General features: G+C 35.1%; 1 protein-coding gene across 1 annotated transcript; it reads left to right on the forward strand.

The window, feature by feature from the left end:
* The first annotated feature begins 10,459 nt into the window (after positions 1 to 10,459).
* LOC107863386 (cytochrome P450 704C1) lies at positions 10,460 to 18,018 on the forward strand. The gene is made up of 7 exons (XM_047408592.1): positions 10,460 to 10,495; positions 10,552 to 10,716; positions 12,917 to 13,132; positions 13,199 to 13,483; positions 13,562 to 13,882; positions 14,078 to 14,281; positions 17,705 to 18,018. Exons 1-7 carry the CDS (start codon positions 10,460 to 10,462, stop codon positions 17,948 to 17,950), a joined length of 1,473 nt encoding a protein of 490 aa, XP_047264548.1. The 3' UTR covers positions 17,951 to 18,018.
* Positions 18,019 to 72,089: the final 54,071 nt, after the last annotated feature.

A 72,089-nucleotide genomic window follows, 5' to 3' on the forward strand; every position in this document is an offset into this window, starting at 1 on the left:
AAACTAGAGTTATGGTCACCAAGATGTTCAAGCAGCTAGGATTGTGAATTATTTTGAATTTCCAATGAATCACTTCAATTGCAGAAGTTATTGGATCCTATGATTTACCCATTTGTATCTCAACCTAAATGAGTAGATTATCCTTCAATTCTCTCAAACTTAAAGGATGCATTAATTTATTCCACTATTCTTTCATGTGGGTTGATCCAGTTAAGGCATCAACCCTTAACCCAAAGGTTAAAGCCCTTAGATTCCATGTAAACCTCTTCTTTTCCCAACAAACAATGTAAACCTCTTCTTTTCCCAACAAACACTTTTTTATTTAAACAAATGATGTTCTGGGGCTCACCCTTCAAGTTTGCGACTAGGCAAGGTCATTATTGTGAAGAAGGGTTTATACAACTTCTGTTAACCATGGAAATCAAATGTTCTCACAACCCCAATCAGCTATTCACATCAAGGCTTCCATTACCCTAGTTATGAGAGCTTAGCCACACATCTCCATAGAATAAGAAGAATTCATTATGATATTCATAAACAAATTTAGATATTACTTACAAAAGTCACAAGAATTGTTCTTGAATCTTCAGTAGCAATGAGAATAAAAATAGTTAGATCCACAATTGTTGCTTGAATCTCAAAGAATACTATGTTACAAAAAGTTTCAAAGATGGAAATATGATAAAAGATACCTAAATAAAACCTAAAATAGGTATTTATATGTTCCAAGGTACAAAAGATTTAAAATTTAAACTCAGAAAAGCCGCGTCCAAGTTGAAAGTCAGGATGACAACCCGTCAGAAGCCTGATGGTCCATTGCGTGGACTATCACTGATGGTCCCAAAATGTCATGTTCTATTAAGGGTTGACGACCATGTTGTCAAGCCGTCTCTGGCCTGGCGGTCCATCACATGGGCCGTCGATTAATCCTCCAAAATATCATGTTCTATTTTATCCTGACGGCTAAGTTGGTGGTCCATCAGATGGTTGATGGTCCGACACTTGGACCATCGCAGAGACCACTTATTTGTTCCCTTCTGTTTTACTCTAACGACCATCCTGGAAGTCCATCGCATGGCTGACAGTCCGCTAGTTTGACCATCAGTGTCCCTTTTCTGATATTTTTCCAAGTCTTTTCTTCATCTAACTCTTTAACCTGAAAACACTAAAATCCAGTATTAAATACAACATTAGTTGCTTGAAAACATACAATTATCCTTTAAAAGATATAAAAAATTCTGTCAAAAGCCGGAACATCAGTGAGGACAAATTTCTCTTTAGAGGATTATGCCAAATTATTTATTGAGGAGATCGTGAAGTTGCATGGTACTCCATTTTCTATCTTATCTGATTGAGGTACCCAGTTCTCATCTCACTATTGGAGATCATTCCAGCGAGGTTTGGGGACTAAGGTAACCCTTAGTACCACTTTTCACCCACAGATGGATGGGCAAGCAAAAAAGATAATACAAGCCTTAGAAGATATGCTTTGGGCTTATATTTTTATTTTGGTGGTAGTTGGGTTGACCACTTGCCTCTCATAGATTTTCCTACAACAACAGTTGTCACTTTAGCATTGGTATGGCTCCTTTTGAGTCCTTATATGGTAGGAGGTATAGGTCTTCTATTGGATGGTTTGAGGTTGGTGAGAATAAGTTGTTTGGCCTTGATTTGGTTCACCAAGCCACGGAGAAGGTAAAGGTGATTCGGGACATCCTTAAGACTGCCTAAAGTTGCCAAAAGTATATGCGGATGCGAGGCGAAGGGATTTGGAGTTCAGTGTTGGTGATTGGGTGTTTTTGAAGTTTTTTTTATAAAATTTTAGGGGATGAGCATCACCCCAGGCCTTATCATTATTCAAAAATCTGTACAAATAGAGGGGGCATAACCTGACCTCCAGCAGCTAGATACAATTGACAAATCAATGTACATTTGAAATGTAAACATGTAAGACCATGTAGTAGAGTGTGGTGTATCCTGTACAAGTATGATGATACTTTATACATTGTATTACTATGGGTTTTTTTTTAAGTCGTTTTAGCGTCCTTCTCTTGAAGCTTGGAATGCCCAACTTGTCTATTCGAATGTATCCAAGTACTTCTAATGGGAGTTGATTATAATGGAAATCATATTGGGGATTATCGGAGTAGTGACTGATCTTGGATAGAGAATCTTCTACAAAGTTGGCTTCCCTGTATACATGTGTGCAAATACATAGCTGTAATTGAGAAATAATTTTAAGAAGAGAAATAAGTGACAGTTGTAGGTGCCATGGGGGTGATTTCTAAGCCCTAATCTAACGAACAAGTAATTTAGAGTTAACCTCCAGGACAACTTGTTATATGCCATTATTCAGACACCACGACAGACTCCAACCAACAGCCTTTACCTCTGCCTAATTGTTAGTCCCATGCCCAAGAAGATTAGCATAGGCATAGATAAGATCACCATTGTGATTCCTAATGACTTCATAAGCTCCTATTCTGCCTGGATTAGAAAGTGGACTACCATCAGAATTTAGCTTAACCATATTAATTGGAGGCTTGGGCCAATACACAGGTCTCACATTTATCTCTTGCCTACATTGTTCCACAAAAGAGATCATCTTGGTCCACTCATTCAGCCAAGGAATATAGGGAAAGGTAGTTCTTAATAGATAGAAGATGTCTTTGTAGATTAAGAATTTTACTCTGGTTGAGTGAGACTTTTTTCCCCTATATTTTGCTGCACACCTATTCTTCCATAAGTTCTAATAAATAATGATAGGAAAAGCCTGTGTTAGCAATTGATGAGCAACATTAATGGGCTTCACTTTTCACTATTTTATCAGCAGGTTCATGAGTGAGGTTATGGCATGGACCACTCCCAGGGAAGAAAAGAAGGTTTGCCAAATACTACTTATAACTTGTCCAGCAATTAAGATATGATGAATGGTATCAGGGCCAGGATTAGGACAATAAATACATGTAACAAGACCAATATCAAATTTGCTAAGGCATTGATTAGTAGGCAATTTCTTTCTCAAACATCTCCATACAAAGAATGAGCACTTAAAGGGGACATGCTTATTCCAAGTGTATTTATCCATTATTGTAATATCTTTATATTCCCTTATTATCTCCCAGGCAGAGGAGCATGAGAATTTTCCACAGTCATTCAACTTTTAGATAGGTTGATCAGGGGTGTCTTCCTCAATTGAAAGGAAATATTCATAATACTCTGAACCAGATATAGTGGGACTGTTGTTGTCAGCTTCTGAATATCCCACTGACCCTTAGTCCAGAAGGATGCTACTTTAATATTATTTGATCTTACTCCACCAAGTCTAAGATTGTGTAGTGGCCCCAGACCTGTCCAGTTGTCCTACCAGAAATAATAATTACTAGATGTGAGTCTCTACAAAATGTGCTTCTCTGCTTTTGTCTTGATTTACATCATGTTTTTCCACATCAAGGACTGGCCATTACACCATTTCCTGGCTACATTGTTAACTCTTTAGAAGTACTTGGCTTTTAAAAAGCTACTCCAAAGATATATCTTTGTCCTCAAAATCCACCATTGTTTGAGCTGCATGGTCCTACAAACATCATTAGTATGCTTGATCCCAATACCTTCTTAATTTTATGGAAGGCATAATTTTCTCTGAGAAGCCCAATGGAATTTTTTCTTATTATCTTTCCATCCCCAAAAAAAGTCAGCAAATAAACTCATGAGCTATTTAAGAGTAGTTTTAGGATGGGTACAGGCTGAAAGAATATGTAATGGATTGATTGCAAAACATGTTTTACTAAGATTACTCTTCCTCTATAATGAGTAATCTTGACTGCCAACCATAAATCTCGGAAACTCTTATTCTAATCATTCGAGGGTAATGACTTAATCTCTATCTCCCAATATATATTAGACATCCCAAGTAGGTAATGGGACTATGTTTTTATTAGAAACCTATTTCACCTCTGATTTTGGACACAGTGGAAGGAAAAACTTGGTCAGGTAGTAAAAAGTGTCTCTTATATTTATTAATGAGTTGACCATACACTACTTCATAAACATCTAGTGTCTTTATTAGTAATCTCAAGGCGTGCCCCATAAAGAAAGTGATGTGGTTTGGTAAGAAGGGAAAACTCAATTCCCGTTATGTTGCTCCGTACTTAGTTTTGAAGAGGGTTGGTAATGTTGCATATAAATTGGAGTTGCTTTCTAGCTTGAGCTCCAATCATCTAGTGTTTCATGTTTCAATTTTGAGAAAGTGCGTGGGTGATCCTTTGATGGTTGTTCCTTTGGAAAAGGTGGGTATTTTATATTTCTTATCTTATGAGGAAATCCCAATTGAGATTTTAGATTGTCAAGTTCGATGGTTGTGGACTAAGGATGTGTCTTCGATAAAGGTTCTTTGTAGGAACCAAAAGGTTGAGGAAGCTACGTAGGAAGCTGAGGAGGACATAAAGTCCAAGTATCTATTCTTGTTTCATCTTTCAAATAATAGTGCTTGAGGTATGCGTATTTTTTAACATCTTTGTTTTTTGTCTTTGTTAAAGGTAAGTATGGTTGTGTGTAAATTCAAATCGTGCTAATAAATGCCTTGTCGGATCATTCATTCAAGGATGAATGATCCTAAGGGGGGAGTATGTAACGCCCTAGGTTTTTGGTCCTTGAAATTTTTTGAAATTTTACCCTCATGTCCTAACTACGACTCTTTCGATGAGTCGTCGGAAGTCTTGACGGGTCATAGGTACTTGGCCATATTCTACTCTGAGTATGAGTGGCTCTCAATTAATCGTCAAGACTTCTTATGGGTTGTATGAACCAAGTCGTAAGGTGTCTAGAAAGTTTGGCCCAAGACACTATCTTCATTACGACTTGAGGCCATAAGTCGTAAAGACTCATGACAATTCGTTATATCCCAATCGTAGGGTGTCTAGTGTGTCATCCCAAATTATTGTTGTCTTGAGTACAAGAAGTAGTTACGAGTCGTTTGGTATAATTATGAGTCGGTGGTATGAATCGTAGCCAAGCCAGCATTGGGCCTTGTTGGTTCTGTCTTGACTACGACTCCTTGTGATTAGTCGTAATATATCCTTACGAGTCATACAGTAACCTATAGTCACTATGACTAAATTTCAATTTTTAAATTGAGGGCACTTTGGACAATTCTCTCCTTACCCAATTAAAACTCCACATTTATAAAGCACTTAAGAGGGTTATATTTCCTTCTTAACATACTCGAATACTCCTAAATCTCTATTAAATTCTCTCAAGTAGCCATACTTAGGATTTCCAAGAAGTAGGTTATCTAAGGGCTCCAGAGTTGAAATCCTTTCATGAAACTTGGTATTTCAGGCATGTTACTCTTCCCTCATAGTTAATTTGTAAAAAACATATGTTTTAAAATATTGTTCATGAGATATTTATGTTGGTTTGAAATTAAGGATTGAGGGTTTTGGTTGTTTGTTGTTGAACAATGTTTTCCCATGGTTTACACATAATTATTCATGCTTTAATTATTGTTTTGAACTTGTGGGTGCATGAGTATGGTGAATGAACTAGAGAACTATGATTTTCCCAAACTTGTGACTTTTGAAGTGGTTATGGCCCCATCCCCATATTGTGAAAGTGGTTTTAATGATGAGAAATATGGGAATGGAACTATTGCATTATGATTTTAAATTGAAACTTGTGGATTCGTGTTTTCATGAGTTATTGCATAATTGAACTAAGGGGTTGAAAATTCCCCCAAGTGATGAGATTGTTTTGGCATGTTGTTATTACCTTGCAAGTGTAGTTGATATAACGATACCAACAATATACGCCTTAATGTGTAATGTGGCTCAATGAATGGGAATGTGTGATACTTGTTTTAATTGGGCTTTAACGAGGGTTGTGTAGCTGAGTCATGAAAGTGGAGGTCTTAAAGGACCAATACTGAAAACCGCGGTTGCCAATGCGAGGGTCTATATGATCGGGTGGTTCAATCCCGCTTATTATTTTCAAGTGATTGGAAGGTTCGAGTCCCCCACATCGTATTATATGATTTGGTGGTCGTGTCACCTTGATATTCTAGGAGGTTCGAGTCCCCTATAGTACATATGTATTCCCTCTGGTTTGTGTGGTTACACACACTGGGCCCCTACCAACTGGGGGAGTGCTGGGCCCATATAGCCCGTGGGTGCCTTCGTATGTTATGACGGTTGAGCTATACAATCCAGGCTGAATTTTTAAAGCGCATGTTAAGCCTTGTTCCCTACCCCAACATGTGGTATACATATATGTATATGCATTTGATTATGTGTATTGGATTTGAATGATTTAAAACTATTGATCATCGCATTATGTTATCCTAATCCCCAAGTTTCATGCTAGTGTTCACCCTACTAACTGTCTCTGTACGCTATATCCCCACACGATGCAGGGTCGAAAGGCAAGTGTACTTTTCTTGTGCAGAGTTAGGTGGATTGACTTGGTTCATCAGTTCGTTGTGTTAAAGTGGTGAACTTCTATTCTTCAGAAGACTTAGTCATTTCAGCAGTTCTTATCATAGACTAGAGTTGAGAGTTTCATTATCATTAACATTATCATTTTCATTCTCATTGTCATCTCTTAGAATCGGAGACATGTCCCGAACAAGACTAGTTTTGGTTCTTTGTTTAGAAGGCTTTTTTTGAATTACTGTGGGTATTAGGTGATGTTGGTCGGTTGTTTGGCCGGTCACCGGTCGTCGATTTTAGGCATGTTATTTGAATTTCCATAAGTTTGTTTTATGTTATCTTGTTATATGTTCAGAATTCATCCGACCTTGGGGGATATTGTGTTTGGTTTGGTTAGGTGTAGGGGTGATCTCCGATCCACGCGGGACTTGAGATACTTGTCGCGGCTAGGCCCTGATTCGGGTCATGACAGTATAATTGTCGTATAATTGTATATAATACATATTTCTATAATATATGTATCAAATTTGTATCGGTATTGTACAAAGCTACCAACAAATGACTAGAAAATAGAATTAAAATTAAATGACCATTTATGTGTCAATAGTTCATCTGAATTGCTATTTATGTTCTTTCCCCAAATTTATATGGGTATCCATTCAAATTAACTCATCTTAAATGGGATGGGTATCCAACTCAATCCATTTAAGATGGATCAAATATTAACAAAACTCATATTACCCATCTAAAAATGAGTAGTTTAATATGTATATAGATAAAAGAGGCTCATTCATAAAATAAAGAAAAACAGCATTAGTTTTTTTTTTTTCATCGTGGGTGGTCGAATTAGAGGGTGGGGGTGGGAGGGATAAGAAAATTTTTATTTTTATTTTTTAAAAAGTTTTACTTTTTTTTTGTAGGGGGTAAGCAAGAGTGGGAGTTGAGGGGTGGGGTGACAATTTTTTTACACTTTTTAGACGCGGGGGAAGAGGGGTAGGGGTGATTAAAAAATTTACTATTTTAAAATATAATTTTTAGGGGGTTTGGGTTCGGGTTAGGGAGTGGGTATTGTGGGGTGGGGGTGATAAGATTTTTAAAAAAAAATTTAATTTTTTTTTTGGGGGGAGGGGGTTGGGATGGGTGGGTGAGGGGATATATTCAGTGAAAATTATCTCATATGTATTTGTTAGATTGTTTATTGCAAGTTATAACAACACTTTTAGATAATTATTTTATTAAGATTTTAATTGTAAGTTGTAGCAATTTTTTTTAAAAAAACTAATTTATTTATTTTGTTAAAAAAATTGGTAAATCATTTTTTAAGAATAATTAACTCATTATTTTAGGATTTAGTATTCAATATCTCCTAAATAATGTGATGATAATTATGAAAGGAGTAAAATATGGTCAATATTATATCTTCATTTATTATCATTCTTACCTTTTTAAAAAAAGTCTCAAATTTTTCTAAAACAACTTTATTGGAACAATATTTTTTGTCAATATCACAAGTTTTATCTTAATAATACTTCTTTTTTTTTTGTTCATCTTCATAGAAAAATATCTTTCACTTTAATTATCGCAAGTTTCATCATTCTTGCCAAGATTTTTTCCTCATTACTAATGCCTACCTTAATTATCTTTCACTTTCAAAATTTTCAAAGAATTTCGGGGTATGAGTTTTAATAGGTATCATCTTTTATTGTTCTTTTTTGATTATTTTGCTTGATTTTTGGAGATTTGATTCAAGTTCGGTATGAATTATGCCATTCATTCCTAAGTTCACATTGTGCTCTCTAGAGTTCACATTGTGCTCTCTAGGCCTTCATTCGATTTTGGGTATGTTTCACCCCTTCTCCAATCAAGAATAATATAAAGAAGAAAGTTGAGATTGATGGTATATTGAACAATCAAAGTGAGTTGGTTTCGAATATTATTATTGATACGAAACAATCATCACCGTTGAAGCAACCTATTTTGAACATGTTTGGAGAAGAAATCTGCTATTCCTTAAAATAAGATGAACAAAAAGAGAAAAAAAGTTTTGGTTGAGCAAGTTGCCGATTTTGATTTCAAAGATAAAATCCCTTCACACAAGCCTAAATTTCTATTTTCCTTATTGATTGAAAATTCCTTCCCATTAATACATACTTTTTCCTAATTAATTTACTTTTATCTTCATCTCGTCACTGAGTTCTTTTGTTTTGATTTATGAAAATAATACAAAAATCTTATAAAGTTTAGTGTATGACAATGATACAAAATCTGCGATGAGGAATGAAATAGATATACAAATTATTTTACTTAATTTTTTTTAATACCAAGTTATCTATAAACTTTGTGGATTGTGATATTCAATTAAGAAGATATACTTTAGATTATAAATTGAATGGAATCAGTTTATAAAGTGATGTCATATATGCTAATTTGTATGAAATGTGCATGGAATAGATATATAAACTCGTATCTATGGATTGTGATACTCAATTTAGGTGATGCCAATTTGTATATCCATTACATACACTATGTGCTAATTTCTTTGAATCGAAATTCTATCTCATCTATTTTCGTACTAAATTAAGGTTGAATGAACACTATCATCTTTCATATCGATAAAAAATAAAATCAATATTTATAAAGAAAAAATGACTGTACATATATCAAATTTGGAAGAAGTAAGAAAGAATATTGTGGTAAAAAGATCAAATATGTGATTATCTATGGAGGATTTTGAGGAAATATATGTGGAAAAAATATAGAATAAATTGGAGTGAAAAGAGGAAGAGAGAATAGTTTATTTGTGAGAGAGAATGTGGAATTGTATAACAAATTAGGAGAAAATAAAGAAAGAAGAATTAAGAGGAGAGAGATATTAGAATGTGATAGATATCCTTCTATCAGCAAAATTTATTTTTTAAGGGTTCTTTTTTCATGTTATAAGAAAAATATTTTTTTTTTTGTTTTAAAAGATGCTATTAATTGCAACCTAGAAAGTATTGCTATGACTTGCAATATACAATCTAAGAATGTAATTTTTTTTTAAAAAAAGTCAACGTAAAAAGTTTTATTATATTTTTGGGGAGAGAGTATGGGGGGCGGGGAATGTGTTGGGGTAAGAAAATTGCCCTTTAAAGCCTAAGGCTTTTGAACCTTTTATCCATACTATAATATGGATATCTGTATTTACACATATTTACCCATTATAAATATGGACCGAGTTGGATATTTTATCTATTTTTGTTTTACTTATTTTAATTGACTCATATTCGATTTGATCCGCTCGTTTGTCATTTTGATACACATTTTAATACTAAATAGAGTATATAATTAATGCAATATTAACTATAAGTTTACCAAATAAGGTACTAATACTACATAAAGTTAGTGCATGCATCAACTTTTCTAATGCACTCTACCAAACGACCCCTAACAGGCTAACAGCAGCTCTATAAGCTATATATGGCGGAGCTACAATGTCATATAGGGTTTGGACGAACCAATAAATTTTGTATAAACCCTATATTTTACTAAAAATCAAGAAAAATAATACTCCCTCCATCTCATTTTGTGTCACCTTTTGATCGAATATGATTTTTTTTATTTTTTTTTTAAAGTAAGTCTCATTTTGTGGAGTTTAAGAAATTTTTAGAAAAGTTAAAAGAAGAGTGGTATCATTAAAATTAAGTGACACCAATAAAAATAAAAAATAGATTGTATCTTTAAATTATTATCAAATAAAGAGTGAAATAACATTCAATGGCATCTCATGATTCCTCGATTTTTTCAATTACTATGTTAATTCAGATGACCAAGACGTGTTTAGCAACGAACTCCAACTTGATATCAAGGTGTTTTACTTTGATGTAGGGGAGAATACGAAATCTCAAGGCTATTTATTTCATCCAATCAGATTTCAGAAACCTCAAAGTGTCTTGAGCTTTCTGATGATATAGAAGCTTGTTTATATCCGGTCACTCTTCTCAATCTGTCCCCACAGCTGATTTGAGTGTAGAACAGACCATTGATTTGCCTCTATGTATTTGTTTGGGTCTCCTGATGGATCGGGTCGGGTATGATTTTCTTTTTAAAAAATGGGTCATTTAGGGTGATATGGCCATTTCATTAGTTAGATGGGGTAAAGTTGATTAATCTTTCAACGTACTTTTTTTTTTTTTTTTTTTTTTGGGCCCTTTTCCCTATTCTAAAATATCTGCCTATTGATTTCTTCACGCTAAAGAAAGCTTTTATTATTGATTTCCCTTTGCCTGCCGTAGTCCGGACCTCTAGCTCGGTATGTACTGTCTCTTCCTAGTTCCTCCTTGGCTCTTCTTTACCTCCCTTTTTAAATTTATTTCCCTATTTCATTTTGTAACAATTTATCCAAAATTGGTACTTTGTTCGTTAATTTGGTGGTTATGCATTAGCTTTAAGTCGGTGTTTGTCCTAAAATTCAGAATACACAAACCTTAAATTCTGACTCCGCTTCTACCTACACAACCCCTCGCCAGCCCATAATAAGTTCAACTTCATTGGTGCTATACTTCTCAGCTTTTCGAAACTCAATAGCGTTTTTTTTCCTTCTTCATAAAGTGTTATATTAGAAAGTTGAAGTGTTTGATCAAATTTTTAAAGAATCCTCCGTCTCATTTTATGTGTCGCCATTTGATCGGGCACGAAGTTTAAGAAATAAGGGAAGACTTGGTAAAATTTACCAAATTATTCTTTATCAAAAAATGTGTCAATATTTTTTTTTTAATTAAGTGATACCAATAAAAGTAAAAGGATAATTATACCTTTGAAAAGTTGTCAAATAAGGAAAGACGACACTTATTTTAGAATGAATTAAAAAAAATATGATGACATATAATTTAGGACGGAGGGAGTAAGTGTTTTTGAGCTATTTTTTTTTTCCCTCGGAAAGCACTTTTGAAACATTGAACAACCACAAAGTAATGCTCTACTATTGGCAAAATTAATTTTCAATTGATTAGACAAACAAAATCTACTATCATTTCAAAATTACTTTTTCGACACAAATTTCTGGTAGAAACACTTACCAAAATAAACAAATTTTGAAAGCCTAGTCAAATATGCTCTTAGCGTCTTCTGTTTCCTTGGTTTTCCTATTCTTGTCTAAATATCTTGTTTATTCTGCATCGAGGCTGACGTGTTATACATTATATGGAGTAAACAAATAATGCCATGTATTTGTGCTCTCGTGAAGTAAGTGACGCACAATTGAGTGCTAATAATAAAGACACATAGCTGGATGAGATCACATTTTTGGATAAATCAGTCCTTTTCTATGTTTTTTTTTATGGGATTGAATCAGCATCATTCAATAATTGGAGACAACAAATTTGACAAGGGGGTCACAATCCCAAATATTTACATATGGCCAGGCATTCTCAAACAGCAACATATCATTCACACTGAAAAGCGATGGATGTTCAATCTATTCCAGCGACTCTGGCTGTCATTTTAGTAGCAGCATGTGTTCAAACTTGTCTTCAATGGGTCAGCAAGCAAGGGAAAGTACCATCCTGTTGCTGGAACAATCATCGATCATTTGCTGAATTTCAACAGGCTGCATGATTACATGAAAGAAATGGCAAGCAAATACAAGACCTATAGGATACTTAAATCTTTTCCAAAGTGAGGTTTACACCTCGGACCCTGCTAATATTGAGTATATTCTAAAGACTACATGTTACGCTCACCCCCACTCTCCCCTCCAAACCCAAAATCATCCCTCCTTTTGGGCTTATAAGGACCATTGTGGCGTTTCATTTCTGGATTTTATATATGAGAGAAGTTTAATGCTACATTCTTGATGCACCTTTGCACACAATTGACCTGTTTTCTCAACTTCCCTTCCTTGTAAAGAAAAACCAGAAAGTTTTCAAGATTCATTGCGAGTACTAATCACTATAATTCACTGCAAGTATCACGATTATGCTAAAACTCAATGTTAACTCTTAACAGGGTGTTTTGCAGGTTTCTAATATAGTAGTTCATTGCAAAACATAACCTATTTGGAGTGGCTTATTTTCGATGCCTTTCAGCCAAAATAACTTTTTAAACACTTTTGTAGTGTTTAAGCAAAGATTAAAAAGTACTTTTAAGCACTCATTTTTAAGTCAAAATAACAAAATATAAGCCAAAAGTCATAAGTTACCTATAAGTTATAAGCTCATCCAAAGAGGATCTAAGCCTTTCTAGTTTCTGAATCTCAATCTGATGCAAAATGGCCCTTTGAGCTTGCTGACCTTGAAATAACTCTTAATGTGTGCTTGCAACAATTGACACAAACATAAAATTGTCTAGTACGTACACCATTCAATTTTTCATGTGTACATGGATCTCACAACTACGCTTAGCAATGATAAGGTGATACTAGTAAGTCGTGTCTCCCATATTCTTTATTTCCCTAAAGAAGCAAAGGAGACAAGAACAGAATGTACTAGTTTCTCACACCTAAAACTTTGCAGGGTTGGCACCATTACAGCAAGTTGAATGATCTTTTGGGTGATGGGATCTTCAAAGTTGATGGAGAGAAGTGGAAAAACCAACGGAAGATATCAAGTTATGAATTCTCCACTAAAAATTTAAGGGACTTCAGTAGTGCAGTTTTCAGAATCGGTGCAGTAAAACTAGCTCAGAAAGTATCTGAAGCCGTGACCTCAAACCAAGCAACAGAAATTCAAGTACATAACTTCACTTTGCTCCACAGTTAATTAACAAGTTAATAAGCTAACTCATTCATTTGGCAGGACTTATTTACGAAATCAACACTGGAGACAGTTTTCAAGATTTTATTAGGTGTGGATCTAGATACTACAACTGAAGAAGGCATTCTATTTTCCAGTTCTTTTGATGAAGCTAGTGCAGTAACTCTTTATCGCTATGTTGATGTGTTTTGGAAAGTGAAAAGATTTCTAAACATTGGGTTAGAAGCAAATATGAAGAAGTGTATCAAAGTGGTTGATGAATTTGTATATAAAATTATCAGAAACAAGACAGAACAGATGAGCAAGTCGCGAGATGAAAGCAGGGTTGTAAGTTGAATAACCTTCTAACTTATTTCCTGTGAGCAAGAGCACCAGATGATATTTGAACTTTTACATGATTGGCAGATGAAGAAATCAGACATTCTGTCTAGGTTCCTGGAAATGAAGAAAACGGATCCAAAGTACCTTAAGGACATAATCCTCAGCTTTATAATTGCTGGCAAAGACACTACAGCTAGCACGCTTTCCTGGTTCTTCTATATGATGTGCAAGCACCCTCTCCTACAAGAAAGAATTGCAGAGGAAGTAAGGAAAGCAACCGGAACAAACGAGTATTCAAGTATCGATGAGCTACCCAACAGCATTACTGATGCCGCACTGGATAAAATGCAGTATCTCCATGCATCATTAACTGAGACGCTAAGATTATACCTGGCAATTCCTGTGGTAATACATAAATATAGTAAGAATGATATAAACAAACAAGAGATGTCATTAGGCCAATGCTTCATGCATGTACCTCTATTTATATGCATATTAGAGCAACACTTGCAGATGAATCATGCATACATATAATATATGCCTATTAGGCCACTGCTTCATGTATTACAGCTCTTGATATTGAGTTTTTTCTCCATGCAGGATGGCAAACTCTGTTTATCAGATGACACTTTTCCTGATGGATTTAGAGTAAGGAAAGGGGATTCTGTCGCATATCAACCATGGGCTATGGGCAGGATGAAATCTTTATGGGGTGATGATGCAGAGGATTTCCGGCCAGAGAGATGGTTTGATGAAAATGATTGCTTTCAGCAAGAAAGTCCCTTCAAGTTCACAGCCTTTCAGGTACACAGAGCTTTACAATCTTAACGCCTATAGTTAGAACTTCTAGGAGCTTGGCTGCACCAAACAGAAATAGTTTTTCAAAATCCAGCCTTGACAAAGAAACATGCTAATTGTTAAGGTTTACAACCTTAATGATTATAATTAATGAATGGTAAAATTATGTTATAAACGTATAATACGAAAGACTATTATAGTAAGAAAGGTAATTGAGGGATCTAGCTCATTTAATGAATGGCTTACAGAAAAAGTCCAAAAATGATCTCTTATCTTTGGCTTTAGACTTAAAATCATCCTTTTTCTTTCCTAAAGAGCATTAATAGTCCTCCATGTTTGAGTTATTGGAGCACTTTTAATCTCCTTCCTAACATCTATTTATTTTTAATCCCTCAGCACATGTGCACATGTCATTCACATGAGAACCTTCTTCACACCCCTTCAATCTCGATCTTCCCAATCTCCACTCTTTCCCCAAAAGATCTCATTCCTATCTACAAATTGAAGAACCCAAAACAAATCAAAGGGTGATTGCTTAAGAAAGAAGGAAAACACAGTCTTATTGTTGTGCCTAGCGCGAGCCTTATTTAGTTTTTAGTAAAGCCAGGCTTTGGCTCCCTAAAGACTAGGGAAATGGATTAAATGGGGAGGGGGCACTTATGCAATGGGGGTTCAGGGTTCAGGTATACTTTCACTAACTGCATTCTACCAATTTTTACCGAAGTCAGAAGCCCGATACATTAATTCACATCCACTCACCACACATTTTTGAATTTCACACCCCTTTTACACTTAACTAATAACTCAAAGGCCACACATCCGGGCAAGTTTTTAACTTAACATCATCTTACGATTCCTTCCGGTAAACATAACCAATCAATTAACGAAAGGGTTACAATTACCAACTTCACTAAAATCACAACATTCCGCTTAATCAATCAGCATAACCACATAGGGAATACATGTAGCACTCAATCAAGCCACAACGACAACATTAGAACACAAGTCCTGCACCTCTTATTGACCCCAACCAGTTAGAATAACTAATTTCCAACCTTCCGAACATTATCGAGATATCAATTGAGACCAACTAATATTAGTTGTGGTTGGCGAGGTACCAATTGAAATCTGTCACGTATCGATTGGACTCAACTCGGGGAGACAACACTGAAATATTACGACAGGGGAGAAGAAAATGAGATGGATTTGCATTTCCAAGAAAGCATACCAGACCTTCTATAGGTTAAACTTGACTCCCAATTGACTTCTCATTATACTGAAAGAGAGGTCCACCGAGATAACTTGAGGTTCTCATTAACACAAACTCTGATCATCACCGAATTGAGGTTTGAGGTGTCGAGCGGAAGTGTGTTTATTGCTCATGATCTTGGCAGGGAAATCACCTTTTTTAGCACTCATAAGTGGTATAACCAGAACTTGAATGACTCAAACCAGATATAAGACTCTCTGTTCATGAATATTATGAGTAATATTCTACTTGCAAACAAGATCAATGTGTTTGGCATATATGAAGCTTCAGCAACTGTTGGATAATTATTACCAGCTGTGCTTGATCCCTTAATAGAAAGGTTTAACCAGCAGTCCACTTCTCTCACCACCTCTCCACTCAACTAATAGTAGTTACGGAAAACACTCAAAAATATTCGAAATAGCTTAAAAATATCCTTCAGATTTTTGGTTCAAAGATATCCCCATTAAATATTTGGCTTAAAAATATTCTCCATCTAACGGAATTCGAAAAAGGATAAAAATATTCCTAAACTATCTGAAATGGATTAAAAATACTCCTCTATTAAATATTTGGCTCAAAAATATTCATCCCTTAACGAAATAAAATTATTCCGATTATTTCGTTAATTTATATAAAGTTCATCATTTAATTTCTATTTCATTAATTTCTTTAAGTGAAAATTCATATTTCGTTAATTTATATTTTGTTAATTTCTTTAAAGATTAAAAAAATGTAAAGTGAAAATACCTTTTTAGAATAAATATATGTTTATTTTCCAAATCAAAGTCAACCAATTTATTATAATTCAAATACTTTTTTTCATTATCTTATTTTTAAATTTTAAAAAAATACTTTTATGTAAAAAAATTAAAGTATTAGGGTTAAAAAGTTAAAGTTAGGGTTTAATTCAATCGAAATAATTTAATTTCGTTAAGGGGAGGGATATTTTTGAGTCAAATTTAACAGAGGGGTATTTAATGAAATTAAATTATTTTGATTATTTCGTTAATTTATATAAAGTTCATCATTTAATTTATATTTTGATAATTTCTTTAAGTGAAAATTTATATTTCGTTAATCTCTTAATTTCTTTAAAGATTAAAAAGATTTAAAGTGAAAATATCTTTTTAGAATAAATGTATGTTTATTTTCCAAATCAAATTCAACCAATTTATATTATAATTCAAATACTTTTTTTCGTTATCTTATTTTTAAAATTTAAAAAATATTTTTATGTAAAAAAATTAATGTATTAGGATTAAAAAGTTAAAGTTAGGGTTTAATTCAATCGAAATAATTTAATTTCGTTAAGGAGAGAAGTATTTTTGAGCCAAATATTTAACAGGGGGTATTTAACGAAATTAAATTATTTGAATTATTTCATTAATTTATATAAAGTTCATGATTTAATTTTTATTTCATTAATTTCTTTAAGTGAAAATTTATATTACATTAATTTCGTTAATTTACATTTCGTTAATTTCTTTAAAGATTAAAAAGATGTAAAGTAAAAATACCTTTTTAGAATAAATGTATGTTTATTTTTCAAATCAAATTCAACCAATTTATATTATAATTCAAATACTTTTTTTCATTATCTTATTTTTAAAATTTTAAAAATACTTTTATGTAAAAAAATTAAAGTATTAAGGTTAAAAAGTTAAAGTTAGGGTTTAATTCAATCGAAATAATTTAATTTCGTTAAGGGGAGGGGTATTTTTAAGACAAATATTTAACATAGGGGTATTTTTGACTCATTTCAGATAGTTCAGGGGTATTTTTGATTCTTTTCCGAATTCTGTTAGAGGGAAGGGTATTTTTGAGCCAAATATTTAAAGGAATAGTATTTTTGAGCAAAAAATTTAACGAAAGACATTTTTGAGCTATTTCAGATAATTTAGGAATATTTTTAAGCTTTTTCCGTAGTAGTTATTATGTGAGAAAGTCACATTTTTTTAAATTACAATCTTTTCAAGAAAGAAAGTGATTTTCTCGTGAATTCCACAATATAGTAAAGTATCTTCCCCTAACCACCAAGAATCAACACTTCCCTCGGCCTTTCCAGCATAAAGTTAAGTTGATTTCCTTTCTCTCCCTGTTATGTTTTCCTCATTGAAGTTTAACTATGCTATTGCTATAAATTGCTCCAAAGTAAAATGGTAGGTTAATTTTTGCAGGCTGGGCCAAGAATTTGTCTAGCGAAGGAATTTGCTTACAGGCAGATGATGATATTTTCAACAGTACTGTTGGGCACCTTTAGATTTAAGATGGGTGATGAGCATTGGAGAGTTAAATACAGAACAATGCTCACTCTTCACATTGACGGGGGCTTCATCTTCTTGCTTCCTATAGATCAGGCCACCAGATTCCGCCGGCCGAGAACAATTGAGATGGATGTCGTTGTATTCTGTCTATATGTATAAACTTCCGTGAAAAATTCAACTTTTTCATTAGTTTTCAATTTATTGGAAATATGTGCATAGTTTGATCACCATGTTGTCCACAAAAATACAAAAGATACTTTAGTGGGATATTTATATAAATTTGGTGATCATATTATTCAAAAAAAAATTCAAATGTTACTTTGGTAAGCTATTTCTAGAAGTTTAACTATCTTTTGAGGAATACCATTAGTTGGGGCTGCAATGCACTGCTATCAAAATTGATTTGTATTTTACCTTCCTCTCTAATTTGATCCACTTGAAGGTAACTTATATTTGTTCTTTCATTTCTTAACCCAACATTGCAAAACTACTTCTACCGATGAAGCTAAACTTCAACCCTCCTTATTCCTCTCCCCTGATCGAACCGTGAACCCAAAAAAGATAATACCACTTCAATTCCAAAGTTGATTTTGGAGCTTCAAAGGCATATCTTCAACAGACTAAATCTTAACAAAATATTATCACTTCATACTATGTAAATTCATTGAGAAATCAAATTGTATAGTTTACAACCAACACTGTTTTGATGTGAATGTGCCTTCAGCTATCATACATGGTAGACAAATCTGTAGTGACAATATGAACAATAACCAAGTCACATTTAAGCTGCTCAAAAGCAAAGTGGCGAAAGTATTGATCAGGCTGAGCATCTCTCAATTTATCTGCACAAGGTAGAAGACAATAACTATACGGAGCATCAATGAGAAAATATATATAATATTAATTCTGAGTGTTTACGAATCTATTCTCTCATTTGTGAGGTCGACAACAGTGCTGTTTTAACACCCTCAAAGATGGGGAAACTGTGAGCCATAAGTCTATCAACACAAAATAAAATCTATTAGATTCACTCATAAACATTGATGCAATGAAACACTCTAAAATAGTAAAAGTTATTAAAACCTGTCTATTTACTCAGGAAACACATTTTTTGTGCAAATAATATTTACTTGTAATATTTGAGAGCAAAAGAAAAGGAAAAGATAGCATTACTTTCATTTTCTAGGGAGATTAATAAACTTACCTCATCAACGTTGTCAAAAATATTGATGCTAGGCTAATGGATGGTACCGACGATCGTTCTTCCTGCATCGACAATGTTCCTAACAGATCTCATTGTAATGGCAACCGCTCTTGCAACCAATCCTGAAGCTGGTTCATTCATGAAAACAATAAAGGGGTTTGCAACCACTTCAACTGCAATGGCCAACCTTTTACATTGCTCGATTGCTCGGTTGATAGACCATCGACTCCAGACAATCTGACACAATGTTGATCTTAATAAAGTTAGCTCCACAAGTTTCATAACTTCGTTAGTAAACATCTGCAAAAAGGTAATCAGTTGGTACTATTATTGGCTGCCATGGATGCTTCTTTAGGATATATTAATACTACGGACAAAGAATTTAGAGAAACCGACCTTTCTCTTATTTTCGTCAACATCTTGAGGTAAATGCAACTAAGTTGAGTAAACAAAACTCATTCACTGTAACATCAGGCTAATGAATGCCATTCTATTCACAATATTCAAAAATATGTGCAAAACTTTCTTACTTCTTCGAGATAATAAATGTAGGTTACTAAGTTACTCTATTTATTAGATGTTTTAGCAGATCTGATAATTATTAAGAAGTATTTTCTTTTAGTTGGAAAATTATTATTTTTCTCTAGTTTTTTTTGAACTGACATTTATTTTGGACGAACCCTTTTTTTAAAAAAAAAAAAATTAAAACAACATTTATATTGGGATAGAGGGAGATAGTTATATAATTGTGAAGTGACTGCAAATTTTGAGTGTAATATGTCTCGTTTATTCAAAGTCCTGTGAGAATACTTATTAACCTGGGGCTTTGGGCTTTGGGATGTAGGTGACAAAAAAGTTTTAAAATGAGGTGTAGGTGATACAAGTCTTAATTATTGAGTGGAGGTGACAATTACTTTATTAAGGATTAAGAAAGTTGGGGAAGTTTGAAAACAACTCAGAAGTTTTTAAATTTATATTTTGATCCAAATGTTAGTTAATATAACAGAAAACGGAGGGAAAAAAAGCGCGTTTCTCTCTTTTCTCATCCGTTGTTGTTTTATCTCTCTTCACGATTATTGTTGTTCATCCTTGCTGCTGCTTTATTCATCATCTTCTGCTTCATTATCATCATCTTCTAGTTTATTATCATCTTCATCTTCTTCTTGTCGATCATTGTTGTTGTTGTTTTTGTTATCGCTAGTGCTGCTATCTGACCAATTTCTTAGGTCAAATTTTGTTTCCTACATCACTTTTCACTTTAGCATTACTTCATATGTGACTTTGGTAAGTAAAATTATGATTTTTATTCTAATTTGTCATCTGGGTACACCAGTTACTGCTGTTTTTCCAACAATGGATAGAACCCGATCATGAATCCAACAGAAGTGCCCACAATTTAAATAGATCACTTATCTGATGCATCAGATAAGTAATTTGTTGCAACAGAATATTTATATATTGCATCAGACTAGTTATTTGTTGCATCAGACTGATTATCTGTTGCACCAAATTGATTATCTGTTGCATCAGACTTCATATCTGTTGTAATAGATGATTAATCTGTTTGGAATAACACAAATCAGCCCCTACCATAAACCCAACAGATTACCAATGTGTTTCAACTCTTGCTATTGCTACTGGATTCAAAATTATTCCTTACGTCCAATTACTCATCTCAAATTTCCTAATTTGATTTCTCATTTTACTTGTCTCTTTTCATTAATCAAGAAGAGATTAAAAAATATTCATGTTTTACCCTCTGCATTAATCACTTTTTCTTCAAATTAAAATGTAAACATTATTCAACAGGGAGACTATACGTCGACCCACGTTAAAAGCTTTCTTCTCTTATGAAATTTCGATTGAGTAGGAAACAATGGTTATTTCAAACACCGTCTACTATTCCACCAACTGATCAGCCCCTGCCATAAACCCAATAGATAAATCTTGCTATTGCTACTGGATTCTAAATTATTCCTTTTTACGTCCAATTGTCGATATGTTTGTTGAGAAGATAATAGACAAAATGAGAATTAAATATGAATTAAAACGTCAAAGTTATTCAAACATAATTTTTTTATTAAACAAAAAAATAAAAATAAAAACACATATAAATAATCTTATTATTATTATTATTATTATCATCATCATCATCATCATCGTCAGCCGACCAATCTTCAATCGGAAGTAGCAAGGTCCTCCTCAGCCTGCGGATCTCACGGAGCATTCTTGCTCTAACTACTCCCAGTTTCCATTGTAGGTCACAAACCTAATTTTGAAGTTCATTCACAACTTCTTGTAGAAAAGTAACATCCCACACTGGATCAGCCATAATCTAGAACACATATGAATTAATAAAAAACTTTAAAACAAAAGTAAATATCTTAAGAATATCCAAATGTAATACAACATATACTATAAATTGGTAAGAAAAATTTTTACCTTAGTCAGGAAAGAGAAAGTGGTGGAAGTCCAGGTGTAATATGAAAGACGAGATACAATAAATAAATAGAGTGTATTTGAATAAACGATTGAGTAAGGAGGGACCTATTTGTAGAGGATTGAATTTGAATGAGAGGTAAAAGGCACGACTGTTCACCTCCATTTATTAATTTTATTTTTAATTTTGATTACTATGAATAGTTATGACTTAATTAATTTAAGAAAAGAAATATTGTGTGTGATAAGTCATGACTTTTCAGATTACATATATATAGATTAGTTCTTTCCAAGAACCATTTTTATTGAGTTGTGACAACAAATTCTATATCTGTTGCAATAAATATAAAACCTGTTGCATCAGATAACCTATCTGTTGCAACATATAATCTAACTGTTCACCTCTATTTATTAATTACATTTTTAATTACTGCGAAAAGTCATGACTTAATAAAATTAAGAAATATTGTGATAAGTCATGACTTTTCAGATTATTATTATTAATTAGTTCTTTTCAAGAACCATTTTTATTGAGTTGTGAGAATAGATTCTATATCTGTTGCATCAGATAACTGTAATTACCTAAATCTGGTACATCCCGAAGGACCACAAGCTAACCTATGACTGATATTTGTACCTATACACTGCATAATATACGGTATATATGTATACATACACTGTAAAATGCGGAATAGAAGCTGTAAGGCCATAAGGTTCAAAACTAAATAAAACATCTGATAAAATAATGTATAAAAAATAGTACAATCAATACCAAAACAAATCTGAAGAAACTGTCTGACATGCTATATTCTGAAAGCCTCTAAGCTGTCTAAATAAGGAGTTGATGAGATATATCCCCAACTAACTCCATATACTAAAATAGATAAGTACTAAAAGAATGACATAATCAAATAATATCATCCTCGAATGATGAGGACTCACTACTAACTCTGTCTGTTGAAATCTGGAATGCTACTGACGCTCTGGATCTCGTGCTCCTAAACCTATGGCATAAAATAAGATACCATAGTGCAAATGCATCACTATGTTAGAATATATTGGTATGCAAATGAGGTAGGCTGAATGCAAATGGTTCATATGCATGAACAATACTAACTGACTGAATGATATGAATGTAAGAATACATGCATTAATACGTAACTGAAACTGAGATCATAATGGGGCTGAATACTAGGTTCTGACTATTGAGTCTACTGATAACATGGATACCCTAACGTCTGAGATTATGAATACTGGGATACTGAATAACTAAGTTTACTGATCCTGATATCTGAGTCACTGATAAATGAGGAATTGATACTGTATTGCTGAGTATTGAAGGACTGAAACTATATTACTGACATGAATGATTGTTTCTGACAGTTCTGATTATGAAGAACTAGTCTAGTTGACTGTATCTGACAGTTCTAAAGCTGAATACTAATAACATGAGGTCTGATAACTGATAATATAAGTGACTATATCTGACAGTCCTAAATCTGATGGAACTAACTGAGTTTCGTACTATATCTGAGTTGACTGTATCTGACAGTCTATATTCTGATGAACTATTAGAGTTCTATTACTGAGACTGAAACTGAGAGTGTGGGAGGTAGTCATCTAACCGACATACCGCAGAACTAAACTGGTGGGGTCCAACCTATAACCCCAGCTGGAAGGATGTCAGTATCGTGCCACGGGTAAAGACAAGCTGAGAGTATACCCTCGTTGACAGGGAGTTCTTCCGTCAATCCCTCATGATAGGAAACTCAAATGAGATGTATAAATCCCTAAACACGTAGGGTGCATCTCTTCCTACACTGGCTACGTACTTTGGAATGCAGGGATTACTACTAAGGATCGTACCCTCTACCGGCTGACAGTGTGTATCCTCATCCCTAGGTTCACTTGGTGCTGAATCCTACTCCCAATTGAATAGACACTAAACTGATTTATTGGATGGAGCTGATCCTGATGGTATGGTTTAGCTGAGCTGAACTGAGTTTATTGAGTTCTATTAATTGACAGAATACTACTAAGATTTGAGGATTGACTGAGAGTACTGAAGTTACTGAGATTACTGAGAATACTTAAGTTTTCGAGATTACTGAGTACTGAGATCATTGGGATTACTGAACTACTGGGATTACTGAGATTTCTGAGATATCTGGGTTGTTGAGCTTTCCTAAGTCACATGACTTACTGAGTTCTATGGATTATGGCTTGACTAAGGATATCGTGAAAGCATGACACTGGCTCTAGGAACACAACTATATTTTTCGGGTACAATATAATAGAAGTCATTGTTTTCATAAGGGTGTAGCATGCATTTGTCATTTAGGTCACAATTTAACTATAATACATAATTTCTAGTCTTTTAGGCAGTTTATCAAACACCTTACATGCACAACTTAGGCATAGGTGTAATCAACAAATTATTAATTCTGAACAACTAAATTTACATGTTTCCAACTCATATGATATCATAGATTCATAAAAACACATAAAGATTCTAACTTGGGAATCATTCAACATCAATAACATGAACATAATCCATTCACCACATAAATATCAAGATATAGAATTTAAAAGAGGGTTCTTGGGCTTCATGGATGAAAAGAATCCATGAATAAACACTATGATACCTTAGCTTGTGATTCTATAAAGATTGACAGAAAGATTTTTAAAATTTGACGGTGAATTCCCTTGGAATTAAACTTCCTATGAAAACTCTAGGGTTTATTCTTGAGAGTTTTTGAGAGAAATTTAGTATAAGTTGCTGAATTATGGCCAAATCTCGTATTATTAGGCTTATATAGGGTGGAGAAATTGATCAAATTTCCCTTAAGACACGGAAGTGTAATGCTTACAAAGGCTACACAAAGGGCGGCGCCTTCGGTAGAGCCTTTTGTACCTAGGAGGTGCCTTTGGTAGCACCTTATGGAACCTGGGCGGCGCCTTTGGTGTTGAATTGCCCACAAAGGCTATACCATGGGCGGCGCCCCTTCATAGCCTTTGGCTACTGGTTCGAAATCCAAACGAGCCCTAAATGGATTCTGAAAATTTTGAAACTCACCCGAAATGTACTCTTGCCTTGCCCCATCGCAATAAAACTTGAAAATCATAAAATGGATGTCGGGAAGGTCATCAAATAATTCTCCGAAGTTCGGAGGCTTAAAATCAGACTAAGTGTTGAACACTTATAAAAATTTGTTGAACACTTATAAAAATTTTCTAAGTGTTGGATCTTTTAAAGAGCTTCAAGGAGCTAAACGAGCTGAATTTAACCGCAAGATTTTGCGGGGTCTTAGAATAACTCATCAGTGACAATAGATATATCATCTATTGCAACAATAGAGAATCTGTTGCATCAAATAATATATCTGTTGCAACATATAATCTATCTTTTTCATAAAAAAAAACTATCATCATATCATTAATTCAAATTTGCTGACTTTTTTATTATATAAATTTAAAAAACTCCTTTTAAATAATTGTTTCTTTAATAAAATAATAACTATTTTTATTTTCTGGTAACAAATATAATGGACAATCTGTTTTAATAGCTTTTTTGATTTCTTCTAATAGCTGATACATCAGTCGAAACAAATGGGGAATTTGATCAATCAGCAATATTGTTGAATGTATGTGTTTTTATTTTAGACAAAAAATTATGACTCTTCACTTTTTTCTTAACAATCATCATATAACTTAATTAATCCAATGTTGCGACTTTGTTTTTAATTAAATAATATTTTTTTTTATGGATATAAATTATGTATATCATTTAGTTCCTTATTATTCATTAACGAACCATTTTTAGGAGAATCATGACTTTTCACCACCCTCTGTTGCCACAAGTGCTCAATCCCTACCTCCAACCGTCGACATGTTAAGAACAGAGAATAAATAAAATAATAATTAAATATTAAATAAGAATTAAAAATGCAAAGTCAACCAAACATAACCAAACAAAACATATACATAGATTTTTGAATCCCTTATAGGTAGATCCGATACAAAAAGGAAAATACATACGCTAAAAGAAAGAAAAAAATAACCTATTATTATTATTATTATTATTATCATTATTACTATTATTATTGTCAATCGAATAATTTTCATCCAGCAGCAGCAGGGCCGCCCTCCTCGGCCTTATTTCGAAGTTGGCCAAATCCCTCTAGAGTTCATCAAACTGCTTTTGAAGTTCCCTCAAGGACTCGATATGAATCTTCTTGTATGAATCTGGATCAGCCAAATTTGTACTGTAAGTGTAGGAAAATGAACGAGTGAGAGTAAGAAAAGGAGGCCGGAGGGACCTATTTATAAATGATTGAATTGAAAGGGGTAGTCAAACAAAAAGCCATGACTGTTCATATATCCCTTGATTAAATAAAACTGGTGATTTTTTGAATATGTAAATTGAAAAAAATGGATCTAAATACAATATTTTATCTTTTTATTATATTTCAAAAAGAAAAGAAAATTGCTTTAAAATAAATCTAACAGATGGGTAATCTGTTGTAAAATATATTTCATCTATCAGATAACTTACAACATATTGACAATCTATTGCAACAGATGGATATATCAGTTTGCTTTTCCAACAGATGTGATGTCTGTTGCAATTTGCTAGTCATCTATTTATTCAATTTAAGCCATAGATGGGCTAGGAAGAATAAGGTGCGTGCAGATGGATCCATTATCATATGTGTGTTAGTTAAGAAGTATTACTAATAAGGTCACCGGGACAACACACACAAAGAACAATATTTTTGTGAATGTTATTTTTAACTAATTAGGCACTGATCATTCAAATAAGATCCTGCATTATACAATTAAGTTTGATGGGTTCAAATTGACAAGGTTGAGGGCCTCATGAAGATGGTGAAAAAACCCTGTTACAAATTAATGACGATTGTTGTTCGTATTTATGCGTGTCAAGTTTTTAGAAGGGATCAATATTTAGTGTCATTGCAGAGAGCCAATAGCGATTGGACTTAACTTTAAGTGTGCATTGGACTCTAAGAACACCTTTGAAGCCTCACACTACATCAAGCAAGAACAAAAAACTAATAGAAATTCCCCTGGCCCAAATTTATATGGAAGGGTTGATCGAGAAGATGATTATACGCCAGAAGGAGCCGAAGGAGAATGCCTGTGAGGGAAAGGGGAGTTGATAAAAGACTATATCATATGAGAGCTAAATGAAGATGATACATAGGGTAGAAAGTAACTTCTAGCGAATTTAGCCGATGAAATTATCTTAAAACAACATGAGAAATCTGAATTAAGTGTAAATATGAAAGTGTATCCGGCAATGTAAATTCCTCTATTGTCTCTCTGAAAGAAAAATAATGCAGATGGACACTTTTCTAAGGAAATGTGACTAGGTAGCATGGTCGGGATTATCAACTAGATAGAAAATAACAGAAGACCAAGAAAGAAGCCTTACGGGCATCGAGGGTTAAAATGATGTACAATAAGTCTAGAAAACTTGCGCCAAAAGCAATTGCAGTTAAAGTAAGGAATCTAAACAAAGATGGCAATTTCTAAATTTTGAATTTTATCCCATGCCTTCTTGTTTGTGGTTTTAATTAGGTCCACTGTTGTTGAGCTGATTAGAACCACAAATGATATTGAAAGACAGATTGAGTGTCATTACTTCCTTAGCAATATGGATTAATTGATTGTGTTTTCTTGCCTTAGCATGCTTTTAACATTTCTTGGACAAGATCAAAGGCTTGCTCTAGTTTGTGAATTTTGATAATTTTCAACCTTGCCTCCGGCTTACTATTTCTGTATTTAAGTTGGTCGTTATCGTCTTCGAGGTTGGTATAAAATTCCTGATCTCTTGTGAGCTCGATCAGGAACACTACCTTCAATGTTGTGGCATTGAAGAAGGCCTTCAAATTACTTTATTCAGAAGCCTTAAAGGATACACAGAGGGTTTCTGTGTTTGTTTTAGGTCAAAATGTGTTGATGCACACTCAAGATATGGTCCCAACCATTGAACAACTCACTTTTATCGAGTGTTGCTCAATGCAGCTTGCTCAACCAATTTGATAAATTAATAAGAAAGGAATTACATAGCATGTGATCTAAACTGACTCTACCAAGCCTATCAAACGTTACGTAACTCCAGGCTCATTACACTATCAAAAAAATTTGACAGAGTTAGTGCACAAATTAAACGATCTAAATCTCTCAGCCTTTCTGCTGATCGCTCTTCTCTAATTATAGATGATAAGATATTTGCTATGCAAAATTCTACATCATAATCTCTTAATATCACTTGGTATTGAGAGATTACTGATGATGTCTTCAGAAGAACTTTTGCCCTGGCAACCATTTCTGGCGACGGTGCAGACTTTTGCAAAACAGATATCTTATCATCTATTATTGGAGAAGAGCTATAAGTTCTGTTGAGAGATTGAGCTTGTTTGATTTGTGCACTAAGTCGAGCCAGTTTTTTTGATAGTGTAATGATCCTGGAGTTACGTGACATTTGATAGGCTTGGTAGAGTTGGTTTAACTCACACACTATGTAACTTCTTGCTTATTAATTTATCAAATTGGTTGAGTAATCTACATTGAGCAACGCTCGATAAAAGCGAGCTTTTCAATGGTTAGGATCACATCTTGAGTGTGCATCAACATATTTTGACCTAAAACAAACACAACAACCCTCTGTGTATTCTTTAAGGCTTCTAAAGAAAGTGTTCTGAAGGCCTTCTAAAATGTCACGACTTTGAAGGTGGTGTTTCGGATCGAGCTCACAAGAGATCAAGAACTCTTGACCAACTTCAAAGATGACAATGACCAGCTTGAATACAGAATAAGCAAGCTGGGGGAAAGCTTGAAAATTATCGGGATTCATGTACTATAGCAAGCCTCTGATCTTTTCCAAGAAATGTTGAAAGCATGCTAAGGCTATAAAACATAATCAATTAATCCATATTGCTAAGGAAGTAATGACACTCAATCAGCCTTTCAATCACGTTTGTGATTTTGATCAGTTCAATAGCAGTGGACCTAATTGGAACCACAAACAAGAAGGCATGGGATGAAATTTAAAGTTAAAAAATTACCGCCTTCGCTTAGATTCCTTACTTTAACTGCATTTGTTGTTGGTGGAAGTTTTCTAGACTAACTGTACATCATTTCAACCCTTGATGCCCGTAAGACTGCTTTCTTGGTCTTTTATTATTTTCTATCTAGGTTATAATCCCAACCACGCTACCTAGTTGCAGCTCTCTAGCAAAGTGTCCATCTGTACTATTTTTCTTTCAGAGAGACAACAGATAAATTTATATTGCCAGGTACACTTTCATATTTGCACTTGATTTAGATTTCTCATGTTGTTTTAAGATAATTCCATCGGCCAGATTCACTAGAAGTTACTTTCTACCCTATGTCTCCTATTCAATTAGCTCTAGATGATATAGTCTTTCATCAACCACCTATTTTCCCTCGAAGGTATTCTCCTAACGCACCTACTGGAGTATAATCATCACCCCAAGCAACCCAACCATATAAATTTGGGCTAAGGCAATAACTATATTGGTTTTCCATTCTTGATAGATGTATTTCTAGGTTTTGAAGGCCTTCTCAGAGTCCAATGCACTCTAAAAGTTAGTCCAATCGCTATTGAATCTCTTTACAATGACACCAAAACTAGATCCTTTCATAATTCTTAACAAATAAACATGAGCAACAACCGACATTAAATCTTAACCGGGTATCAGAACCATATTCATGGTCCATCAGCCTTATCAGTTCGGACCTACCAAACTTAACTGTAAAATTACAGATATCTTGTTTGAATGATATATGACTAATCGATAAAAATAGCATTCACAAAATCAATGTACTCTATGTGTGTTTCCACGATAACATTATTAGTAATACATACCTTCCATATATGAAGTGGCCTCCAAACCCATCTTTACTGCATCCTATTACGATGGTCGAAAAAAAGTTGATCTACTGTCAGTTCCTTATATCTACAAAGAAGAGGAAAAAAAGAATGTCATAGAAAGAACATTATTCATCTGTTCAATAGATGTAGAGTCTGTTGCATCAGATGTGGAGTCTGTTGCAACAGATGTGGAGTCTGTTGCAATACATATAGAGTCTATTGCAACAGATTTGGAATCTGTTACAATAGATTTGGAGTATGTTACAACAGATTTGGAATACATCAAACCAGCCTTGCTGGTGTTTGATTTGTTCCAACAGTTGCTCCGTTTGTTGCAACATCAATAACATCATAAACTATAAAAAAATAACAAATAAAAAACATCAACAACAAAAAAACAACAACATTTGTTCCAACATCATCAACAACAAAGAAGCAACATCCTTTGTTCCAACACCATCAACAACACCACACCACAATTTTCAACAATGCCAACCCTACTAACAACATCAATAACAACATAAACAACAAAGAAACAAACAAAATACATATCAAAAAAATGATACTGCCAACAAGACTTTTAAACTTTCCCCAATAGAATACTTTTTTCACATATTGTAATAAAAATTCTGGGTTTATTTATTCAACACTTAAAAGTTCCTTCAAATTTTTTAAATAAATTTATATGGGTAAATAGTAATTAAATAAAAAATAGATGTAAACAACTTGCAAAGAATAAGACAAGAATAAAAGAGCAATAGTGAATCATACCTTAATGTCAAAATGGGATCAAAACAACAATTTCAGTCAAGAAAAGATATGGATCGATTTAGATTCGAAAGGATATTTATGAGAAAGAGAAGAGAAAAGAGAGAAGACAGAAAAAAGGCTGTGATAATTCTAAGCTAAAGAGGAGAGAAAGAAAAAGATAAGAGATGAATAAAATAATTTTAGGGTTGAAGCTGAAGCTGAGGAGAGATGAGATAATTCTAGATGTATCGTGTACGTAGACGTGGGTTTCAATATTCATTAATTAATATAATTAATATTCATTAATAATTTGAGGGGCACGATAAAGACTAGTTAACATTGAAAAGACAAGACAAGACTACTCAATGAATACATTTTTGAGTTATCCAAGAAAAAAACTCTTCATTTTTACCGCATTTTGTAATACTTACTACTTTATCTACTCGGACAGAAGCTTGTTTTAAAATTGAAAGGGAAAAAGATTTTCAAACAGATATGTCATCTGTTGCAACAGATAACAATATCTATTTAAAAATACCAACAGCACAGTCATCTGTTGCAACAGATACAAATATCTGTTTAATAAACCCTTTTCATTTGATAATTAAATATGTCAACTATTACAACAGATGTCAATATCTATTTAAATATCCCAATAGCTCAGTCATCTATGACAACAGATGCAAATGTCCATTTGATAATTAAATATCTGTTGGTATCTGTTGTAACAGATGACGAGTGACATTGAAAAGACAAGATAAGACTACTCAATGAACACATTTTTGAGTTAGCCAAGAAAAAAAACTTTTCATTTTTTACCATATTTTGTAGTACTTACTACTTTATCTACTCGGACCGAAGCTTACTTTAAAATTGAAAGGAAAAAAAGATTTTCATATATATATATATATATATATATATATATATATATATATATATCATCTGTTAAAACAGATAGAAATATCTATTTAAAAATCCCAACAACACAGTCATCTGTTACAACAAATACAAATATTTGTTTAATAAACCCTTTCCATTTGATAATTAAATATGTCAACTTTTATAGTAGATATCAATATTTGTTTAAATATCCTAATAGCTCAGTCATCTGTGACGACAGATGTAAATGTCCATTTGATAATTAAATTAGATATATCATCTATTACAATAAATACCAATATTTGTTTGAAAATTTTCAATAGCTCAGTCATCTATCACAACAGTATCAAATGTCTATTTGTTAATTAAATTAGATATGTCATCTGTTGCAACAGATGTAAATATCTGCTAGAAATTTCCACTAGCTTAGCCGTTTGTTCCAATAGATTTTATTACAATTGATTTAGGTGGAACTAGGGATGAATAAAAGAGCTCATAGGGTCAACTACAACTTCAATTGAGTCTTTGCAATTGGCATTGGTATTGCATTCATCCCAACCTGGATCATCGATCGATCACTCTAAATTGAAATGAGCTTTTATTAACTTAATGTTAGGATTAATATCACCTAAATTGATTTAGGTGGAACTAGAGATGAATGAATGAGCTCATATGGTCAACTACAACTTGAATTGAGTCTTTGCAATTGGCATTGGTATTGCATTTATCCTGACCCGGGTCATCGATCGATCACTCTGAGTTGAAATGAGCTTTCATTAACTTAATGTTAGGATTAATATTACCTAAATTGATTTAGGTATAACTAGGGATGAGTGAATGATCTCATAAGGTCAACTACAACTTCAATTGAGTCTTTACAATTGGCATTGGTATTGCGTTCATCCCAACCTAGGTTGTCGATCGATCACTCTAAGTTGAAATAAGCACTCATTAACTTAATGTTAGAATTAATATTACTAAATTGATTTAGGTGTAACTAGGGATGATGAATGAGTTTATATGGTCAACTACAACTTCAATTGAGTCTTTACAATTGGCGTTGGTATTGTGTTCATCCCGACCCGGGTCATCGATCGATCATTCTAAGTTGAAATGAGCTCTCATTAACTTAATGTTAGGATTAATATTACCTAAATTGATCTAGGTGAAACTACGGATGAATGAATAAGCTCATAGGGTCAACTAAAACATCAATTAAGTCTTTGCAATTGGCGTTGGTATTGTGTTCATCCTAACTCGGGTCATCGATCGATCACTCTGAGTTGAAATAAGCTCTTATTAACTTAATGTTAGGATTAATGTTACCTAAATTTATTTAGGCAGAACTAAGGATGAATTAATGATCTCATAGGGTCAACTATACTTCAATTTAGTCTTTACAATTGGCGTTGGTATTGCATTTATCCTGACCCGGATCGTCGATCGATCACTTTAAGTTGAAATGAGCTCTCATTAACTTAATGTTAGGATTAATATTACCTAAATTAATTTAGATGGAACTAGGGATGAATGAATGAGCTCATAGGGTCAACTACAACTTCAATTGAGTCTTTACAATTGGCGTTGGTATTGCATTCATCCTAACCCAAGTCGTCGATCGATCACTCTAAGTTGAAATGAGCTCTCACTAACTTAATGTTTTAAAAACTAGTATATCTTTTGAAATTTTAAAAATTAATTAAGATCAATTCAGACCAAATTAACAATTTCAAAACTTGTCATTCTTTTTTAAAATTACAAATCAACTCATACAAATCATCCATTTGTGGGAAAAACTTTTCCTCATTTAAAATCTCAAGTTCTAGCTCCTCCCTCTTTCTCTCTCTCTCTCTCTCTCTCTCTCTCTCTCTTTCTCTCTCTCTCTCTCTCTCTCTCTCAATAATACATAAAACAAGTACAACATATTGCTCAACCCTTCAAAATAGTTTAATTTTCTTCCCATTTCTAACCATGTAGTTGTTATTTTCAACTTTATTCTTGCTTGTATCTATCGTTTTCTCTATCTTCGCAGGTAACAGAGTTCGAGAAGAGTTCTACATTTGTTCTTTATTCTAAAAATTGTATCTTTTTTAGTTAATGATGATAAAGAAGACTTTTAGTTGTATTATCTGCGAGAATGGGTTAACAATTTTGTGTTTTGATACTAAAAAAGTAGGAAGCACCCGAGAAAATCCTAGTTTTTATCTCAGTGTTTTGTTGATTATCGTGGTATTATTGTATGGTGTTTGTGGTGTTGCTGGTGGATGTTGTTGGTGTCGGTATTTGTATGTTTGGTGGTGGTGTCGGTGGTCTTGGTGTTGGTATTATGGTGGCATTGGTAGTAGTCTTGGTGGCATAGGTGGTGGTATTGGTTGTGGTATTGGTGGTCTATCTATTACAACAGGTGGAATATCTATTGGGAGATATTAAATAGGTCTTTAAAAAGATTCCCCATCTGTGCCAACTGATGGCTTATCCGTTGGAGTATTTTTTTTTTGTAATGTGGCGTAGAATAATTTATTGAAATTTGTCTTACCTTTTTTTGTAAAAAATTATGCAAATAGCAAATACAATGTATTTTTTTTCTATTGTTTGTAGTTAAAAAATGTCTCCCAAAAGGAAAGAAACTAAAAGTAGATCAACTTCTGACCACCCAACAAAAATGGCTAGAGTACAGATAAATTCGGAGGAACTTCCTGAACAATCTTAATCAGGGTAAAATGAAGCCAAGGAAAGTGATAAATTCTTCTCACCAATGGGGTGTGAAATAATATCAAAATCCCAGCATGATTCTGTCAAAACCATTAGTATCGATTGATTTTGAGTTTCGATGCCGATGGATAGCCCTGACAAAGTAACTGGTGATCTTATACTTAAATATCAGTTGGGGAAATATTTTGATGAATTATGGATAATTATGAAGAATGAAAACATAGACGGACTTTTTAACAAGAGCTGTTTTGCATACTTTCTCGAGCTGCCTAAGAACTGTACTCTCTGTTTCCCAATGAGCTTGGTATATGGTCTTCTCAAGCGCAAGATCAAGTACATGGGGGATGATAAATATATAAAGGAGGGCGAAAAAAATATGGATGAAATCTAGATCAACTACTGTGGCATGCTGATTTGTTTTAGGTTGAAAGAGTTTGCCATAGTGACGGACTTGAGATGCGATCGTCTAGAAGAACCTCTTATAAAGGAAATACCCTACAAAGGGTCCAACAAATGCACGTGAAAAAATATGGGTTGTTGGTCATTGTTGGATGAAGTAGTTACAAAGCGGCGAATTATATGGCAGATCTCAAGGATAAAGACATACCAAAGCACTGTAAGGAGAAATTAATCTTAGTTTGGTTTGTCCATTCCATTTTATTGGCAAGAGACGTTAGGAAAGTCATAGAAGATGATTTGTTGGTGCTTGCTGATGATTTTGACAAAATTAACGACTATCCTTGGGGATATGACTACTACTACTTGACTGTCCAATATTTACTGACAAAGCTATCCATTGGGACAATCACATTATACGGCTTTCCCTGGGCTTTCATAGTAAAATTGATCACTATTTTTACTCATCCATTAATTTATAATGAATATACTTATTATGACTTTTTTTCTTGCTTCCTATTTACATTTTTTAGGCTTGGGCATGTGAAACCATTTCTCTCATGTGAAAGCAGTTCAAGGATTACCCGGATGAGGTTTCTCATCGAAAGATCCTTAGGTGGTTGACGACTGCAAAGGGTAGCAAAAAATATATTAAGGAGCAGGACGCTGATCTATTTAACCCTCCAAATAATGTAGTACATCTTCTTTCAACTAAAATAATTTGCCTCAAAGAAAGAATTAAAACAGATGTTCGTTACAATAGATTACCCGTCAACTATAACTGGTGTAATAGATGGGTAATCTGTTGTGACAGACAATCCATATTTTGCAATAGATTAACTATCTGTTGCTCTGGTTCTCTGAACTCAACTCAACAGATTACCCATCTGATGCAAATTATGCAATAGATGTGTAATCTGATACAATATATTATCAATCTGTTATGACATACAGATCAGCTATTGCGGCAGCTAGATTGTCTATTGCATAAGTTGGCTGTGTTAATATCTATGTAACCCAACTGACTGCAAATTATTGTTATATGATTTAAATACCTCCTATTTTTTTCATAGGTTGTGCATCCTTGGATTGTGCCTACCGATAATGAGCTGGGGCTAACTTCTTTTCTTACTCTGGGACTTGTTGATACAAAAAAAGACCCAAAGGTGGAGTTAATAAAGAAGGAATTGGCTGGAGAAACATCCATAAGAAGAGCAGTTAGGCAAGGTCAGCCTAATATTGAAGCTCTTCACAACCAACCTCAAACTATAATAGATCTGGGTGCTTCTTTTGGGGGTGTTGCTGGTAGAGTTATTTGTGATGGTGGAAGCCATCCTGATGCTGCTGCTGCTGCCAGTCATTATTATGAGAATGTTGGTGCACAACAAAAAATAAATACTTTTGAAAACACCCCTTGCACAGGTCCCTCTCACCCCTACACCGGTCTCTCCCACCCTTACAGCGGTCCCTCTCACCTCTCCTCACCCTCATGTTCTCATTGCAAATGCAAAGTGTGCAAGGACAGAGAAGATAAAATCCTTGAAAAGATAAAGGCTATTGATGAAGCTGTCGAGGATTTAAAATCTAGGAGGGTGTCATACCTTCCAACAAGGTAAGGGAGCCACGCACTCCTACAGTGATGGTTAGGAGGAAGAGAAGAAAAATTAGACAAATTCTCTTTGTTCTGAAAACAACAAAAACTGCAACTCCTCCTACTCTAAGAGTTGTTGAAGTTTAGGGATCACTGAAGAAGTTGGACATATTCACGACACTTGGAAAGGAAAAGAAGAAGGAATTGCAAGAAATCATGAAAGACAGGATGAAGGTTCAAAAAGAATACCCCATGCATTCATTTGCCGCCAAAGACTTTATGAATATAACAAATATGCGTGTGTGGTATGAGGACAATGTAAGTTTACTTTTACTAACCTAGCTTTCTAATCTACTCCACGAAGAAGAATCTACGCAACAGATGTGTAATCTGTTGCAACAACTTGGTATTCTGTTGTAACTTAATACATATCTATTACATAAGTTACGTTGGCTGGGTAATCTGTGAACTGATTCAGAGAACCCTCTGCATCAGATTTTTTTTACTGTGTTTTTATTCTTTACAATTACTAACCTATTTAAAAATTATCTTCTTATACCACAGTATATTGATGAAATTCTCTGCCCCATGAGGGGCAAGCAATTAGCGTACTCGGATGATTATGATGCTACTGATAGGATAATGGACCTCATCTTCTATAAAAATTTCAAGGATAGGTACGTTGATCTCCGCCCAAAATTCAACAAGTTAGTTTCTATGTTCCAATGGGATGAAGAAATGATTAAATATGTTAGAAGGAAAAGGCCATATCCACACGACAAAAGTTGAACCAAGGCAAAGAGAATCCTTGCAGTCATGAACATGGAAGTCAAATATTTTCTTGCTGTTGATATACTACTCTACGAGGGAAAGATTAAGGTTTATGACTACAACTTACCTGTCTTCAGCGAGGACACGTTTTTAGCCTACATGCAGCCGCTCTTTAAGTTGTTGCCCATGTTATTAACGCAGAGTAAGCTGATAGATCATTTGTCTACTGAAGTCTTAACGAAGGAATCATTTTGAAGGTCAAAATAAGAATATCAAGCTCCCAAAAACTAAAACACGTGCAGCAAGCGGGCCGGACTCGCTTGCATACATCGAGTGTTTGCTGACCGACACAGAAATAATTCTTATGTGCGAGGTATTGTGGGAAAGATGTAATGGGTCTGGGATTATGGGGTACTAAGGAAATGGTTGGAGCCCGTGTATAAAAAAGAATGTGTACAAAGACAGAAACGAACACAATAATAATTTTTTATTTCAAGCCACTTCACTTTACATGTAGTGACAATAATTTTTAGGTCTGGCAAAGTTGAATTTTTATGATGCAATAGATTTTATATATGTTGTAACAGATATAATGCCTATTGTTACAGATTGATTATCTGTTGGAATAGGTTGGTCATCTGTTACATTAATAGATGTTTCCCAATCTATCTATCACAATAGATATCCAATCTGTTGCAACATATAATCTATCTATTGTAACTAATAGGTACTCTGTTGGAAAAAATCAATAATGTAGGAAGACCTGTAATATAATTTCCAGCAGATGATCTACGTGTTGAATCTTATGTTGCAATATATGTCTAAATCTATTTGATAAGCTATGTCATCTGTTGCAGAAAATGTATTATATTTTACGATATTTGAATCTAGTATTCCATTTCAATTAACATATTTAAAACTAAGGAATAAATTATATTCATAGACAGCATAAAATAAGTTGAAGCCTTCAAAAATTACATGAAATAACTCAATAAATAAATAAAATATAAAAAAATCATTATGGGTACAAATGATCTACTGTACAATTAAATTAACAAGTTAAACCAAGGAGGATAGGTTATTACATTGACGGACTCAAGCTATAAAGATCTAATCGATATAGACAAGTTGTTCTTCATCCGGTGTTACGGAATTTGGCTTTGGTCGTCGTGGATCTTTCATGTCTCTTGTGTACGGCTTCTGATCTTTCGCTTCTCCATATTTCCATAAAAGAGCAGCATATATTTTGTGGAGTAATCTAGCATCAAGTTCATCATTTGGTACTTGTAATCCTTTGCTCAAATACTCGGCGTAAGCGGCAACAAAAGGACTGTAATCCCTACATTTTAAAAAATAGATAATCCATATCTTGCGGTTCATGCAAGCGTTGTAAAATTTATGCAATGAAACTAAATCATGACACTTATACTTATAGGCTACCAATGGTTTGTTGACGAATTCCTTCAACATATTATACATCAAATGGATTATCCATTTTATCCTGGTATGCTTCAATCGTCGACCAATCAGTATGAACCTTTTGGTCCAAAAAACCACTCATATCAAGGTAAGTAGGCAATATTTTGGCCAACTTTTATGTATCAGACAAAGGACCATAACGTCTCCTTCGCGACATCAAGTCATAAACTCGGAAGCGCCTCTCTTTTAGAACAACGACAACCAACACCCAATGAAATTCATCACCACAATTATTGGGATATACACTTTATCGACCATATGCCAAGGTAAGTCAGTCGGAATGCTAGAACCTTTGATGATGTTGATTAAGAATTCCTTATTTCAGGAAACTTCTGGCTGTTGTTGACAATACCTATCGTAGGATTATTGATGTAAACTTTGTGCAAACAATTGCCTGTCGCGTATCTATATTGTTCTTGTGTTTGCAACTTGGCCTTCTTTCAGAGGTAGTAAAAATGACATTGATGTGCTACACATATTATCAAATATTTTGGATTACGTGACAACAAAATTAATGCGCAGATACAATTAAATAAAATATTAATTAATAGTAATATGTATGACATTTAAACCTTATTATTCCAGAAAGTTTGGGGCTGTTACATCAAATAGAACCAATTCTTTATTTTGTGATATGCAACAACAAAGTCGAACATATCAAAACCAAGAATCAATTCGTTTACTTTGTAGCGTTCGTCATTTTGTTTTCTACATGATGATTTATATGTATTAATGTCACGTTCTTACAACAAGAATAGTATAAACCTATATCTTTAAAAATTGATTTATGTACCTACCGGCATGATGATTTAACAGCCCATCGGTAATCCATTCTAAACAGTAGTTGATCAACAGTGTTAGTTTTTTTCAGAGCCTCATCCGAGATGTTGAACCCTTCAAACGGGTAATTCTTCCGTTCTCCCAAACTGATAGACTCCACTTTTTCTTCTTCTTTGGAAGCAGTTGATGGATTATCAACTATAATATTATACTCTTCAACAGTGGCTTCTACTGTGACATCTACCTGGAAAGCCAGAATTGTCAATGCTAATTACAGATATACAACAGATTGTCCATCTATTATAATAGAAGAGCCTTATGTTACAATAGATGGATCATCTATTGGGATGAATTTGATTAGGTAAATCAGAGCAGTACAATAATTTTGAATAGATGACCCATCTGTTGAAACATAAGACTCATCTGTTGCAACAGATAACGCATCTGATGTAATAGGTTAGACAACAGTTGTAATAGATGTATATATCTATTTGATAATTTTCAGCAGATACATCATCTGTTGAAATAGATATGTGCCTGTTTCTTTGTTAGAATAGGTGATGTATATTCACCTTCTTCGGCTCATGCTGCTCTTCTGTGGCCCTTGCACACTGTACATCGGTGTAAGACAAAAACAAAGGCATTGTAATTTTGCTTTTTTGATGTTTGATGATGCCTTGAAAGTATCTTTCCTTCTCCTCTTAGTTGCCTTGATCTCTAGTGGAGTGTATGGATATGAAATTCTCTTTGATAGAATGACACCCTTCTTAGATGACATTTCCTTTACAGAAGCAGTTAGTGCATTAATAGCATTAATCACTCTATCGTGTTACGTCTTGCAGTCTTAACATTTGTATGCAGATCATTCACTATATGTGGCAAAATCTAAAGAAAAATCTGTACAACCAGTATGATCATAATCATAATGGCTTGTTATTTCAAAAACAACAAGAGGAGCATCAGTAGCTCCATCAATAGCACCACTACCACTACCATCATCAACAACAGCAAGTCCACCCTCCAAAATTATTTTTCTTGTGATGGCTGTTGCTCCAAACAATTCCATTTTTATTCCGTCAATGAACTTAGGGTCCAATAAAGTTTTCAAAGACCATAAAGTAAGAAAAAAATGGCATCTTCAACTCTCGGTTGGTTGGAACAAGCCACAGAAGGACAATCTAAAATAAATCGGTATATATATTATAATAATGATGAAATTATTTAAAATAATCATTAATTAAATTAAAAATTTGATTAGAATTGGACTTACTGCTTTCTTGGGGGTGGGGGGGTGGGGTGGGGTTGAAAAGATCAAGAAATTTTATATTTCTATCTGTTTTGGCTGACAACCATCTCAGGATTCTTGGACAAAAAACTTCTTCCTGGTAGTTCACTTGTTATCTCAAATAAGGAATGACTTCATATGCTCAAGCCTATAACATAACGCCAATAAATCAAAAGCATTATTAAATAGAAAAATAATGAATCATATCATAATAAAAGAAATATTTACCATGAAGACCTATGGAAAGCCATATAAGTTGACTGTCTTTGGTGTTAATGGAGTCAACAAATATTGGACAGTTATTTTAAAGCTTTTATAACCCCAAGAATAGCTGTTAAATGCCTCAAGATCCCTGGAGAGCTTTATTAAACCAACACTTATGTTGTTGTTAACGTCTTTCGCCTATAGAATATTATGTACAAACTAAACCAAGCACAATGATTGCTCATGCTTCTTTGAGAGTTCTTTACCTTTCAACACTTTTATTAAATTTTTGTTTTTAAAGATTGGACCAACAATCGACACCAGGTTATCACGATCACTTGACTTTTCTTTGCCTTTTTTGGGTCAGAGTAGGTATAACTTGAGAACGAGAAGGACGACACCATTTTAGTCCGGAAACTATGGCAAACTCCTTCCCAACCAAAATAAACAGGTATGCCATAATAATATTCCTGATCCATCTTGTCATTGTTTTCATACATAAACCTATGTTTGAGCAGATCGTATACCATTTTTATTTAGAAACGAGCATTGTTGTCCTCCGACAAATCAAGATATTGCCCAAAGCAGCTTTTCCTAAAATAAGCAATCAATTTTTATTCTCGAAGTATTTTTCTAAAGGTGTCAAAATTTTTTTCCATGGTTGACTTAACCACGAAATCACCCATTAAATCTGTGGCATCATCGCACTGCATTCTCACAGGATAACGATCAATGCTGAAGGTTTTGACTAACTCTTCAGCTGAATGGCTATTAGCATTTGGATCATCTTTTTTGGTCCCCGTGTTCATTATATTCTGCTCCTGATTGAGATAATGCTTGTAAAGCAAGTTTACAGAGTTGCGGATGTAGCAAGCTGCTGCACTTGCTCCTTTACTTAGACTTAATTTAGTTTCTTTTCTTTTGTGAGCCATATTATCTTAAATTAATAGGAACATAAAATAGATTATAATTGATTAATACATCATTAAAAAGGGATAACAGTAAATCTAACATGCACAATGGTAAAGTAAAATAATAGCTCCAACAGACCATACATCTGTTCTACCAGGTATGTTATCTGTTGTAACATATAACTAATTTGTTGCAATGAATTAGTAAACCGTTAGAAAAAATAAAAACAGATCTCTAATCTGTTGTACTAGGTAGTTTATCTGTTGCAACAAATAACCAACCTATTGCAAGGATGAGTACTCCATTGGAAATAGTAAAAATATATTACTAATTTGTTGGGCTAGGTAGTTTATCTGTTGCGATATATAACCAACCTATTACAACGGATGAGTAATCCATTGGAATCAATAAAAATAGATCATACATCTGTTGCACCAAGTTTGTTATCTGTTGCAACATATGACCAACCTATTACAACAGATGAGTAAATCGTTGGAATCAATAAAAACAAATCACTAATCTGTTGCACCAGGTAGTTATCTATTGCAACATATGACCAACCTGTTGCAACAGGTGAGTAATTCATTGGAAATCATAAAAATAGATCACTAATCTGTTGCACTAGGTATGTTATCTATTGCAACATATAATTGACCTGTTGAAACAGATGAGTAAACCGTTTAAAATAATAAAAAAAGATCACTGATCTATTGAAACATATCACTCATCTGTTGCAAAATGAGTTATTTGGTGGATCAATATTATTTAGATTTCTTTCAAATAGATGAGTTGTCTTTCGCAATAGATGAATGATCCGTTAGATTGTTCATCTGCTGCATCAGATTTTCATAGTTGCATAAGATTTTAATTAGGTACATAAGATATTTTTATCTTCTGCATCAGATGTCTTCATATGTTGCATCAGATGTTTCATCTGTTATAACACCATTTTTACCAAGACAAATAACAAATCAACCCAGAAACACCAACACATCATACACACATAAACACTAAGAAGGGGTCTCCACTAAGAACATCAACTGTGAACAAAAATCACCAATAAATCTAAATCAACAGTACAACAACAAGAAGAAGAAATGCCAGAAATTAGGATTTTATTCAGTCCACATTTTACTACTAGAAGAGTAGTTGGCTTAAGTTCCTCTGTTTCTTCATAATTTTTTACCTGTGAAAAAGGAAATAGGATGACGAAGAACTCAAAGTTGTTGTCATCGGAGAAGTTTTCACGTCAATTTACGGTTGAAAGTCGAAAGGAAACTCACTCGACTATTTTTTGCTGAAGGTTAAAGTCACCAGGGATTGAAGGGAGAATTTTGCAGAATTATTAATTAAGAGAGAGTTGAGAGAAGCTGTCGAGAAAGAGAGGAAAGAGACTGGTTAATTTGGATTGAAGAGGGGTGTGGGTTGATTTGTATTTTTGAAAAGATTAGAAAGTTTTAAAAATATTAATCAAGTCGATAATTAACTTAATCAAGTTTCCTAATGATGTTTGACCCTTTAAGTTGGCCAATGTCACCAATCCTTCATTCAAGACTTAAAAGACACCTTTCCTTCAATTTTCTCTACTTAGGATAATGTGAGACTTATCGTAGCTGTAGTAACCATAATTTAGACTCAAATTATAGATTATATCATTTTTGCAATTGTAAGTATTCACAAGATGTAATTTATCCTTAAGAGTGATCGAAAGTAAAGGGACTCGAAGAAAGTCACATTATATAATGGTACCTAGCTTCTGTCTTCTCTATTTTAGATTTGTTTCTTTCCTGTGTTTTTGTTGTATATGAAATTTTGACAGTTATCAATATAATGAAAGGACGAATTTAGATTCCTTATCAACTAAATGAAAGGAAGAATTTCGATTCCAAACTAACCTTGGAGCTATTTATTGAAACCAAGGTTAACAGAGTCCTATTTGCTGAGGCTAAAAAGGATTTTGTTGACTTCCTCTTTCACATTCTATCAGTGCTAATGGGGACTATCAAATGAAAAGTAAGCATAACTTATTCACCCGTTTGATAATTTCTTGATGGGATAGAGGAGAACAAAAGAAGTCACTAATGATTTTAGCAAACACATTTATTAGCATATGCATTCCTAAGATTATTAACTCTAGCAAAATCTAAAGAAATAATTTAGAAAATATTAAGAAAATAGATGGCATTAACTAAGCAATTGAAGAATCATCCAAATTTTGGTGTGCAGAATTTTTAAAGCTTAAATGTTGTATTTTCTTTACAAAATCTTTTGGTGCTCAATAATTAAAAGACCCAACAACAGGGATGATGCAGAAACTATTCATAATTTTGTCAAAGCATCTAAGCGAGTTGGATGCTTGCTTGTTCAATTCCATCATATGATGCATTTTTTTGCAATAGCATTTCATCCAGCGTACTATATGAACTTAATATTCAATAACGCATAAATGTCTTGATGAGTTTTTCATTTTCTCCACGATACCAACATATTAAACTCCATCACGATAACTTCGTTATTCCAAATTAAGATAGATCATCAAAGTGAGAATCACCAATCATGAGATTACCAAACTGATTTTCATCAGTCACTTTATTTCATTAGACAGAGCACTCACAAAACAAGCTAAGATCACATTCATTTTTTGATATGGTCCATGGAGTTTACTGATGATTTGATTGGGTTTGGCTTATGTCAAAGACAAAAGAATAAAGTCCTTAGTGAGGAGTTAATATTCATTGCCGGATGAAAATCAAAATTACTGTTTGGTTCTTTATTTGTACTATAATAACACCCCATAGTTTCAAGGCCTATACACAAAAATGTATAAAATAATAGAAATATACTAAAAAAATTTTTAAACAACTAAAGTTCAAGAATCTCTAAAAAACAAAGTGCCTATGTGACTGAAGCGAGAGCTTATGAATTTGTCTTAAGTTTCTACCAGCTTTTCCCAAGAAGTAGCACGATAATAATGCCCGTAGCTTCTGGTGTAGTTTAAATTCTTTCAGAGTTAATAACTGTGGTTGATTAACAAACATCTAAGAAATTACAGTCCAAGAAGAAAAAAGAGATCAATTCCCTACTTACCTTTAGGCTCCAACAAAGAAGTTGAAGAGTCTGCTGAAATAAAAAAAGAATAGAATAAATAGTATCATAATATTATACGAACAAGAAAGAAGAGGAAGAAGCTCAAAAACCACCAAAAGGAGAAAAAAAGCCAATAGGGAGGAGTAAGAAGAAGCATAGAAAGAGACACGACTAATTTTTGTCTACAAAATTTTACTGAGAAAAACTAAAGTGGCACGTGGTTTGGTTCATGAGTAGCACTTAGAATCATATTATAATAGGAGAGTTATATATTTTCTCTCACTTTTGATTTTATTTAGTTAATACATCCTTCATCGTATAACAATTTTCACTTACTCTTAATTAGAAATAGAAATAGAAATGTGTATGTGACAATATGTACAGATATATATATAACATACAATATAAATATGATATACAATGATATTAATTGAACATAAATCAGATATACAATCATTCCATCACTCAACCATCTCTAAGAAACACCATAATTACCATTAAAATCCACCATATGTAACCATCACTCATTCCTTAAAAAGAAGGAAAAAAATTATTCAAACATAAAAAAAGAGTTTTGTTGGATTAAAATCTTTCTCCAATCATTTTCTAAGCGAAGATCTACTCTTCTTTGCTGGAGCTGTCCATTTTATGGAGTTTTATTGTTTTTATTTTTCTCATCGATATATTCTCTAGAGCTTCAGATCCTCTAGACTAGATTGTTGAACTTGAGTGTAACACCTTGAATTATAAGGCATGTTTAAGTTGTCTCATATATTTGTTAGAGCTTAGAAATCAAGTTGTTCAACTCATGAGTCGATCAAAAACCAATTGAAATAAGTTTTATGACTCAGATGAAAATTATTGGTAGGTTGATCTAGGCAAAGGTGTTGCGCTGGGCAACACATTGGTAGGCCAACACTATGAAGAATGCACGACATCTATCACCAAACTTCAGAGAGATGTAAAATCAACTGCTGCCTTAGCTTCCCTAGTGCTATGGAAAACTTCGATGTATTGTGGCCTATCTTGGTGAAAAATTTTCTTACTTCATTTTATTAAGAGTGTTTCTTCTTATCATTTTTATGTAATCAGTATCCATGTCTTAAAACCCTCTCAATACATGTAAACACTTAGAATAATCACCGTACATTTTCTCTCCTCAATCAAAATTTCAAGGGTTTCAAGAACTACACTCTAGAAAAGGAATTCTCTAAGTCTTCTTCAGTTCCTTTCATCTCTCAAGATATGTAAGTCTAATTGATATCACCTAAATTATACCTCCAAAAAAGTATAAAGTGATTGTTGAATCAAATATAGAACCCAACAAGGTTGAGGTCGATCCCGCGAGGAATAGGTCAAAATTTTGTCAAGAGTTTGTATATGTAACTGGCAAGGAAGTAAATAAAGGGGGATTTTGTGAAAGTAAAATGTAACAGTAACATTTATTAGTTGATTAGATTGTGATCAATATGAGATGAGCACTAGGATTGTGATCTCTATGATTTCATAATTCCATAGGCTATTCGTGCTAGCAGACTATCCCGATGCGTTACACACAAAATCTAATAAGATATGTATCATCTAACTGTCTTCCAACCTTAGTTAAATGAATTCCACTCCTCTCCTTTCGGACTTAGAGTATCACATTACTAACCTCATTCGGTGATCTCAGATTAACTATCCCATTTAAGGTTTAAGTTAATTAGATGAAGGTTGATTTCTTTAACTCTCTATTATTATTTCCTATTCCAATATCTCTCTCACAATCAAATCGAGAATATAGGTGAATTCTAAACATTTGTAACCATCAAGAAAGTAATTAAAATGAACGAAATACCAATATATGCAAGCACACGGGTCTAGAATGACTTTACACTTAATTCATTTTATTAATTCATCATGATTTTCACAATCCTAGTTATGGGGTTTAGCTACTCATGATCATAAGTATGGAAGAAGAACTCATAGATGAAAGCATGATGGAGCACTTAGAAGAATAGGATGAAAAATTCTAAAATCTCAAATTGAATAAACACCCTAAAACTAATGTCAATAATTCCAAGGTCAAGAATATGTCTAAGAACCTCAAAATAATGCAATAGTGTATAACCTTAAACAAGAAATAAAAGAATATTATTTATAGACACAAAAAAAACTTCTCTAAATAAAATAGGATTACAAATTCGATAGTGTGGACACCTATGGCAACGAGTCATATAGACTGACTACGACTTGTTGCCCATCTTTCTTTCGATTTGTAGTTTGATTCTTCTTTTTCTTCTGATGATTCATCGTGGGGTTGTATGAGCCGTGGGCTGACCTGTGTCTATTTTATTCTTTCTCATGCTATCAAGACTTTTCTTTAAATGCTCTGGACGGTTACTCAATATGACTCATTGCGAGACATGATAACTCATAGCCTCCTCTCATCACCTTTTTGTCCTTCAATTTCTGCAGGGCACTGAACATACTGTACTTACAATAATTTCATAGCTACGACTCATCATGTAGCACTACGGGTTATTGCTAGCCATCGTTACCACTGGTACCAAGTTGGAATCTTTAGGACTTTATCATTTTTGCTTAGAACAATTCTTTCCTACGACTCATAGTCTGTTCCTACGAGTCGTAGTTGATGCCCCCAACTTATACCCTCCAAGAATATATGATGCGGTCATTGTAAAATTATAATAAATCAACTAGGTTGGGATCGATCCTACAAAGAATAGGTCGGATCTATTTCTCAAACTTACTGTAGTAGCAAGAGTGTTGGAATGTAAATAGGGGGATTTCTAGTAAACAGTTAAAAGGAACAAGTTGTAAATGCTTTTGGTTGTAAACGATCTGAGATAAATACAAGGAATGTGTTTACCCTTGCTTCCTAACTCCATAGGTTTCTCATGCTCAATCTAACTATCTCATTGCCACATATGTAGTATCTGACAAGCTAGGTATTATCAACCATTTTGTGAATGCGTTGATAAATCTCACCCTTCACCTTGTGAGTCTCAGGGTGTTGCCTTACTAACCCTTGTCTTTGATCCCAGTTTAACTATCACCTTATGGGTATTAAGTAATTAGACGAGAGTTGATAGCCTTGAATCACTATTGTAATCTTCTTTTCCCAATCTTAATCTCTCTTATGAAGATGATCTCAAATACAGGTGGGATCTTAGTGTTGTACACTACTAAGAGAATAATTAAACTAAAGAAGATCACAATACAAGTGTAAAAAATAATCTAGAAGAACCTCACACTTCCCCTACTTTGTTATTCTATCAAGGTTCACACAACTCTAGTGTAATACCCCGTAAGACCATAAAGTTTTTTCAGCTCTTAGTTGCACGTTTAGGGGGTCCAAGGCATGAATTTTACACTAAGTGTAGGGGACTTAGACATTTTCAAGGCCCTAAAATTTCAAGGAATTCATTGTTGGCTTTCTTGAATCTTAAACGTTGATTTTTGAGTTGAAACATATTTAAAGATGTTAAAAGAGGTGTTTTGAAGGAGTTTCAGAATTTTTGGAAGGGATTTGGGGTATTTTTAGACCTCAGAGGCAGAATACCATTGCGATAGGGGTGTGTCATAGAGGTAGGAGATTCACGATGATCTCCGTGACATAGAGGAAGTACCTCCGCAATAGGATCCGTGTCACGGAGGCTAGCCTCCACGATAGCCTCCATGCCACGGAGACTGCATTTTTCCTATGTTTTAACTAAATATTCCAGGGTTACTTTGGTCTTTACCCCTTACCTCCAAATTTCTAATATACAAATTAAAGCCGCACAAAAGGAACTATTTTTTCATTATCATTCAGTTAACTTACGTAAACCCTTCCCCTTTTTCCCTAAGAACAAATTCAAGGTTTTCTCCCTAAGAATTCAAGGATTCAAGTTCCAATTTCAAGCTTTCTTCAAGAATTCATCCAATTGAGGTATGCGGGGTATTCATCAATGGGTTACTTCCACCCGTTGAGCCCAAAAATCATCTTTTTAATTAAAGTATGAAATTTTCCCTCTTTTATGAAATTATCCAAGTTAATTATGAACTCAATCCTTGCTTTTCTTAGTAAATTCAATTCAAGCCATGTCAACATGTGTTTCCATATAAATTAGGTTATTTCATGTTATGAATTTCAATTACCCATGTCATATACCATTGGTTTCATGTTAAATTATCAAGTTACGAATTGAACCATGTGAAGTTGTTATCCTCCCAAGTTTAACTCATCCCCATATTTAAATTCATGTATCTCTCATATTTATTGAAATGTGTTATGTCATGGGTCTCTAAACTATGACTTTATGTCACTGTTTTAAGCTTTGTTATTATATTTTTATGACCATTCAGTGATGATGGGTCATGAAAAACCGATACCTATCTATTTATACATGACCTATTTTCAAGTTACAACTCGGTCAAACCATGATTTCATTACTACATTCAAAACATCATGTTCATACTGAGCACTTATTAGTATAGTATCACATCATGTTAAGCCAATAATAATACTAGTGTTAGTTCAGTTGGGAGTAGTACTTAGCCTCAACTGAACGCTGGGGTGGCAACTCCCCCATCAGTTTAGGCGGAGTTGTTAGTAGTAGTTCCTAAGTTTTAGAACTACGTAGCTATCATAGGTTACGAGGGGTCACCCATCAGTTTAGGCTTGATTCCCTCTTAGGGGTCACCTATCGATTTAGGCTTGACACCCTGGTCCTTGGAATAAAAGATTAGTGGATCTACACAGCCAGAGTTAGTACCCGTGGCAAGGTACTAATACCCTTCCAACTGGGGTTACAGGTTGGACCCCAATTAGCTTAGATTGAGGCATGTCAATTACATTATGCCTCCCATAATTTCAGCTAGTACTCAATCTATATCAGTTCAGTTTTACTTGACCAAGTAATCTGACTTTTATTTATTCAGTCAGTCATTTTTATAGATTTATTCAGTTCATGCATTACTTGGTCTTGCATTCTCAGTTTTACGTGTTCATGCATCTGTGTTTGGTTTCCATAGGTATTTAATTAGTCCTTACCTCATGTACCAGTACATTCAAAGTACTGATCACATACCTTTCTTTTGTGCTATGTTGTCTTATAACATAGGTTCATACACACAGTTTATCGACCATCCTTAGAAAACTCAGCATTTTCTAGCAACATTAGTGGTGAGTCCTCATCCATTTCAGGAAATAAAATATTCTTGTAGTTATTTTAGTCTTCCTTTATGTTTAGTCAGTCGGAGTTAGTTGGGGATTTGTCCCATTAACTCCTTATGATTTTAAAGGCTTTCAGACAAACAATAGTTAGTTTTTTAGTCTATTCAGCTATTTCAAACATGTTGAATTATATTTTAGTATTACATCGTATTAGCATTTTATTAGATTATCTTCCGCATATTTTATTTAATTATTATTTTATTCAGTGCTCACAGCAGGTACTAAATCATAGGTTAGTTTGGGGTCACTTATGGCCTTAAGCATCGTGTCACGGCTAGGGGGTAGCCATGGGTCGTGACACCTAGATAAGGGATTTAATTACTCATAGTTACAAGAAATGCCATGGAATTCAATAAATAAAGCATAGAAGTAATCTTACAATAATGAAAGAATAAAACGTAAAGTCTCAAATCAATCAATCAATCAAAAACGAAGAACAAAGATATTCCAAGATCAAAAGTCAATCTTAGAATCAAATATATGTTTTTGACTAGTAAGAGTGCGTAAAAACTGACTAAAAAACATCCATAGAGTATTTATAGTGTACATAAAAACCCTAAAACTCTAAACTAGAATGAACTGGGAAACTTGAATCGGTGGCCACTTATGACGCCACTTACGAGCCGTAAGTGGCACCCATGCCACATAGGTGGCCCTCGTAGGTTGGCAGTCTTCATCAATCTGTAGCTTCTCTGAACTTAAATTTCTCTGCTACTTATGTTGGTACCTATGGCACCATAGGTGGTACCTACGGGCCATAGTTAACCCCTTGTAAGTGACAGGCAAAAACTTCAGCTTTTGATTCTCTGAAGTTTGATCTCTGAGACCTATTATAGCTTCCTACTCCACATAGGTAACCTCGTAAGTAGGCTTTTTTGCAATCTTAACTCTTTTTCTTCCTTTTTATCTCCAAAACCTATTTCCCTACAAAATAGACACAAAAACATAACATATCTACCAAAACAAAGCTAAGTACTTGCATATTTTCCAATTTTAAGCATAAAAAATTCCATGAAACCATAGCACATCAACACCCTCAACATAGAATATTTGTATGTTCTCAGGAAAAAAAACCCAAAAAAACCCAATACAATTCTCATCTAAGAGAAACCTAAGATACCTATGATAGTTAATCCCAAATTCAGCTAAAAACCATCACCCTCTCTTATTTTAAATTTTCAAAACCAACTATGCGGATCTATGTAGCACAATAATATGATACAAGGAAATCAATCTATGACATTATATTAGCAACACATAATCAAGCATCTGTACGAATCATACTACTCGAATAGATAAGCAGTCTGAAACAAACCCATGAACTCTCACAACAAAGAAGTCTCATAGCAAGATACTCACACTCACAAAGAAGTTCCAATAATGTGCAAAGAATACCATAGGTTTTTCCTTATTTTCTTTACCTCAGTGTTTCGGACAATCGGGTTAGGATCACTATAGGATTTTACTCGGCTTGTAAAGTAGACCTAAGGGTTGGTATGACACATTTAGGAATTTAGTAACTAAGCCTCCTTGGCACTACAATTATGTTAAGGGTCCACTTATCAACCAATTTTTCTTTTGTTCCACCCTTATTTCTCCCTTTTCCCTTTATTGCTTATTTAAGTTGGGTGTGGCTTCTTTTATTCTTTTCTTTTTTTTCTTTTTCAAATCTATATTTCTTTTATTTTTCCATTTTTTCCTTTTTCTTTCACACCCAGCCCTACTTTTTTTTTTCTCTCTTATTTATGCTCTTCTTTATACCTACTTCTAATTATGAATCCCTATGATAGCCACCCTCAACTTAGCCGATTTTCCTGAGTTAAGTTGAGGTGCATAATTTTCAAGGAGGACTAGGGTTAAAATAGGTTCATTATAACTAAAATGGAAAGGTGAAAGATGAAAACAAGGAAATAGGTCTATATAGGCTAAAAATAGGGATCAAGAGATACTTATTTACATTTGAAAAGTTAGTTAGGCTAAAAGTGGACTAATTCAAGAACGACCTATGATACTTTCCCAAATGAATATTCTAGAACCAAGGCAAGACTAACCAAACAAGTTCTGGATTTAACACATAATGGAAACTAATAAGCATCTCACACACACACCGGACACAGGGTTATATCACAAAATACTACCTATCCAATTTATACAAATGCTAGCTATAATTATTATGTCCCTAATCCTAATTACATAATGAGATTCACAGTGGTCACAAATATAGACACATCACACAGTTCACAAAAATAAATTTTTTAGAGAGGTATCATTTTTCTACACTTTAAACATAACGAAAGCAACATACATCAACTACCTTAGGCACTTATTTTTCTCCTAGATAAAAAAAATAACATGAAATAAAACACAATACATCCAAAAGATACTAGCTCTACTAAGAACAAACTTTGGGAAAAAGAGTCACAAAAACAAAAACCCTAAGAGGACATCTGAACCCACAAATAGCCTCGCCCACCCCCATCAAATAGACATACAATGTCCTAACGCATTAGGCCTATAAAAAATAACAGAGTTAGAACATACCTATGGAAACTTAGGTTCGTATATCTTATGTCAATCACACTAACAGAAATTAACACAAATGCACTAATAACAAGATACCTTGGGTTGTCTCCCAAGTAAACATTGATTTAACATCGCGACATGATGCATGCATCTTGATTAGTTAGAATTCATCAAGGTAGCAAAAGAAGTGGCCTCTTAGGTCATCAACAAAATTTATTACCTAGACCACCCTTATGTCAGTCGGTTGCTTTATGGTGTAGTGAACATTGAATGTGACCTCATCAATATTTAGCCTAAATTTAAGCTTCCCTTTTTCCATATCTACCAATGTTATACTCGTGGCAAAAAATTCTCTCCCAAAAATTATGGGCATCTCAAATTCAACTTCACAATCCAAGACAACAAAGTCAGTCGGAAAGATGAAGTTGTTCACCTTAGCCAAAACATTAAATGATATGCCCATAGGATTTTTCACCGTATGATATTTTATCAATAACCACATTATAATTGGTTCTAGAGGTTGTAATCTTAACTATTTGAACAATTACAGCGGCATAAAGTTAATGCTGACAACCAATTCACCTAGCGCTCTGGCTAATTATAACACCTCGTAATTTTGGGCTAGTCTATGAACCATTGTTCCTACGTATATAAGTTTTAATCCAAGTGATTCTCATGTAAATATAATTTTAATGATATTTATACTAGTGTGTGAAATACTCATGAGGTTAAAAATGTTCATAGAAATCATTTAGAGCCAAGTTGAGCTAAGATCCTTTGATTCACCCAAAGTTTGGAATTTGATTCTACAAGGGTCATATTTAAACAAGTATAAATTTTTTTAAATATAGAATTTGTAAGATTAATACCCACTAAATTGTAGATAATCGAATTAGCTTTCCAAAAATACCAATTTCGCCTAAATCCGATAATCGAGTGAAAAGTTATGCCATTTTTTGTATGAGGCAGTAAGGGGGCCCCGCGACGTGAGAGATGCTTGACCCAAATAGGTGTCACGTCGTGAGGGATGCTTGACCCAACAAGGGGTTGCAACACAAGGGCTATTCCTCCAAAGTTTTAGCTTCTTAAGGGTCAAGTGTCACTTTGGTCCTTTCCCCTCAACCCTAAACGTCCAAAGCACGAATTTTAACACCCAAAAGGGTATTATTTTCCCATCTTCCTCAAATCAACTCACATAAAAACTCTCCGCCTTTCCCAAGAACAAAAATCCAAGAATTACCATTCAAGAGCCTTCAATAAAAGTTATTCTCCTTCAAAATTTATGCTTTTGAGGTATGTTAGATGTTAATCCATGAGCCTTTTCACCCATGGAGTCATACAATCCATCTTTTAGGGTTTAAATCATGAAATTAAATGTTTACAAAGATTTATTCCCATGAAGTTTTTATGAATCTTGATTATACATGATGTTTACAATATATTTTCATTGAAAGCATCCCTTATTTCATATTTTAATAATTATGTCCATGAACGTACATGAATTTCGAATCTTTAACATGTTTCCATAAAATTGTTGGTGATATAAAACCTTACATGTTTGAATGGTTTTGTTTGTTGAATTTAAACCCTAATCGGTGATCTTAGATATGAAATCATGCTATTACTGCAAGTTTTAAATAATTTCCATGTATAGTTTAAACCATGAACTACAAGTGTTTGATGAAATTCCTAAATGATTTGGTTTTGAACTATGACTACTTATTACATGTTTACAAGTCAAGATTTTGGAATTTGTTTTCAAGTGGAATGTTGTAATACGCTGCATGTTTCTAATCCTGTGATTCATACTTAAGTACATGACTTACAATGAATATCCTAGTGATAGGATAGCTTATGATCCATTAAGTATGTTCATATGAGTCACTTAAGGTAATACAAGCTAAGAGTTTTGAATCCATCAAGTTTTAGTATTCAATTTTGCAAGGGTCATCTTTGAATGAGTATAACTCGATATTAATATGGTATTTTGGCTGATTTAGACCCACCAAATTGTAGAGAATAGAATTATATTACCAACGATACCAATTTTGCCTTAATCCAATACCCGAGCGAAAAGTTATGCCCATTTTTGTGAGAGACAGCAAGCATAGGCGATTGGTTAGGCGCCGCCCAAGCCAAGCATAGGCAATTACTTGGGCACCGCCTAAGTCAATTCCAGGTGTTAAAAACACTCCGTCTTGAGTCATTTTAAATGTCATTAAGTCTTTAAAAAATCCTTACACGTCCCTAAACTTAACCCTACGAAATATATATCTACTAAACATACTACAACCCTATTTTCATCTCAAAGCTCATCATCCAAGAGAACTAAAGGAGAAAAACAACTAGGGTTGCATAATTAAGCTTGAAGATCCGATTTCAAGGAAATTCCTCATCAAGAATCTTCCTTCTAAGGTATGCGTAGTGTTCATCCACGGATTCTTTTCATCCGTGGAGTTCAAGAATCAATCTTTAAAATACAAAAGCTTGGTTGATTGTGGTGATATGATCATAACCATGCTGATTCTTGTTTGTTTTCCTCTTTTTTATTATAAAGTATGATTTCTATATTGTTGGGTGTTGCTGATCAAGTTGTTGATATTGGGTGATTCCCAAGATGGAATCTTTATATGTTTTTGTGAATTCATGATATGATATGAGTTGGAAACATTTAAATTTGGTTGTTCATAATGTATAATTTGATGAATTCACCTATGCTTAAGATGTGCATGTAAGGTGTTTGATAAAGTGCCTAAGGAACTAGAAATCATGCAATATAGCTAAATTGTGACCAAGTGAAGGATTCATGATATGCCCTTATGTTCCAATGACTTCTAATTGTTAATGTTTCTTGTAAATGTTATTGAAATACTCATGAACTATTCTTATGAGATTATGCTATGTTTAATTATAAATCCTACTTATAAACACGATGCATGATAACCATGCAATCCACATGAACTTCCATGCTATTAGTATGTGTTGCCAATATGGTTATGCAACGAACATGATATTAAGATTGTGCAAGTACTTCCATGTGATATGAAATCCTTTCTATGCAATACATTGTTGATAACCATTCTTAGTATGAGATCCCTACTTATGATATTATATATTATGGACTCTACTCTTATGACCAAGTCAGTTATGTGTGTCAGTTTCCTTTAATCGAGTCCTGGGCGTACTTGTACCCAAAAACTATAGCTGTGTACCTTGGTCCATGTCATGTTTCACGATGTCTAAACTCAAGCTATGATTCCATAGACTTCAGTCAGTCATGTGACTTAGGAAAACCTTATGATCTTAGTTAGTTATTAGATATCAGTAACATTCCGCCAGTCAATGGAATTCAGTAAGATTAAGTCATGTACAGTCAGTTATTCATGTCTAGTCCCTCCAGATGGGAGTAGAGGTTATTACCGAGTGAACCCAAGGATGGAAACTCACCCGCCAGTTCAGGGTGTGATTCCTAGTAGCAATCCTTGTTTTTCAGAACTACGTAGCCAGCGTAGGTTGAGATATCTTAAACCATCAGCTTAAGGTTGATGAGGTGGCTTAACTCATCAGTTTAGGGTTCCTACCATTCTCATTTGAGTACCTGCGAGTATAGGGTCTCACAGTTGTCCTTACCAGTGGCGCGGTATTGACACCCCTCTAGTCGGGGCAGAGATTGGACCCCATCTTAGCCATAACGGCATACATGGGGCTTGTCGGTTAAACACTACTTCCCATAGTTTCAGTAACAGTCTCAGTAAAAACACTCAGGGCGTTCTTCAAATTTTAGTATATACAGGACTGTAAGATACAGTCATCTATGTTATCAGTTTCTGTAACAGTGTCAGTAAAAGAACTAAGGGAGTTCTTCAAATTTTAGTGTATACAAGACTGTTAGATGCAATCATCAATGTTATCAGTTTTAGTATCAGTCTCAGTGAAAGCACTCAGGGCATTTTTTAGATTTCAGCATATATAGGACTGTCAGATACAGTCGTCCATGTTATCAGTTTCAGTATCAGTTATGACAGTTATCATTAAACCATGTATTAACTTACAGGTCATGCTATCACGTATTCACGATCCCTGTTTCTATATATATGTGTTTGCACTCCCAAGTTCATATTAGTCAGTTAGTGTTGTTCATGCATGAAACCTTTTATGTTCAGCTTACCTTCCTCGTATACTCAGTACTACAGTTGTACTGACGTATTTGCACTATGGTGGTTTCTTTTCATGTTACACCATAGGTTCTGAGAAATGAGCTTCAGCCCAGTAGTAGCGGTAGCATTCCTGTCGCAGAGATACAGTGAGTCCTCATTGATTCGAGGACAGTATGATTTGATTCATTTATTTATTCTTTAGTTCAATTTTACGGAGTTAGTTGGAGACATGTTCCTTCAACTCCTTATTCAGACAGTTTAGAGGCTTTTGGATTTACTTTAAGATTTACGTCTAGATTTAGTTGTTTTGGGTATTTTCACCCACATGATTGTATTTAGTTGAACCTTATTTCCTTACAGTTCTATGTATTCCGCATTTTTATATTATGATTTGCATTATATAGGTACAGATATCAGTCATGGGTTAGCTTGTGGTCCCTTAGGGTCATGAGCACCGTGTAGTATTCCGGTTCAGCAAATTGGGGTGTTACAAACTTAGTATCAAAGCCTAAGGTTCAATAGAGTCCTAGGAAGTCTGAAAGACACATCTAGTAGAATCTTGTACATGGGTGTGTTGCGCGCCACATTTATGTGCAATAAGCTATAAGATGTTTTAGGAATAGTCCCCTTTCTTCATTATTCATGTCATGCTAGTGAGCATACTCACAAGTTAAACTCTCAGTCAAATCCATTCTTATCTTATTCTAGGCCATGGCCTCAAAGAGAAGAAACAAGCCAGCTCCTCAGCCTGAAGATCCTTTGGGCGAACATGTTTCCCATGCGGAGTTTAGAGCCGCATTTATCATACTTACTCTGTCCATGGTAGCACAGAATGAACAACCACCAGTCATTCCGGCCAATCCAGTGGCCACTCCTAAAGCAGCTAGGGTTTGGGACTTCACCCGGATGAACCCTCCATCTTTCCATGGGTCTAAGTCTAATGAGGACCCTTAGGAGTTCATTGACCAAGTCCAGAAGGTCATTGAAATCATGGGTGCCACTTCTATTGAGAGTGCTGAGTTAGCCGCCTACCAGTTATAGGATGTTGCTTATGATTGGTACAAACATTGGAAGTCTGAGAGGTTAGATGATACAGGCCCTATCGAGTGGGAGGAATTTGTCATAGCCTTCTTAAATAGATTCTTTCCCCAAGAGCCGAGGGAAGCCAAAGTTCTTGAGTTCATCAACCTCAAGTAGGAGAATATGGCGGTTAGGGAGTATTCTCTCAGATTCACTCAGCTAGCTAGGTATGCTCCTCATGTGGTTGCAGACAATAGAGCTAAGATGAGAAAGTTTGTGTCAGGGGTCAACGATAGTGTGGTAAATGAGTGTAGATCTGCAATGCTGATCGGTGATATGACCTTAGCAAGACTCATGACCCATGCCCAGCAAGTAGAAGAGTAGAAGTTTAAGACTAGGGAGAGGCAGAACAAAAGTGCAAGGTCAGGTAATTTCAATTTTGCTCACCCCAAGTTAGATGGAGGAAACCATTCATAGTTTTGCTCTAAGTCAGCCATTCCAGCTCCTTCTTCTACCAGCGCTCCAGTACCGAAGTTCAGAGACGGCAATAGCAATAGAAACAAAGTGCCAGGCTCTAAATCTCAGGGCAGTGTTAGCAGTTCCCGAATGAATCCCCTTTGTCAGACTTATGGTAAGAACTACAAAGGGCATTTGCAGAGCCGGTAGTGATGTCTGTTTTGGTTGTGGCAAGCTAGGCCACAGGATTAGGGAGTGTCTTCAGTCAAGTCTTTAGGGTCAGCAAAATCATTCTACAACTCAATCCAATCGCCCAAACCAGTAGGGTGCCATTTCCAGTGCTACCAGTGGGCAACGCCCAAACAGACTCTATGGTCTTCAGTCCCGGCAGGATCAGAAAAATTCTCCTGATGTCGTTACTGGTATGTTACATATTTTCCATGTTCATGTTTATGCTTTGCTAGACCCAGGTGCATCCTTGTCTTTTGTTACTCCATACATAGCAAGTGATTTCAGAATCAGTCTCGAAGTCCTAGCAGAGCCCTTCTCAGTCTCTACCCTAGTGGGTAAAACCATCATAGCTCGGTAGGTATACAGGAACTGCCCGATTATGATATCTCGAAAATCCACGTCAGCAAATTTAGTGGAGTTAGAGATGACTGATTTTGATGTCATTCTCGACATAGATTGGCTTTATTCCTGCTATGCCATAGTCTACTACAGAAATAGGCTAGTTCAGTTTCAATTCCCGAATGAGCCCATCCTAGAGTGGAAGGGTAGCATTTTAGCGTTCAGGGGTCAACTTGTTTCCTAACTTCAGACAAGGAAAATGATTTCTAAGGGGTGTGTGTATCATCTCATGCATGTAAAAGATTCCAGTTCTGAATATCCCAGCCTCGAAACAATTTTTGTTATAAATGGATACTCAGATGTCTTTCCCAAAGATCTTCCAGGAATTCCTCCCAAAAGGGAAATAGACTTCGGTATAGACCTTCTTTCGGATACTCAACCTATTTTTACTCTGCTATATAGAATTTAACCAGTAGAACTCAAGGAATTGAAAGATCAGTTAAAGGATCTCTTAGATAAGGGATTCATCAGACCCAGCATTTCCCCATGAGGTACGCCAGTATTATTCGTGCGCAAGAAAGACAGTTCTCTTAGGATGTTTATTGATTATCGTCAACTCAACAAGCTCATGATCAAGAACAGATATCCTCTTCCCAGGATTGATGATCTATTTGACCAACTTCAGGGTGCCAGTTACTTCTCCTAGATAGACCTCAGATCAAGCTATCATTAGCTTAGAGTTAGAGAATATGACATTTCGAAGACAGCTTTCCGTACTCGGTATGGTCACTTTAAATTTTTAGTCATGTCATTTGGTCTTACCAATGCCCCAGCAGCTTTTATGGATTTGATGAACCGTGTGATCAAGAAGTACTTGGATATGTTTGTCATAGTCTTTATAGATGATATTCTGGTCTATTCTCGCACAGAGCGTGATATGCAGACCATCTTAGAATTATTCTTCAGACTCTCAGGTATCACCAATTATTCGCTAAGTTCAGCAGGTGAAAATTTAGGCTAAGATCAGTAGTATTCCTTGGCCATATTGTTTCCGGTGATGGAATTAGAGTAGATCCTCAAAAAACCGAGGCAGTAAAAAACTAGCCCAAACCTGTATCTCCATCAGATATTAGGAGTTTCTTGGGTTTGGCTGGCTATTATAGATGGTTTGTCGAGGGATTTTCTTTTGTTTCATCTCCTATGTCCAGATTGACTTAGAAAAAGAATAAATTTCAGTGGTCAGATTCATGCGAGAAGAGCTTTCAAGATTTGAAGACTCAACTCACCTCCACTCCATTTCTAGCTATTCTAGATGGTTTAGATGGTTTTGTAGTCTATTATGATGCATCCAGAGTGGGTTTAGGTTGTGTCCTCATGCAGCATGGTAAGGTCATAGCCTATGCCTCCAGACAGTTAAAGCCACTTGAGAAGAATTATCCTACTCATGATCTTGAGTTAGCAGCGGTAGTTTTTGCCTTGAAGATTTTGAGGCATTATATCTATGGAGTTCATGTAGATGTCTTCACAGACCATAAGATCCTCCAGTATGTCTTTTCCCAGAAAAATCTCAATCTTCGCCAGAGAAGGTGGTTAGAGCTCTTGAAGGATTACGACATGAGTGTTCTTTATCATCTGGGCAAGGCCAATGTTGTGGCCGTCGCTCTCAGTTGACTCTCCATGGGTAGTATTTCTCACGTTGAGAATAGTAAGAAAAGAATGACTCAGGAGATCCATCAGCTTGCCAGACTAGGCATTCGCTTAGTCGATTCTTCAGAGGGTGGTGTATGTGTTCATAGTATTTTAGAGTCATCTCTAGTTTCCAAGGTGAAAGAGAAACAAGAAACGGATCCTAGCCTTGGCAAGCTCAAAGAGTCAGTTCAGAATTAGAAAGTCGAGGTTTTCTCCTAAGGGGGAGATGGTGTTCTTCATTGTCAGGGTCGTCTATGTGTTCTAGGTGTAGATGAATTAAGGAGGCGAATTCTTGCAGAAATGCATGGTGCGCGATACTCTATTCATCCAGGGGCCACTAAGATGTACTGTGACATGCGGGAGATCTATTGGTGGAGTAGGATGAAGAGAGATATTGCAAAGTGTGGCTAAGTGCTCTACATGTCAGCAGGTTAAGATAGAGCATCAGAAACCTAGTGGTTCCATGCAAGAGTTCACCATTCCTACTTGGAAGTGGGAAGAAGTTAACATGGACTTCGTGACAGGTTTACCTAGAACTCGTCATCAGCATGATTCAGTCTGGGTGATTATATATAGAATGACCACATCAACTTATTTTCTTCCTGTTGGTACTTCTTATTCCACCGAGGATTATGCCAAACTCTATATCAGGGAGTTAGTCAGATTATACGGTGTTCCACTATCTATCATCTCAGATAGAGGTACCCAATTCACTTGTCACTTTTCAAAAGCATTCCAAAAGTGTCTCGGTACCTAAGTCCATCTCAGCACAACATTTCATCCTCAGACAGATGGTCAAGTAGAGAGGACCATTCAAACACTTGAAGATATGCTAAGGGCGTGTACAATTGACTTCAAGGGAAGTTGGTCGACCACTTGCCTTTGATTGAGTTTGTATATAACAATAGCTATCATTCTAGTATTCAGATGGCTCCATTCAAAGATCTCTATGGTACGAGATGTAGATCTCCGATTGGTTGGTTCGAAGTTAGTGAGGCCTCAATCATATGTCCTGACTTAGTATTCGACGCCTTAGAGAAAGTTCAGTTGATCAGAGAGAGACTTCGGGCTGCTCAGAGCCGACAAAAGTCCTCTACAAATGTTTGTAGAAAGGATCTCGAGTTTGAGGTCAATGACTATGTCTATCTTAAGATCTCTCCTATGAAAGGAGTGAAGAGGTTCGGCAAGAAAGGGAAACTCAGTCGCCGGTATGTTGGTCCCTTCAGAATTCTTTGTCGCTTTGGTAAGGTAGCATATGAGCTTAAGTGTCCTTCAGATCTAGCCTTAGTCCATCCAGTCTTCCATGTCTCTTTACTAAAAAAGTGCATAGGTGACCTAGAAGTTGTTGTCCCTATTCAGAGCATCGACATTCAGAACAGCCTCTCTTATGAAGAGATTCCAGTCAAAATCTTAGATTATCAGACTCATAGATTAAGGAACAAAGAAGTCCCTCTAGTCAAGGTTCTTTGGCAAAATCAGTCTCATGAGGGAGCTACTTAGGAAGCAGAAGCAGATATGCGTACCAAGTATCCTCACCTCTTCCCCGCCAATTTAGATCAAGCTCAAGGTAACAGTTCTCCTTAAGCTTATTAAGTTTCATGTTTATGTTTCTAGTATAAACTTGGTACCTATTAACCGTTTCATAATCAGTCATGCATTAATGTATCAGTTGTCCGTGCATCAGATATGCATGAGTTCAGTATGTTTAGCATGTCAGTCATAAGACCAAGTTTCAGTTCTTCATGTTCAGTTCAGTTCTATTATCTTGTATCCCTTCTCAATAAATTCTCATTCGAGGACGACTGTTCCCAAAGGGGAGATATTGTAATACCCCGCATGTTTCTAATCCTATGATTCATACTTGATTACATGACTTACAATGAATATCCTAGTGATAGGATAGCTTATGATCTATTAAGCATGTTCATATGAGTCACTTAAGGTAATACAAGCTAAGAGTTTTTAAATCCATCAAGTTTTAGTGTTCGATTTTGCAAGGGTCATCTTTAAATGAGTATAACTCAATGTTAATGTGGTATTTTGGCTGATTTAGACCCACCAAATTTTAGAGAATTGAATTAGATTTCTAATGATACCAATTTTGCCTTAATCCAATACCCGAGCGAGAAGTTATGCCCATTTTCATGAGAGACACCAATCATAGGCGATTGGTTAGGCGCCGCCCAACCCAAGCATAGGAGATTACTTGGGCGCCGCCTAAGTCAATTCCAGGTGTAAAAAAGACTTCGTCTTGAGTTATTTTAAAGGTAATTAAGTCTTTAAATACTCCTTACACATCCATAAACTTAACCTTACGAAATATATATCTTCTAAACATACTAAAACCCTATTTTTCATCTCAAAGCTCATCATCCAAGAGCACTAAAGGATAAAAACAACTAGGGTTTCATAATTAAGCTTGAAGATCCGATTTTAAGGAAATTCCTCCATCAATCATCAAGAATCTTCCTTCTAAGGTATGCATAGTGTTCATCCACGGATTTCTTTCATCCGTGGAGTTCAAGAATCAATCTTTAAAATACAAAAGCTTGGTGATGTGGTGATTTGATCATACCCATGTTGATTCTTGTTTGTTTTCCTCTTTTTCATTATAAAGTATGATTTCTATATTGTTGGGTGTTGATGATCATGTTGTTGATATTAGGTGATTCCCAAGATGATATCTTTATATATTTTTGTGAATTCATGATATCATATGAGTTGGAAACATGTAAATTTGGTCGTTCATGATGTATAATTTGATGAATTCACCTATGCTTAAGATGTGCATGTAAGGTGTTTGATAAAGTGCCTAAGGAACTAGAAATCATGCAATAATAGCTAAATTGTGACCAAGTGAAGGATTCATGATATGCCCTTACGTTCCAATGACTTCTATGTTGTTAATGTGCCTTGTAAATGTTGTTGGAATACTCATGAACTATTCTTATAAGATTATACTATGTTTACTTGCAAATCCTACTTATCAACAAGATGTATGATAACCATGCAATCCACATGAACTTCCATGCTATTAGTATGTGTTGCCAATATGATTATGCAACGAACATGATATTAAGATTGTGCAAGTACTTCCATGTGATATGAAATCCTTTCCATGCAATACATTATTGATAACTATGCTTAGTATGAGATCCCTACTTATGATATTATATATTATGGACTCTACTCTTATGATCAAGTCAGTCATGTGTGCCAATTTCCTTCCATCGAGTCTTGGGGGTACTTTTACCCCAAAATTATAGCTGTGTGCCTAGATCCATGTCATGTTTAACAATATCTGAGCTCAAGCTATGATTCCATAGACTTCAGTCAGTCATGTGACTCAGGAAAACCTCATGATCTTAGTCAGTTGTCAGATATCAGTAACATTCTGCTAGTCAACGGATTCAGTAAGATTAAGTCATGTACAGTCAGTTATTCATGTCCAGTCCCTCCAGATAGGAGTAGAGGTTAGCACCGAGTGAACCCAAGGATGGGAACTCACCCGCCAGTTCAGGGTGTGATTCTTAGTAGCAATCCTTGTGTTCCAGAACTACGTAGCCAGTGTAGGTTGAGATATCTTAACCCATCATCTTAGGGTTGATGTGGTGGCTTAACCTATCAATTTAGGGTTTCGACCATTCTCATTTGAGTACCTGCCAGTATAGGGTCTCACAGCTGTCCTTACCAGTGGCGCGGTATTGACACCCCTCCAGTCAGGGCAGAGATTGGACCCCATCTTAGCCATAACGGTATACATGGGGCATGTCGGTTAAACACTACTTCCCATAGTTTCAGTAACAGTCTCAGTAAAAGCACTCAGGGCGTTCTTCAAATTTTAGTATATACAGGACTGTAAGATACAATCATCTATGTTATCAGTTTCTGTAACAGTCCTAGTAATAGAACTCAGGGAGTTCTTCAGATTTCAGTGTATACAGGACTGTCAGATACAGTCATTTATGTTATCAGTTTTAGTATCAGTCTCAGTGAACGCACTCAGGGCGTTCTTTAGATTTCAGTATATATAGGACTGTCAGATACAGTCGTCCATGTTATCAGTTTTAGTATCAGTTATGACAGTTATCAGTAAACCATGTATTAGCTTACAGGTCATGCTATCACGTATTAACGGTCCCTGTTTCTATATATGTGTGTTTGCACTCCCACGTTCATATTAGTCGGTCAGTGTTGTTCATGCATGAAACCTTTTATGTTCAGCTTACCTTCCTCGTATACTCAGTACTACAGTTGTACTGACGTATTTGCACTATGATGCTTTCTTTTCATGTTACACCATAGGTTCCGAGACACGAGCTCCAGCCCAGTAGTAGCGGTAGCATTCCTGTCGCAGAGACACAGTGAGTCCTCATTGATTCGAGGATAATATGATTTGATTCATTTATTTATTCTTCAGTTCAGTTTTACGGAGTTAGTTGGAGACATGTTCCTTCAACTCCTCATTCAGACAGTTTAGAGGCTTTTGGATTTACTTTAAGATTTACGTCTAGATTTAGTTCTTTTGGGTATTTCAACCACATGATTGTATTCAGTTGAACCTTATTTCCTTATAGTTCCATGTATTCCATATTATTATATTATGATTTGCATTATACAGTTACAGATATCAGTCATGGGTTAGCTTGTGGTCCCTCGGGGTCATGAGCACCGTGTAGCATTCTGTTTCAGCAAATCGGGGTATTACAAACTTAGTATCAAAGCCTAAGGTTCAATAGAGTCCTAGGAAGTCTGAAAGCCGCATTTAGTAGAGTCTTGTACATGGGTGTGTTGCACGCCACATTTATGTGTAAGAGGCTATAAGATGTTTTAGGAACAGTCCCATTTCTTCATTATTCATGTCATGCTAGTGAGCATAATCACCAGTTAAACTCTCAGTCTAATCCATTCTTCTCTTATTCTAGACTATGGCCCCAAAGAGAAGAAACCAGCTAGCTCCTCAGCCTGAAGATCCTTTGTGCGAACATGTTTCCCATGCAGAGTTTAGAGTCACATTTACCATACTTAGTTAGTCCATGGAAGCATAGAATGAATAGGCATGAGTCATTCCGGCCAATCCAGTGGCCACTCCTAAAGCAGCTAGGGTTCGGGACTTCACCTGGATGAACCCTCCATCTTTCCATGGGTCTAAGTCTGATGAGGACCCTCAGGAGTTCATTGACCAAGTCCAGAAGGTCATTGACATCATGGGTGTTGCTTCTATTAAGAGTGCTGAGTTAGCTGCCTACCAGTTACAGGATGTTGCTCATGATTGGTACAAACAGTGGAAGTCTGAGAGGTTAGATGATATAGGCCCTATCGAGTGGGAGGAATTTATCATAGCCTTCTTAAATAAATTCTTTCCCCAAGAGCTGAGGGAAGCCAAAGTTCTTGAGTTCATCAACCTCAGGTAGGGGAATATGACGGTTAGGGAGTATTCTCTCAGATTCACTTAGCTAGTCAGGTATGCTCCTCATGTGGTTACAGACAATAGATGTCAGATGAGCAAGTTCGTGTCAGGGGTCAATGATGGCGTGGTAAATGAGTGTAGGTCTACAATGCTGATCGGTGATATGACCTTAGCAATACTCATGACCCATGCCCAACAAGTGGAAGAGTAGAAGTTTAAGACTAGGGAGAGGCAGAACAAGAGAGCAAGGTTAGGTAATTTCAATTTTGCTCACCCCAAGTTAGATGGAGGAAACCATTCATAGTTTTGCTTTAAGTCAGCCATTCCAGCTCCTTCTTCTACCAGCGCTCCAGTGTCGAAGTTCAGAGACGGCAATAGCAATAGAAACAAAGTGCCAGGCTCTAAATCTCAGGGCATGTTAGCAGTTCCCGAATGAATCCCCTTTGTCAGACTTATGGTAAGAACCACAAAGGGCATTTGCAGAGCCGGTAGTGATGTCTATTTTGGTTGTGGCAAGCCAGGCCACAGGATTAGGGAGTGTCTTCAGTCAAGTCTTCAAGGTCAGCAAAATCAATCTACAACTCAATCCAGTCGCCCAAACCAGTAGGGTGCCATTTCCAGTGCTACCAGTGGGCAACGCCCAAACAGACTCTATGGTCTTCAGTCCCGGCAGGATCAAAAAAATTCTCCTGATGTCGTTACTGGTACGTTACATATTTTCCATGTTCATGTTTATGCTTTGCTAGACCCAGGTGCATCTTTGTCTTTTGTTACTCCATACATAGCAAGTGATTTCAGAATCAGTCTCGAAGTCCTAGCAGAGCCCTTCTCAGTCTCTACCCCAGTGGGTAAAACCATCACAGCTCAGTGGGTATATAAGAACTGCCCGGTTATGATATATCAAAAATCCACATCATCAAATTTAGTGGAGTTAGCGATGACTGATTTTGATGTCATTCTCGGCATAGATTGGGTTTATTCCTGCTATGCCACAGTCTATTGTAGAAATAGGCTAGTTCAGTTTCAATTCCCAAATGAGCCCATCCTAGAGTGGAAGGGTAGCATTTTAGCGTTCAGGGGTCAACTTATTTCCTACCTTCAGGCAAGGAAAATGATTTCTAAGGGGTGTATGTATCATCTCATGCATGTAAAAGATTCTAGTTCTGAATATCCCAGCCTTGAAATAGTTCTTGTTGTTATTGAATACTCAGATGTCTTTCCTGAAGATCTTCTAGGCATTCCTCCCGAAAGGGAAAAAGACTTCAGTATAGACCTTCTTACGGATACTCAACCTATTTCTACTCTGCTATACAGAATGGCACCAGTAGAACTCAAGATACTGAAAGATCAGTTGAAGGATCTCTTAGATAAGGGATTTATCAGACCCAGCGTTTCCCATGGTGTATGCCAGTATTATTCGTGCACAAGAAAAACGATTCTCTCAGGATGTGTATTGATTATCATCAACTTAACAAGCTCACGGTCAAGGGTCATCTTTGAACAAATATAACTCGATGTTAATGTGGTATTTTGGCTGATTTAGACCCACCAAATTGTAGAGAATTGAATTATCTTTCAAATGATACCAATTTTGCCTTAATCCAATACCTGAGCGAGAAGTTATGCCCATTTTCATAAGAGACAGCAATCATAGGTGATTGGTTAGGCGCCGCCCAACCCAAGCATAGGCGATTACTTGGGCGCCTCCTAAGTCAATTCCAAGTGTCAAAAACACTCCGTCTTGAGTTATTTTAAAGGTAATTAAGTCTTCAAATACTCCTTACACGTCCCTAAACTTAACCCTACGAAATATATATCTTCTAAACATACTAAAACCCTATTTTTCATCTCAAAGCTCATCATCCAAGAGAACTAAAGGATAAAAACAACTAGGGTTGTATAATTAAGCTTGAAGATTCGATTTCAAGGAAATTCCTCCGTCAATCATCAAGAATCTTCCTTCTAAGGTATGTGTAGTGTTCATCCATGGATTCCTTTCGTTCGTGGAGTTCAAGAATCAATCTTTAAAATACAAAAGCTTGGTTGATTGTGGTGATATGATCATACCCATGTTGATGCTTGTTTGTTTTCCTCTTTTTCATTATAAAGTATGATTTCTATATTTTTGGGTGTTGATGATCATGTTGTTGCTATTAGGTTATTCCCAAGATGGAATCTTTATATGTTTTTGTGAATTCATGATATCATATGAGTTGGAAACATGTAAATTTGGTCGTTCATGATGTATAATTTGATGAATTCACCTATGCTTAAGATGTGCATGTAAGGTGTTTGATAAAGTGCCTAAGGAACTAGAAATCATGCAATAATAGCTAAATTGTGACCAAGTGAAGGATTCATGATATGCCCTTACGTTCCAATGACTTCTATGTTGTTAATGTGCCTTGTAAATGTTGTTGGAATACTCATGAACTATTCTTATAAGATTATGCTATGTTTACTTGCAAATCCTACTTATGAACAAGATGCATGATAACCATGCAATCCACATGAACTTCCATGCTATTAGTATGTGTTGCCAATATGATTATGCAACGAACATGATATTAAGATTGTGCAAGTACTTCCATGTGATATGAAATCCTTTCCATGCAATACATTATTGATAACCATGCTTAGTATGAGATCCCTACTTATGATATTATATATTATGGACTCTACTTTTATGATCAAGTCAGTCATATGTGTCAGTTTCATTCCATCGAGTCTTGGGGGTACTTTTACCCGAAAACTATAGCTGTGTGCCTAGATCCATGTCATGTTTAACGATATATGAGCTCAAGCTATGATTCCATAGACTTCAGTCAGTCATGTGACTCAGGAAAACCTCATAATCTTAGTTAGTTATCACATATCAGTAACATTCCGCTAGTCAATTAAATTCAGTAAGATTAAGTCATGTACAGTCAGTTATTCATGTCCAGTCCCTCCAGATAGGAGTAGAGGTTAGCACCGAGTGAACCCAAGGATGGGAACTCACCCGCCAGTTCAGGGTGTGATTCTTAGTAGCAATCCTTGTGTTCTAAAACTACGTAGCCAGTGTAGGTTGAGATATCTTAACCCATCATCTTAGGGTTGATGTGGAGGCTTAACCTATCAATTTAGGGTTTCGACCATTCTCATTTGAGTACCTGCCAGTATAGGGTCTCACAGCTGTCCTTACCAGTGGCGCGGTATTGACACCCCTCCAGTCAGGGCAGAGATTGGACCCCATCTTAGCCATAACGGTATACATGGGGCATGTCGGTTAAACACTACTTCCCATAGTTTCAGTAACAGTCTCAGTAAAAGAACTCAGGGCGTTCTTCAAATTTCAGTATATACAGGACTGTAAGATACAATCATCTATGTTATCAGTTTCAGTAACAGTCTCAGTAAAAGAACTCAGGGCGTTCTTCAGATTTCAGTGTATATAGGACTGTCAGATATATTCATCTATGTTATCAGTTTTAGTATCAGTCTCAGTGAAAGTACTTAGGGCATTCTTTAGATTTCAATATATACAGGACTGTTAGATACAGTTGTCCATGTTATCAATTTTAGTATCAATCATGACAGTTATCAGTAAACCATATATTAGCTTAGAGGTCATGCTATCACATATTCACGGTCCCAGTTTCTATATATGTGTGTTTACACTCCCACGTTCATATTAGTCAGTTAGTGTTGTTCATGCATGAAACCCTTTATGTTCAGCCTACCTTCCTCGTATACTCAGTACTGCAGTTGTACTGATACATTTGCGCTATGGTGCTTTATTTCATGTTGCACCATAGTTTCTGAGAGACGAGCTCCAGCCAAGCATTAGCGGTAGTGCTCCAGTCGTAGAGACACAGTGAGTCCTTATTTATTCAAGGACAATATGATTTGATTCATTTATTTATTCTTCAGTTCAATTTTATAGAGTTAGTTGGAGACATGTTCCTTCAACTCCTTATTCAGACAGTTTAGAGGCTTTTGGATTTACTTTTAGATTTACGTCTAGATTTAGTTGTTTTGGGTATTTTTCACCCACATGATTGTATTCAGTTGAACCTTATGGCCTTATAGTTCCATGTATTCCACATTATTATATTATGATTTGTAGTATATAGGTACAAATATCAGTCATGGGTTAGCTTTTGGTCCCATGGGGTCATGAGCACCGTGTAGCATTCTGATTTAGCAAATCGGGGTGTTATAAATGCATTATAGTATTTTTTTAACTATTATGGTTTCGATATCATGTTCATAAGAATTTGGAATAAATACTTAGTTTATTATTTTGTCATGTGATCGTGCTATCTCATCATGTTTAGAAGTATTCTCATGTTAAAGTCTTGGTACCCATGTATTTGATGAAATGGTTAAGTGAATCATTATGAACAATAATTTCTTTCTATGGTTTCAAAGCTTTTATGTGATCCTGTTGTTATTGTTATCGAGTCCTGGTGGTTATGAATACTTGAATTCTAGTTCCTTACTTAGTCTTAGTAGTTTCAGAATAATTTCAAACACGTATAAGCATTATCATTTCAGTCTGTTATCATATCATTCGAATTTAGATTAGTTCTATAATCCAAGTCAATTCCCTATTTAATTAAGCTCAGCTCAAACCCCTAATCAATGTCAGTTCAGTTGGGAGTAGGATTCAGCACTGAGTGAGCCTAGGGATGAAGGCTCACCCGTTAGTTAGGACTGGGTCCTTAGAAGCAATCCCTAAGTTTCAAAACTATGTAGACAATGTAGGTTATAAGATGTCACCCATTAATTAGGACTGACACTCTCAGGGATCACCCACTAGTTAGGACTGATCTCAGGGGTCACCCGTTAGTTTGGACTGACTCCACATCCAGTGTTAATACATGTGGAATGGTACTAACACCCTTCCAACTGGGGTCACAGGTTGGACCCCAACTCAGTTTATAATCGGGGTATGTCAGTTAGATGAACACTCCCATAATTAAAGTCTTAGTTTCAGCTTAGTATAGAACTCAGTTTAGTTCTATAGAACTAGGAATGTCAGACACAGTCACTCAGTATCAGTAATTTAGTTACTAGTAATCAAAATTATTAGTTACTCAGTATTAGAAATTAGTACTCAAAATTTTATAGCAGTCTCAGTTATTCATGTACTCTTATTCAGTTATGCTATATTATTTAGTGAGTTACTGTTCATGTATATAAACCCCTGCATTTAGTCTTACCTCATCTAGCATACCAGTACATTCCACGTACTGACATATACTTTATCTTTGCACTATGATGTCTCATATCATAGGTTTAGATGCTTAGGTTTCTGACCATGAAAGGATAAATTCAGATAGTCATAACAGATTTAGTAGCAAGTCCTCATCTACCAAGGATATGCTTTTATTTTAGTATTTCAGTAGTTTCAGTATTTCAGTAATTGGAGTTAGTTGGGGCCTTTTCCCATCAACTCCATATTCAGATAGTTCAGTTAAAGGCTTTTAAGACTAGACTAGTTCAGACAGTATTCAATTTTTAGATATTATTATCAGTTGCTATTTATCGGTATTCAGATTATGAACCTTATAGAATTTTAGCCTATTTTTCAAATTATTTTAGTATTATTATTCAGTGCTTATAGTTGGTACCAATCATGGGTTAGCTTGTGGTTTTTTGGGGTCGTAAGCACCGTGTGGCGTCCGAGGTGCAGACTCATGGCATTACAAACTGGTATTAGAGCCTAAGGTTATAAAGTGTCGTAGGAAGTTTGAAATCCATGTCAAGTAGAGTCTTATGCATGGGTGTGTAGCGCGCCATATTTATGGACAAGAGGCTATAAGATATAATAGAAAAAGTTTCCCTTCTTTCATATCTCAGATCATGCTATAAAAGATTCTCTAAGAAGCTTATGTAGATTCCCATCATTCTACACTCATGTCAACTCTACCTTACTTTTAAGGTAACAGAAGCAGTGAAGCTCAAAGTCCTACAGATAAAGCTCTCTCAGACAGTCCTCGCAGATAGTTATGGGATTGTATACAAGATCCAGAGTGTTCCATCAAGTGTTTTTTAGTTCCAAAGTTTGAAATATTTTATTCACATTTATGAAAATTGTGCACTAAAACCAAAGTAAGATGTGCCCTCAGATCCCTTCTTAGTATTCTAGGATAGTATATAATCTAGAGTTAGAAGCATGAAACCAAGAGTTTAGCAATAGTAGTAGAGTTGGGATAGTGTTATCCAAATTTGAGCAAATTATATTTCATAGGGTTAGTTGTAAGAAAGGTGAATCAGTAGGCTTGAAGGAGCGTATGCAAGAATTTAAGTTTGGTAATTCAAAAGTATATGTGTTGTTGATGTTGGTGTAGAGGTAATTCTCATGGTGTGGGGAAAATATAAGTTTAGAGATATGATATTTATAGGCTATGATAAAAGTAGTATGGTTATTAAAGATTTACAGACATCCATGTTACGTGTTAGCATCTAAGTTTAAATCTTTGAAGGTTGAGCTAAAAGAAAGAGGAGTTAAAAATTCTAAGTTAGTCAGTTCTTAAGTTGTTACATGATGTATTTAGGGCTATAGAAATTTAAGATTTCTATCTCATAAGGTAGGGTTTTACACTTTTAGGTGCAGTGTTTCCAGGTGAGTTTAGTGTTTATGAGTATTGTTATATCTCGAACTCAAGAGTAAACTGGTGACAGTTCAGTTTAGAGTTGTTGTTTAAGTGGTTCACAGACTTAGAATGATGGCTTTAAGCAAAAGGGGAGATGTATTGTAATACTCCTAGTATTCATGTCCTAAACCTTTCATTTTTCTTCCCAAAATAAGATCCAACTTGAAGTAATGGTTACTCATCAGTTGACTGTCTTAT

The sequence above is a fragment of the Capsicum annuum genome, chromosome 3 (genome assembly GCF_002878395.1).
Source record: "Capsicum annuum cultivar UCD-10X-F1 chromosome 3, UCD10Xv1.1, whole genome shotgun sequence".
In the NCBI taxonomy this organism is placed as follows: domain Eukaryota; kingdom Viridiplantae; phylum Streptophyta; class Magnoliopsida; order Solanales; family Solanaceae; genus Capsicum; species Capsicum annuum.

Coding starts and splice junctions, on each gene's coding strand:
- LOC107863386 (XM_047408592.1), top strand. CDS start 10,460: ATGTATTTGTTTGGGTCTCCTGATGGATCGGGTCGG. Junction 10,717..12,916: donor TAGTCCGGACCTCTAGCTCG/GTATGTACTGTC, acceptor AAAACTTTGCAG/GGTTGGCACCATTACAGCAA. Junction 13,883..14,077: donor TATACCTGGCAATTCCTGTG/GTAATACATAAA, acceptor TTCTCCATGCAG/GATGGCAAACTCTGTTTATC.